Genomic DNA, 70,755 nt, shown 5'->3' with positions numbered 1-70,755 from the left:
AACCTGGAAGTGCCCAAGGCCAGGCTGGATGAGGCTTGGAGCAACCTGGGATAGTGGGAGGTGTCCCTGCCCATACCAGGGCTTGGAACAAGATGAGCTTTAAAATCCCATCCAATTTAAAGCATTCTGGGATTCTACAGGCACAAGCTCTGGGAAATGCTGAGCTGGGATGGAGCATGGCTGGAAAGCCCAGGCTGCTGCAGGCTGCCGAGCGTGCTGACAGCCCCGCCTGAGCTGCTTTGTGGCTGGGCTTGGTTAAACCCGGGCGCTCATTCCCCGCAGCTCTGCCCGGGATTTGTTTGCAAATGTAGACACTCAATGGTGAAACAAGGTATGCCAGCCCTTGCCAGCCTGGGGGAGCAGCCAGAGCTGTGCCCTCAGCACGCTCAAAACCTAACTGAGAGCTGGGGAGTGCTTGGCTGATGGAGCCTGTGAGCTTGGCAGGGGAGGAAGGGGTTGTGTTCCCTGCCACGTCAAAGATTGTGACCTAATTGTGAAAAATGTGTATTTTATGACTGGCTTTTGACAAATATTAAAATAAATATTATATATGTTATTTTAGAAGGTTATGTTGTATTCATTTTATTAAGTAGTGTGTGTTAAATATAGTTTTAGGTTATAACATAAGGTTAAAATAGAAAATATGCTATTTAGGATAGTTTTTCCTAAAGAAAGGACTCACACCAGATAGCAGCCACAGGACACCTAAATCTTTCAGAGAAAGAGAATTTATTGCTCCATTATCACAAGATATGAACTTCTTCCTGCCTCACTCAGCCCTGAAGATGCCGTCAGGATCAGAGGAAGAAGCTGACACTGCCCAGACAGAATCCTGTGTTTGAATGGAATTTATGCACCATGTATGAGGGGTATGAATATGCAACAGGCTGTTGCTTTTAAGGGTTAATCCTCTGTTAACGTGGGTCCTTTTCAGGGCTTATTTTGCCCAGAAAAGGTACCCAGAACATCCTTAACTCTTTGTTCTTATTGTCTCGTATTGTCCTAATCCAAATTGTCCAAATTATTATTACTCTAATTATATTGCTATTTTAATAACCGTTTTATTATCATTAAACTTTTAAAATTTGACAAAACAAGTGATTGGCGTTTTTCCCATTGCTCTCCTTGGTGTCAGGTTCTGCTGCAGGGACACAGAGCAGTCCTGGAGATCCCAAAGTCTCTTCTGCAGCTTGGAAAGGAAATGGAGAATGTTTGTTTCCTGCATTCCCGGGCTGTGTTGCTGCTGCAGTGTCCCAGCACCATCCCAGCAATGTGTGAGGTGACTGAGAAATATCTGCCTCATGCTGTTTGCCTTGTCATCCTCTTCCCAGGAATGAGTGAGTGCTGAGCAGTGGCCTTGCTTCAAATGTGCACAGCCTTGGTATGATATTATTTCAGATCTTTAAATCCCAGGGAACCGGGTATTGTTGTTTTCATTATTTGGCTTTCTGCTTTTTTTTTTGTTTTTTTTTTTTTCCTTTTACCTGCATCCCTCTTACTCCTCTGCGGCCTACTGGACCTTCAGGGCCCTGAAAGATAAGTGAAAAAAATGATATATTTCTGTATATTTAGATTTTGTCAAAACCACTTTTAGGTAACTTTTTACTAAGGTGTCTTATTTAGCTATCTTTACATTAAAATCAAAACTAAATTTAAGAGAAGCTCAGCAGCCACAAAGTATTAAATAAATAATTTTAAATTGACTGATAATCAAAATAAAGCATAATGATTAACATTATCAAGGATCAGTAGTCCAGGATTAAACTCTGTTTGAAATATTTAAAGCAATTATGCACTAAATCTTCGAGACTGGAGTCAGAAACCTTATTTTCATTTTTATGTCTCATTTCCTTCAAGCTTTCTGCCTTTGTTAGAGTTTTACTTTGTTTTAAACAGGCTCAGCCTAGGACAGTAAGAAGAATCACATGAAAATGTAGAAAGAGCTCAGAAAGTTAGTAAAAATGGTGTCCTTGCTCACTACATATTTCCAAACTGTCAGATGTCAATTTACCTCAGCCTTATGTTAAAGCCAAGAGGGACACAGAAATGGATATTCACCCAAAGCTGCTCAGCAGCTGCACGTTGAAAAGTGATGCTGTTTGAAGCAGGACAGGTTTGTGGCCACTGGCACCAGAATTTAATTTGGCTTCGGTTTGGTCTACAGTGCAGAGGAGTATTCAATGTGTAATTAAAGAGCTCTTACGATTAAACTGGAGGTGAAGGAGTCCCCTTGAAGTGGGCTCTGCTTCTCTGCAGTGCTTGAAAGCCCTTCCTTTGTTGCCTGCTGCCAAAGTTTGAGAAGCTTCATGCTGAACCTGTTGGGGGCATTCCTATGCCAGGATGGGAAGACAGGGAGGAAAATCCCTGCTAGGCTGGCAGCTGATCCAGCCAAGAGGGGCACTGCTCCAGGGATTTAGCTGGATTGCTGCACCAGAGGGCTGGAGGTGGAGAGACACTGAGAGTCCAAGAGGTTCATGCAGATGGGCTGGAGACACTCCTGGGACACCCCTTTGTCCTGACTCAGGCCAGGACTGTCCTGGTGTGGTATTTTCAGGGTCCCCCAGATGAAGGGAGGAAGGATGAATCTGACTCCATGTTCTTAGAAGGCTAATTTATTATTCTATTCTATTCTATTCTATTCTATTCTATTCTATTCTATTCTATTCTATTCTATTCTACTATACTAAAGAATACTGAAAGGATACAGACAGAAGGCTAAAAGATAATAATTAAAAACTCAGTCCAACACAGCTGGCTGTGATTGGTCATTAAGTTAAAACAATTCACATGAAACCAATGAAACAATGACCTGAACCTCTGTTTTGTATAAACAATCTCCAACCACATTCCAAAGCAGCAAACACAGGAGAAGCAAATGAGATAATATTGTTTTCTTTTTTCTCTGAGGCTTTTCAGCTTCCCAGGAGAGAAAGCTTGGGCAAAGAAGATTTTTCCAGAAAATATGAATGATGGCAGTCCTGGTTGGAGTAGAGATGCTGCTCTGTGGGTGGAGGTCCCAGGTGGGGCTGCTCAGGGCACTAAATGCTCATTCTTCTCTGGTTTCTCCAGGTAAGGAAGGGATTGTTGGTTCCTGCTGCTGTTCAGTTCAGTGCTGGATCCCTGGAAGTTTCCCAGACCAGGCTGGACAGGGATTGGGGCACCCTGGATAGTGAAAGGTGTCCCTGCCCATGACAGGGGGTGGAATGGGATGAGCTTTAAAGTCCCTTCCAACCCAAACCATTCTGGGACTCTCTGATGTTGTGCTTAGCACCAGGAGCTAATGGAAAAGAGGAGGAAGAGGGGATGTGCAGGTAAAACTTATTTTCATAGGGACATTGTGGTGGTGTTTGCAGGGTCCTCAGGATGAGATGAGAATCTTGACTCCATGTTTCAGAAAGTTGATTTATTATTTTATGATATTATAGTAAAAGAAAATGATATATTAAAACTATACCAAAGAAAGAGACAGGAGGGAAAGGGAAAGGAAAGGAAAGGAAAGGAAAGGAAAGGAAAGGAAAGGAAAGGAAAGGAAAGGAAAGGAAAGGAAAGGAAAGGAAAGGAAAGGAAAGGAAAGGAAAGGAATCTTCTGATTGCTTAGAGTCTCGATACAGCTGGTCTTGTGATTGGTCATTAATTAAAAACAACTACATGAGACCAATCAAAGATGCACCTGCCACATTCTACAGCAGCAGATAATCATTGTTTACATTTTGTTTCTGAGGCTTCTCAAGATAAAAAGCCTAGCAAAAGGATTTTTCAGAAAATATGGCTGTGACAGGACATTAAACCTTGCATCATAAAAATCCACACATTTCCACATTGCTTCTTTGGCACCTGAGAAGAATAGAGGCAGAATTACCTGCTGCACATCCCTCCAGCTGTGCTAATAAACATCTCCCCTGACCTCGGGTGCAAGCCACATTCTTCTGTGAGAATGTTTGCTGTAAACAATGTACTTGTTATCGGGGAAGTTAAAAAGAGCCTTGTTGGATACTGAAGGGAAGGAGCACTTGCCAAAAGATAAACACCCAGCCGTGCCTGCTTCCCATTCCTAGGCTGAGGGAAAATCACTGCAGCACCAAACATCAGCTGCACTGACAGCAACGTGGGAATTACTTGAGATGTAGGGGCTGTGTGTGGTTCTTCCTCTGCCTTTTTCAAGGCTTGGTTGGTATGCTGTCCACAGCAACCCAGGGCATCTTGCAGAATTCCAAATCCTTAGTTAAATGCAGCTGCACTCTGTGAGAACTTCTTTTTCTGGCAGTTAAAAAAAAAGGGGAGGGGTGGGAGAAGGGAGAAGAGATGGTCCAAAAAAAAAAGCAGAGATAGAAAGGATTCTGATAAAAGGGAATGGCTTATTAAAGGGATTCAGGAGGAGGGAGAGTAAGAAGAGATTTTCTCATGGGACGTTTTGTATGGAGTACCTGGGGGAGAGAACTGCCCCAGGGCTGGGAGGTTGAATCTGTTAGGTTTTTTCTTTAATTTGGGAAAACAGGATTTGCTATAATGCCTGGATCAGTATTAGACACTGGACAGTAGCAGAGAGACCTGTGTGGGGCAGAAAATCTGTCTGTAGCTCACTCTGCAGGAAATGGCACATCTCTGCATCTCAGTCTCAAAACTGAAGGCTGGACCACATTCATGGTCTCACACCATGGGAGGATGGTATGCCCCTTTCAGTGCAGAGGAATCACCTGGTGTCTGTTGGTTTTTAATTTTCAGATTTTTTGGTGGATAGTTTCATCATTTCAGGTTTTTGCTCAAGATTCCTCCACCAGCAGCATGTGTGGGGTTCTGCCTCCTGCTTGCTAATGTCTGCTTAAATATTTTCCACTTGCATGAAAAGGCAGCCTAGCAAATTAGAAGCATTTCGTAGGCATTATGCTGCTGTTAATTATGTAGGAGCCCAGACACTATTCACAACAGTAATAGGAAAACTACCAAAGCAAATGCAGCAGCCTGAAATGCCAAATTAAGGTCTCAGCTCTTGAATGCAGCCCAATTTGCAAGTGGCTGCTGTACACAGTCAGTGTGGGGGTCCCTGCTTCCCTGAGTGGTTCCCAAGTTCTATCCAGTGCAGGATGGGGTTAGAGCTGTGCTTGCAGGTGGGTTCAAACCTGAGCTGGGAGCCAGGGGAGCCCCCAGGCTCTGCACTGAGGTTTGGTGGAACACTCTGTTCTCCCCTGGGGGAAGGGGAAGGAGAGCTGCTCCTGCTGCTCCAGGCCTGCGCAGAGCTGGGTGACACTGCTGGCAGTGTGGCTCTGGTGGTGGCAATTGTCCAGCTCATTGTCACAGACGCATTTTATGAAAAATCCCTTCCCTGGGATTTTTCCTCCTGAGAAGCTGAGAGGCCTCAGGAACAAAATGTAAACATTGATTATCTGCTGCTGTGGAATGCAACAGGTGCATCTGGGATTGGTCTCATGTGGTTGTTTATAATTAATGGCCAGTCATAGTCAGCAGGCTCAGACTGTCTTGGTCAGTCACTTTGTTATTCATTATTTTTCTATTCTTAGCTAGACTTCAGATGAAACCCTTTCTTCTATTATTTTAGTACAGTTTTAATGTAATATATATAATAAAATAATAAATCAAGCCTTCTGGAACATGGCGTCAGATCCTCATCTCTTCCCTCATTCTGGGACCCCTGTGAACACCATCACAGCTCATGGCTTCATCCTGTTCCAGGTTCCTGGGGCAGCTCCTGGTCAGCCCAACAGCTTTTAATTCTAGGTGAGGTCTCAGTGAGTGCTCGCTGTTTTCTGTCAAGGTTGGTTATGTAAGGGAGCCACTTTTACAGTTCTCACTGCACACAGTCATGGCACCGGTCAGTTTTATTTTCTTTGCTGTTGTAGGCTCTGTTTTCATTTCATGGCTGAGGTCCATGGCAGAGAGAATTGCCTGGGCAGACAGTCGTGGGATAAATTCATCTTCACTACAGAAGGTGGGATTTCTTAACATGAGAGCTCTGCAGTGATATTTACATCAGATTTAGATTTATATTAGGAATAATTTATTGACTGTGAGGGTGGGAAGGCCCTGGCACAGGTTGCCCAGGGAAGCTGTGACTATCCCATCCCTGGAAGAGTTCAAGAATGTTTGCTGTAGCTGGATTGACACAAAACTCTGGTGCCTTGTTGTCAGTGATTGAGGAATTGCATTCCTTGTTTGCCACATGGTAGTTTTCCTGCTGGCAGCCTGGATTAGGGGTGGGAAATTCAGCCAGCAGTGCCAGGAACTTGTTTGAGTCCAGGTGCTTTGGGTAACCTTGCCAGTGCCAAAGTGGACTGCAAATTCAGCAGGTCCTGGCTGAGTCTTGTCATTCTTTTACTGGGCACCCCCAGACAGGATCAGTCACCCAGCATCTGACTAGGCAGGCATTCCAAGAGCAAACTCCTTTCCATATTAAGTCTGCTTTGACCTCTTTCTTTTTATCCTGTAGCTTCTGAGCTTGAAAAGCATGCACTCGGATAATATTGTCCTTAGGTACCCTGTTTTAGTGTGATGCCTTTGTGGATAACTATATATTCGTCTTTGCAGCAGTAATACAAAAAATATGCACTTGGATGGGGGGGGAAAACACCCCTCTACTTTCAATTTTGATCAGACTTACTGGATCTTTTCCAGTAAAGATTCTTCAGGCACTAGGAAAATATTCCTGCTCTTCTTCTAGGACTGAAATTGCCACAGGACAGAAATGACTGTCATTAATATTGTATGCGTATTTTGCCAGAGGATGGCAGTGTGAAAGGGTTTGGATTGCTCTGGGAATGCCTTTGTATCAGCTGGGGAAGGAAAATGCCATCTGCTTTCACAGGCCAGTCAGCTCATGCACCCAGACAGCTCCACCTGCAGCCAGATCAGAAAAACAAGGTTGAGGGCTGGTGGGTTAAATGGGTTTAAGCATAAAGATTGCCAAACCAACAGTGCTGTTGTTAAAGGGAGAATAATCCATTGACGAAATCAGTTATTTGTTAAAATACAAAGTTTGTGTGGGAAGGGGAGAGTTAAATATATGTATACCAGAACTGGGACTAGAGCACTTAAGTAACACTATTCCAAAAAAGTTCAGCTAGCAATCTGTGGGCCTCTTGGGCTAATTCATAAGAAAGTAATAATGCAAAGTATGTGGGGTTTTCCCTATTTGTGTGTTCCATCAGCTTGTGTTGGTGCAGCCTTTAGAACATTTGTCAAAATATTCATTGCCTGCTTCTCCTTTCAGCTTGCAGAGGTGGCATATATCTAGGCAGGAGACTGAAATACGTGCTCAACCTCCTTATTACCAAACCAGTGGGTTTATTCTGTCTGCAAGGCATTGATCCAGCGCTTACACACAATTCCATGTGCAGTTCAGACAAATCCAGTTCCCAAGGTGTTGAGTTTGTGAGGTCCCCAGGACGAGGTGAAGAGATGAGAATAGGACTCCATGTTCTCAGAAGGCTGATTTGTATTATATTATATTATATTATATTATATTATATTATATTATATTATATTATATTATATTATATTATATTATATTATATTATATTATATTATATTATATTATATTATATTATATTATATATCAATCATATCATATAATATTATTTATATTGAAAGAGAAGGATACATCACAAGGCTTAACAAGAATGAAATAATAAAAACCCATGACTGACTCCTCAGAGTCTGACACAGCTGGCTGTGATTGGTCATTTAATTAATAACAATTCACATGGAACCAATCAAACATTCACCTGTTGGTAAACAATGTCCAAGACACATTCCAAAGCAGTAAAATGGGAAGAAGCAGATGAGATAATATTGTTTTTTCTCTGAGGCTTCTCATCTTCCCAGGAGAAGAAATCCTGGTGAAAGGATTTTTCAGAAAATGTGACAGTGACACCAAGGAGCTGTCCTGCAGCCTGATGTTGGAGCTCCAGATGTTGGCCTGTCCCCTGTCCCCTGCTCTTACATGGTCCCAGGGGGAATTTGGATCCACAGGGTGTTCCCAGAGCTGGGTTTGTGTCCAGCTGCCCCAGTTCCGTTGGCTTTGGGACGGCAAATAGCAAGTGACCCTTTGGACCATGAGCCAAGGTGTTTGCAGGGTGGTGACGCCTGCACAGGAGTGTCTGGGTGCTGGGCAGTGCACAGGTGAACATCTCAGTGAACATCTCAGCAGGAAGCTGCTGCCCTCACCTGTGCCTCTGGGAGCTGGCAGGGTTTGGTGTGTGAGAAATGGGGCCAAATCTGCATCCAGCTGAATCCCAGTGAGAGGAACCTTGTGGCTCTCCAAAGAGCCAGGAGTATCAGGAAAAGGAGGCAGGGGGAGACCAAAAGCCGCTAGAGGGACTGTACAATAAAATTAAAGCTTGAGGGGCTCAGAAGTGCTTAACAGGGGCTTCCTAGTGCTGACAGCCAGGTGAAACCTCTTTCCTGTCCTTTGGAAGCCTCACTGCCTTGAAGGTTTTCTCCAGTAGTGCTGTGCCTGTGAACTGTCTGTGAAACTTGTGAGCACTTGAGGCTGGTCAGTACAGCTGCCAGTGTCCATCCACTGGGACAGCAACAAAACACCTCCAACACCACCAGAACCACAGCCAGGGCCGGGCTTTGCCATTGGAAACCTCCCCAGGGCCCTGGGGATGCAGCAGCAGAGCTGGGTGCTGCTGGAAGGGTCTGTGGAAACCCAAGTGAGGGGATGGAGCAGGATCCATGCAGGGCTCCAGACAGGAGCAGCAGGAACTGGGGCTGCAGGCAAGGCTGCAGATGGGTCCAGGGGTCACCCACCTGCCTTCCAGCTCAGGAACTTCCAGATCAGGACTGGGTGCCAGGCATGGAGCTGAACAGGACTCTCTGGATGAGGGTGATATTTTAAATTTTAAGTTTTCCTGTTCTGTTTCAGTGTGCAGCTTTTAGCTGTATATTAAGTGTTACTGGGATCTTTTCACAGGATGGTGAAGACAAAACAATCCTACTCTAGCTGGAGACTCAAGGACAAGCTCTTCAGGTCCAAAGTATAAACAACGTGAGAAGAGGAGGGCAGGCAAGCAAGCAAGGAGAATGAAACTTCATCATTTGAAGCTGTTAATTGGCTCCTATATGAAAATGGACTAAAGCTTGTAAAAATGAGAGATCTCATGACCAAGCCCTCTTTTGCTTCCATCTTGGAGCCATCTGGGCAGAGCCATGGTACTGCCAGGGTGTGGCCTTTGAATACACTTCAATAAATCTCCACTTTATTGCTCTTAACCCCATCCAGCCTCTGTTCCAGCTCCTCAAAGCATCAGCAGGACTGCAGGAGAGGCTGCTCAGGGCAGTGAGGGGCTGTTGGTGCCATCAGGGTGCTGGTTCTTGTGGCTCTGCACTCACCCAGCCTCCTGCCTCCAGCTCCATCTTCATCTCCTATCTCCATGTGCTGATACTGTTGGGACATTTGCTGTTCCTCACTGTCACAGACAACTTTTATAAAAAATCCTTTCCTTAGGATTTTTTCCTCCTGAGAAGCTGAGAGGCCTCAAGAACAAAATGTAAACATTGATTGTCTGCTGCTGTGGAATGCAACAGGTGCATCTGAGATTGGTCTCATGTGGTTGTTTGTAATTAATGGCCAATCACAGCCCAGATGGCTCAGACAGAGAGTCCAAGACAGAGTCTTTATTATCATTCCTTCTTATTCTGTTCTTAGCTTTGCTAGCTTTCTAATGAAATCCTTTCTTCTATTCTTTTAGTATAGTTTTAATGTAATATATATCATAAAATAATAAATCAAGCCATCTGAAACATGGAGTCAGATCCTCATCTCTTCCCTCATCCAAGAACCCCTGTGAACACCGTCACACCTCACCCTTGTGAGAATGGGGAATGTTTCACAGGTAAACATTGAACAGGCCATGCATCCCTGTTTCTGACATTCCACAGTCAAGCAGTGCTCCCAGCCCCACTTGGAAAAGCAAGGACAAATTCAACAGCAGGTTTTCTGTGGCTTACACAGGTCAGCACCCAAATTTAGTGAAGCAGGAAGGTGGGTCTGAGCTTAGCTGTGTTCTGACAGTCTTGAGGGCAAAGCTTCTGAGCTGAAGATGCTGTTGAGTTGTTTATTTGCAATGGCTGAAGAGAAGTTCTGCAGAAATAAATCCAGGTTTACCAAGGGAATTGTACTGTGTAATTTGGCATCTGTCAGCTGAATCCTGGGCCAAAGTCACTTCCTTGGCTTCCTTTTCACCTAATCCTTAGCTGGTCACTTCTTATCATTGGATTAAGCAGCTAGAATGCACAAAGTAGAGCTGGGACCAAATTCCAGCCTGACAGTGCTTGACAGAAGCCTCTTCTCACACACACTGGCCATTCCCTGTGCATCTTCTGCCGAGTTTGTTGTGCTGGGACTTGTGACACTTTCCATGTGATGCACTGCACAGCTCCATGCCTGCAGAGGAGACACCTCAGGCTTCTCAGAACTCAGCTGGGCTTTGTACTCATGAATAAAATATCTCCTTCCTTGGTTTGCTTAGGGGTTTTGTGTGCTGAGGCATGAGTGGTGACAGGAAATCAGGAAGCTGTTCTGTGAAATGAAAATAGGGTTTATTTATGTGGCTGTCAAATGTTTGGTGTCCACACTGGGCTGAAATGATCCACCCCTTGTAGCAGAAAATCTCTGTTGCACACGGGGCTGTGCCAGCTGTGGGATGAAATCCTGTTGCCTTATAGAAGTCAAGCTGCAGGGGTTGAGTTTTCTGCTGTCTCTGGAGTTCTTTTCCATCCTTTCTTACCTCTGTTCTCCTCCTGGAAAACACACAGAAGCCCCTGGGATATTATAGCCAGGCAGGGGTGAGAAGCTTCTTGCATGGCTGGGATATTGCCACTCCCCACTAAGAAAAACACCTTCACTGCAGGCAGAATTAATTGTGTTTAATTGTGGGGCAGCTTTCCATGGTGCAGTTACTCAGTGGTAACTAAATAGGACCAATTAATTACCAGTAGGTAATTAAGGAGGACCAATGCCTACCTCAGCTTCACTAAAGCCTTTGGTGCTGTGTCCCACACCATCCTGACAGAGGGGCTGGCAAAGGGCAGCTCAGGGAAGTTGTCGCAGACATCTTTCATGGAAAATCCTTTCCTTAGGATTTTTCCTCCTGAGAAGCTGAGAGGCCTCAGGAACAAAATGTAAACACTGATTATCTGCTGCTGTGGAATGCAACAGGTGCATCTGGGATTGGTCTCATGTGGTTGTTTATAATTAATGGCCAATCACAGCCCAACTGGCTTGGACTCTCTGTCCGAGACACAAACCTTTGTTATCACTTTCTGATTCTATTCTTAGCTTAGCCAGCCTTCTGATGAAACCTTTTGTTCTATTCTTTTAGTATAGTTTTAATGTAATATATATCATAAAATAATAAATCAAACCTTCTGAAACATGAGGTCAACATTCTCATCTCTTCCCTCACCCTGAGACCCCTGTGAACACAGTCACAGGAGGTGGCCAGTGGGGCAAACTGAAACCTGGACAAATGACCAGAGGGTTCTGAACAGGGACACAAAGCACAGGAGGTGCTGCTAAGGTACCCAGGGGATTGATTATATTGATTGTCATTAATTGCCTGCCTCATGGGACACAGCACATCCTCCGTTTTCACTGATACTTTACAGTTCTTGCTCTGATGTTTATTTTAATGCTGAAATAAACATCAACAAAAACTGTTCCCATGGGGTAATAGCTTCATTAAATGCTTCATTATAATGCATATAATTCCCTGCTAGAATTGCATTATATTTAAAAGTTAGAGAACTAAAGCATAGAAACAACCTGAATATGGGATTAACATCTAATATTATACCATCAAAATTACTGTTAAATTAATATATCAATCCAGCAAGAGTCTTTTGTTGTATTTACACATTTGAGAAAGCTTTCACTGCGTTGAATAATACATTAAGAGTTTAAAGCAGCTCAAATGAAAATAAATCCAAATTACAATTAGCTTACAGTGCTCCCCTCTGGATTCTCCTCTTACTTGTGGGACATCTAGTGGCAGAAAGGAGACTGGATCTTGGCAGACAAAATTCTGTATAAAAATGTGATTCCTGCTTTTAAAAAGGACACTAAAACGTTTTTCTTTGCTATAGTTGGAGGCTGAAAGAATTGTGTGGGTTTTTGGTATTGATATTTAAAAGCAGGTTTGGCTTTTAGTCACAAAAGCAGTTTGTGTGGGAGCAGCAGGGACAAACTGCAACTTGCTTTCCTTAGTGCTGCTCCGTTGGGAAATAGCTTCAAGAAAAGTTTTCCCTGATCAAGATTGATCCCTGTTCCTGCTCCCCTCTCTCTGTTCCAGCTTCCCTGAGTCTCATTTATGACACCCCAACTGCTCCTTCCAGAAGCTGTTTATACATTTTATTTCCCCTTGATGGTTTTTTGCTGGTACATCCCACTGTTGTACTGTACTGTACAGGTGTGGGGGTCTCCAGCAGACAGAGCAGAACTCTGAATTTGGAAATACAGCTGAGTAGTGAGGGGAGGGCAGGAAAAAAGAAGTGTTGTGCTCAAACCTTGCTATACCTGCAGGATATTCAATGTAGTCTGCTAGAAATATTTTGGAGGAAGAAGCTCAGGCTTTTCATGGGTATGGCCTGAGATGGAACAGCTCCCTTTTCCCTTTTGTGTTCCTCCTTCCAGGCCAGGGAGAGGTGCAGCACAGGCCAAATAATGGATGCAAGAGGAGCTTTCTAAAAGGCAGCAGCCCTGGGCTCAGGGTGGCAGTGAGCTTTCACAGCAAGAGCTTTCCTGGGTGTTGTTGTGCTGTCCACTCCACTGGCTTTGCAAGAACAATTGTGCAAACACTGGAATGTTCTTCCTTTTTCTCTTTTATTTTTTTCCGTGAACTTTCCTCTCTTCTTGGCAAAGCCCATGCAAACATTCTTTCTTGATGGAGCTGGAAGAACTAATGAGAACTTCTGTAACAGCCTTGGGTATTTCACAGCAGAATCAGATCAGCTAGACTATGTACCTGCCTTTAAATCTCTTGCTTTAATGGTGTGGGGTTTATCACCTTTCTAGTACTTGGCCTGTTTGAGGGCTTTTTTTTTTTCCCCATTATGATCTGTAGCCTTAAGGGCACAGAGTCCACTCAGAAAGCAAATTGATACTCCTCTGACCCTCAGTTTTGGGAATTATGTAGCAGGGCCCTAATGGAAAGATTAGCTGAAATTTCTGAGCTCTCTCAGTACATTTCTGCACTGAGAGCCTGAAGAAGGTCATGGCTCAGCCCTTGCAATCAGCCAGGTAACACCTGGGCTCTGAGATGCTGGGTGACATCTTCAGAGAGGGTGGGACACCTGGGAACCAGCAATGCTCTCTTGTGACAAACCCCACAAACTTCACCCTTGTTCCATGTCCCCCTCAGCAGAATGGGGAACTAAATAAAGATCCCAAATATTTTCATTTTTTGGGTTGAGCATGGTGCTACATGATGTGAGCTATCCCTTTGGTCAGCTGTGCTTGTTCTGAGGTGATCCAAAGTCCACTATTGATGCAAGGTGCCCTCAATGTGAGAGGAACATGCTCGGACTCCATGATGCAAAGGCTGAACAAATGCTTTAAGCTATACTATATTACATTTTATTACCACTATAATACTAAATATCATAGTAGTATCATACTATGATACTACTATGATATTTAGTAGTACCATAGTAGTATGATACTACTAAATATCATAGTAGTTATGATATACTAAAACCATATACTAAATACTAAAACTATACTAAACTATACTAAAGAAATGCTAAATGCTAAAACTATATTAAATACTAAATACTAATACTAAAACTATACTAAAGAAAAACCCGTGACCCTTTCTGACAGTCATGACACAGCTTTGACCCAACTGGTCAATCAGTCCAAACAACCATCAGCAGACCCAATTAACAAATTCACTTTCAGTAAACAATCTCCATAACACATTCCACATGTGCCAAAGAACAGGAGCAGCGAGTAGAGATAAGAATTGTTTTCCTTCTTCTTTCTCTGAGCTTTCTCACTGCCTTCTCCAGGAAAAATCCTGAGAGAGAATTATGTCTCTCTCTGTTCAGAGAATGTGAATGCCACAGCCCACCACTAGCACTGGTTGCTGAAGCAAGGAACAAGGTGGGAGGCTCTGGAGCTGTGCCCATGAGAGAAGCCATCTCCACTGGTATTCAAAGCTATTTTCCACCCAAAAGAAGCTGGAGCAGCAGTCTTCTTTTAGCAGTCTCTTCTTGAGGCTCTCTTTCCAGTTCTCTAAGAGGTGACTTGGAAAAAGCAATTGTAGGGCATGAGCAGAGATTGTCTGAGGTGGAACAGAAGGAACAGCACCTGGAAAAGAGATGTGCCTGGAGGCAGCAGGGTTGCATGGAGCTTCCTTCCCATGGGCCAGGAAGGCTTCAGGAGTGAAGTCCAGTGGCTTTAAAGGCTTCCATCTAGGCCTCCAACACTCCAAGACATTTTGGAGAGACTCAGAATGCTGTGGAATCTGTTATCACTGGGAATGCTGGGCTTGGAGAGGTGGTACCCTCCACTGCAGGCCAGCAGAGAGACCTCCCTGCAAACTCTCTATTCCCATTTTCCCTGCCTCCCTCATTGGTCAGGTAGCACTTGCAGATCACACTTTGATAACATCTAATTTTTCTCATTTAAAATCTCTCTGAATGTTTGGGATTAATCCAATTTTAAAACCAAAGAATAATGTAGGCAGCCCCACATGGATGTCTGACTTAATTCTTCCACATCCAAAGTTATGGCCCCTGCCCTGACCCAGGTTCAGCCACTTTGTCACAGGTTTTACACAGCTGAGCATTCTTGGGCTCCAGTCTTTACTGCTGTGCCCCTATGAGCAATCCTCCTGTTGTCCAATGTCCTGATAGCCAGGAGCACCTGTAAATCTGCAAGTTCAGCTTTAAAACCATCCAACCTGCGGTTGTGAAGCCTCATTTGAAAATGAGCTCCTTAAATGTGTGTGTATGTTTGGGGGAAAGTGTATGAGTGGCATAAACACTGGGTTTTAAGAGAAATCTTGAAATTACAGCAGTTTGTTCTGTACCTGGAATCCAGGGTGAATCAGGTAAGTTGTTGTTGCACAGCTCTGGCAACTGGTGGAGACAAAAGGAAAGGCTGAGAGAACTGGGATTGTTCAGCCTGGAGAAGAGAAGGCTCCAGGGTAACATAACTGACCCTTCCAGGGCCTGAAGGGAACCCGCAGGAAAGGTGGACAGGGGGGTTGGAGTGACAGGACACAGGGAATGGCTTCCCACTGCAACAGGGATGGGATGGATGGGATATTGGGAAGAAATTCTTCCCTGTGAGGGTGGGCAGGCCCTGGCACGGGTGCCCAGAGCAGCTGTGGCTGCCCCTGGATCCCTGGAAGTGTCCGAGGTCAGGTTAATGGGGTTTGGAGCAGCCTGGGATAGTGGAAGGTGTCCTTGACCATAGCAAAAGGGATTGGGATGAGATGAGCTTTAAGAACCCTTCCAACCCAAACCATTCTTGGATTTTGTGATCTGCTCTGAGGCTGATGCATGCACCAGCCTGCTGAGCTCAAGGGCTCTCTGGGACAGAGAACAGTATTGGAATATGAATCCCAATATTACCAGTTAGATTGTGCCTGGGCCAGTCTGACCCTCGCTGCTGGGCCAAAGGTGGAAGCTGTGGTGTAATTCACCCCAGAGACACCTTCAGCTTGCTGGTGGTTGCAGTTGGGCACTAAACAAGTCCAGGCTTGTTAGGAACTCTGTTTACCTCAGGAAGAGTCTTCAGGCGAAGGTGAAGAGAAAAAGGAGAGGATTCTGCTGGAGGGTTATATCCATAGGTTTATTCCATGGTTACAGAGGTCTGAATCTTGGGAACTGCTCCAACAGAATGGAGAGCACATGGTCTGATTACCTTTTTAAGCTCCCGGGGCAGGGGGAGGGGAGGGGACAGGTGAGCCACCAACCAGGTGGGAGGGGCGGGGTCTCAGGGGAGAATGACAGCTGGACAGGCGAATGACCCCCAGGCCTGAGGGGCATCCTTTGAACTTGACCAACCACACGACGCCGTGTTGGAATGTTAAGCCTGATTGACAGGACTCACTCAGCAAGGGGGCGAGGGGAAGGGGAAGAGAGGTATTGCCACACCTGGGTAAGGGACCTGGAAGTTTAAAACACACTGCAACAGAACAGCAGGATTTACTGCAATAGCAGTTGTTTATTTATTTATTTTGGCTGGGACTCTAGGGCTGTTGGGAGTATGGTCAGTCTTACAGGACTGAACATGGGACAACTCCATGAGCAGCCTTTGGGCTCAGGGAGGGTCAGGTCTGGTCTTTATGGCCCTGTAAATCCAAACTGCTATGAAGGGAACTGCCTGCCTCTCCTTTTCTGTTGGGATGTTTCTTTTCACAGAATCACTTAGGTTGGAAAAGGCCTCTGAGATGGAGCCCATTTCCTGCATTCCTGCCAACTGAGCCTCATGCACAGGTACACTTGCTCCTGGTTTTCCTCTCTCATTCCTGAAATTGTGAAAACTGGACCCATAAGAAAGGGAATTTCCAGCCCTGGCAGTGGGAAAGGCAGTAAGGTGAGGAACAGGATGTTCAGATGTTCAGCTGACTGCCGGGAAGGGATCAGAGTGGCACAGCACTGCATGGATTTGGGTAACAAAAAAAGGTCACCAGAGTTCCTGCTGGGCCGAAAATTTGCTTTAGAGGTGGACTTGATTTGCAGATACTGCGTTCAACTCACCTACTGTGTGATGGAAAATTACTGCCCTCACATTCTCCCTTTGTCCTGTTGTAATCCTTAATACTCACAAAGATGTTTATCCATGCTGTTAATGTCTAGTAATGGGATTGCTATTTTAAAAATCGATACAAATCTCACACTAAAAAAGAAAGGCTTAAAGATTAGTCTGTCAAGAGCTGTCTTAATAGATCTGTCTGACATTTGAGACACTTTCCCCAAAAGTACTCTTTCAGTTTCAAATTACTTCTTAAATGTTGCTGCCTGCAGATTCCAGGCCAGCTAATACAAGTTGTCAGAGTGAAAACCTTTCTCTGCAGCCTCAGAGAAGCTGGAAATCATAAATGTTTTCATTCTCTTTTTTTCATTTGATCAAGAATGTGTTCCCTCCTAAATCAGGGAGCGGTGGTTTCAAAGACATTCTTTACTTTTGTGGTTTCAGCCATCTGGGAGGCTGGAGAAGCTGGAGAGGTGGGGATGATGGGGAGGCTCAGAATGGATCTTTCTAATACTGCCACTTGCAGTGTGTGAAAAGCTGAATGGTGCTGACTCGATTGAGACTCCTTTTTGAGATGCAAAAAATTGCTAGCAGATGGTATATGCAATTATAGTCTAGGTAATTGAAGCTGGCTTTAATATCCTTTTCATATTTTAACAGTATTCCATACCCTTCTCATTTCCTTCCACAGCTCTGGCTGGAATGTCTCTGGTCCTCCTCTGTCAGTGTGCTCACAGCCTTCCTCTGTCTGACTCTTAAAGGCCTGTTAATTAGCAATAACTCCAGTTATTCATCAAGTTCAGGGCCATGTCTTTGTGGGGTGTGTGTCCTGGTGAGAGCCTGAGACCAAAAAACATTCCCAGTGCCAATAACTTGCAGGCTTTGCAAACCTTTGGAGAGTTACTGCTGTTGTTGCTCTCTCCAAGACTTTGGTTCAGGGGCATGTTTGACTTCTCTGCATCTCAACATTTACTGCACCTTCCACTCTTCAACGGGGAGGAACAAGGAACTGGCACAATTACCCCACTCCCTGTGGAGTCCCTGGGCAGGACTTCCTGCAATAGATCAGGATGTTTTGTCCTTAATTCAGCATTTTGCAGAGTGGCTATAAAGCTCTGCTTGCTGTAGGGTCTGTCTGCAATGGCTGTCAGATCCAGGCTTTCCCAAATAACCTATAATCCCAATTATTTTCTTTAAAGTCTTCACAGCAAACAGCTCCACCCATAAACTAAAGATTCCATGATCTTTTTGGGGTCCTCAAACTCTAATCAACATAGAACTGGATGTGCAAAATTTGTGTAGTGATGGTGAGAAAATCCCAAATCTGGGGTGTTTGATGGTAAGTGCAGTGAAACAGTAAAGAGTAAAAAATCTGGCTTCAGATGTCTGCAGGGAAACGGGTAAACCTTGGAAAATTTGGCCATCTTTGAAAGATTTGCAGTTGTAAAGAAAGGCCCACTGCGTTACCATTACTCTGATTCAGAAATAGTTGTCTAAAATTAGTCTAGAAGTGGTAAATGTCTCTCCTCTCCCAGGTAACAAGTGGCAGGACCAGAGAAAATGCCCTCAGGTTGCCCCAGGGAAGGTTCATGTTGGATATTGGGAAAGATTTCTTCCTGAGAGGGTGGTCAGGCATTGGAACAGGTTGCCCAGGGAAGTGGTGGAGTCACCATCTCCAGAAGTGTTCAAAGCAATGCAGTCTTGGTGCCTAAGACACCATTTGGTGCTGGGTTAATGGTTGAACTTGATGTTCTTAGAGGGCTTTTTGAAACCTCAGTAAACACCTGTTTAAAATCTCTCCCTGCCATAAGAAGCCCAGGCAGCTTCAGCCTTGCCTTATCTACATTTTAAAGCATTTTTGAGTTGACAAACCTGCTGTAGGGTTTGACATCCTGGAAGGTAACTTGAAATCTTATTTCTCTCTAGGCAAAGTCCGCCCACAGGCAGACCAAGGCCAAGCCTAAAGGCCTTAACCCTTGGTATTGCAAATAGGGTGGTTAACCCTGGCAAAATTCTGTTCATGTTTTGTAGGGTTTATTTATAGCCTGTTCCTCTCCACCACTATTCCAAGGCTCCCCATTCTCCCCCAGTAGCTGGTTTTTAGGGACACCTACCATTCCTGCCTGATGCTGATCTTGCTGGAAGTGGTGCCTGAGGTGTCTGAGCAGCCCATCCATCAGCAGGACTGGCAGGGTCTCTTCCTTGTTAGTGTCTCCATGGTGGCTTTGTCAGGTCTGTGACTACATTTCTTTGTGCTTTCTCCCTTTTCCCCTCGGAATTCTCAACTGACAGAGTCCCCAGTCAGATAACCTTGCTGGAGTAAATATTCTCACCCTCATCAATTGATGTGACCACTGTGGGGATGAAGATATTTGCATTTTTTCAACCCCCATCTTGGCCACATTTTCCACCTGATACTTTTTTCCACTGCTTTTTCCAGGCTGTGCTTCCAGCTGGGACTAAGGCTGGTGTCAGCACAGAGCCCAGTGAGCTGTTCCAGCCTCACTGGCAGCCAGGACAGCTACAGCACAGAATAAATAAAGTACACTCAAACATCCTTGCTGGCCTTAGGAGGGGACTTCTGCTCCTGGGATTTTGAGTGGTCTCTACCCTTGTGAACAAAATATTTTGGGCAAAGAATGAGTGAATGCTTTGCATTGCTCTTGCGCTAAGAATAGTGGAAAAAAGACAAGCAGAGGATCAAAACATGAGAGACTTTCAGTGGGCAAAGTCCAAGCCTTACAGAAATGGGTATTCTGGAAGCAGGACTAAAGGGTTCTTGAGACATTGATGAGTCAGTGGTACCTGTCCAGGCAGGGAGAGTGAGACAGGTGTTTGTGCTGCCTTTTGTGCAGCTGGCTGTGACTCCAGGGAGACTTTGGCTGGGTGAAAGTGATGCTCTGCATCCTCCAGTGCTGCATGGGAAATCTGGGGTGTCTCCCAGAAGCAGAAATTCTCCAGAAGTTGGACTCCAGACAAGTCATGCACTTCTTTTGGTGCCTGACCTTGGGCTTGTGCTGTTGTTATCCTCAAAGTCAATCAAAGCCTCCCTGGACACCAAGCTCCTTGTGGGCTTGGGAAAGCAATGAAATATATGAGTGAGTGGATCAAATTCATGGTTTACTCTAAATCACTTATCTTTCATTTGAATGCTGTGTGATGGACATAAAATCAAGCTGATAAACTGCCCTTTATAAAGAATGCTCCACTCGGTGTTTTTAAGCACACAGGCTTGACAGCAGCAGCTGATTAATAATTAATTAAAATAATGGTCAGGGAAAGAAATACAACTTTGCCAATCTATAATTACTTGGAAGCTTCTTCATACATTTTCCATGAGAGTCTTTCCCTTGTAAGACTCTGAAAAAGTATATTTAGTGTTTGTTTGCTTTCAGCTATGGTTTTCAGCGGATATTGACTGAAACAGCATCTTAATCAGTCTGACCTCAGCCTCCAGGGGATTTTTTTCCATTGACTCTATCTCTTCCTCCTTGCCTCTCCCTGTGTGCTGAAATTCTTGTCAGAGCTGCTAACTCTGTTACCTTTAGTGCTTCCTTTTTAAAGACTCTTTAGCTCAAAACTTTTCCTGCACATTCCCATCTTGGGGTGGAGGGGAGACAGCCAGTTCTTCCCGACTGTGACCTGAGCTAAATTTCTTGGAAGCAGTTTCCTCCCATCCTCCTACTTTCCTCAAACTGATTTTCCAGCAGCAGCTGTGCTGAGGACAAATTATTAAGTAATGCAGAGCAGTTTAGAGCCTTAAGTAGTGAGGTCTTCTGTGTGAAGACCACTCAAAATGGATAATTCAGCTGGGATTTCCCACTTCCAGCCCGGAGCGTGGCTGTTTTACTTTTTGCCTGCAAATTTGGCAAGGGTTCTTGTGTTGTTTTCATCTCTGAATGCTCAGACACTTTGTTTTTCATTGCTTCCTATTTCAACAAGTTCAACTGAATCCAGCTTTTTCATTTCAAAACTCAAAGGTGTCCTTGGCCTCCCATTCCCTTGTTGTTTTTTGTTCAGAGTGATCTGGGGTGAATGTCACAGCTCACTTGATTTCCAGCCACACTTTCCAGCTGAACATTTCTCCTGGCACTGTCTTTGTATTTTCTCCATGGGATTGGTGATTCACTATTTCTGTCCCTGTTTCTTCTGTGGCAGCAGGAAAACAGAAACCAACAGGACTTGTACAGGTTTTCTCTCAGCCTGGTCAGGGATTGGGAACAGGCAGCATTTTCTTGAAAGCTGAAGGGTTTTTCCATAGTTTAGCTAGAGATTTGTTAATGGCTGACTGCATGTTTTTGGTCCCCTCCCAGGTGAATAAAATATCCTGGAATCTTCCTGGTTGGAAAGTACCTTAAATATCATCTAGTTCCAGCCCAAGGAGAGCTTGAGATGGAAATGTGCTGTGGGATCTTCATTGTGTCTGCAACTTCCTCATGTGGGAATGTGGAGAGACAATGGATCCAAGAGTGTCTGAGGTGTGCAGGAATGGGGCACTGAGCCCAAGCTGGAACAAAGGATTAAGTAGGAGAGCAACCTGGGATAGTGGAATGTTGGAACCCTGGATGCTGAGAATTTTAGGCTTTCTGTGTGTTGAAAGACACAGACCCTAAAGAGAACACTGCATTTGACCTCAGGCCATGGAGAAGGCTTCCAAAACTGATTGACAGAACTGGGATTGTAGGTGTGTAGTTTGAGTGGAAATGTGTAATATCACAGCATGGAAAACTTAGAGTTTAAGGTTTTAGAATATAGTAATATATATAAATCTAAGATAGAGGTTTTAGGGTGGAGTCTGGTCCTTCTTCACCTTCTTCTTCACCTTCTTCTCCATGGGTTTGGGTGGTTTTGTGTAATTGGATAAAAAAGTCCCCATTGCAGGGCACAGGTGGTTGGTTATTGGGTTAAAAGTGAAAATAATTTAGGTGTCATTTCTTAATTGGACAGTTTTTCCTTAAAATACCTTGTAGAGATAGATACAGGACCATTTTGTAGCTTGGTAGTGAAATGCTGTAGAACTCACAACTTGTAAGACTGTAACATAGGTAAGAATTAATAAACATCTGAGTCCAAACACAAAACAGCATCTTGAGTGCTTTCAATCCCAACCCTGACCCAGGCAGGAAAAGAAGAAACACAATAGTGGAAGGTGTCCCTAATCAGGGCAGGGGCTTGAAATGAGATTGACTTTAAGGTCCCTTCCAACCTAAAACATTCTGGGATTTTCTTGTCATAGGAAAAAACATCCACCCAAGGATGTTCAAGTATTGTATTTGCTGGGAATGTCTCGACAAAGGCAGGAATGATGAATCTGACTCCATGTTCTCAGAAGGCTAATTATGACTTTATTATTTATATTATATTAAAGACTACTATACTATACTAAAGGATATAGAAAGGATACTGAATGCTAAAAAGCTAATAATGAAAACTCCTGACTCTGTCCAGAGTCTGACACAGCTTGGCCCTGATTGGCCAAAGAGCCAAAACAACTCCCAGCAGAACCCAATGGAACAATCACCTGTGGGTGAACAATCTCCAAACACATTCCACACGAGCACAGCACAGGAGAAGCAAATGAGAGAAGAATTGTTTTCCTTTTCTCTGAGGCTTCTCAGCTTCCCAGGAGAAAAATCCTGGACAAAGAGAGTTTTCCAGAGAACGTGAATGCCACATTCAAGCACTGGAAAAGACTCTGGAGAGACTGTGGGATTTCTGTTCCTTGAGCTCTTGAGTCATGTGTAGTTTATTCTGACTTATTTGGACCTCTAGAGGTACCTTCCCACTTACTCTGAAAACTCTGATTTCCATGGATTAAAGGCATTTTACCCAAGATAATTGTGGATATTTGATTAAGTGTAGTTTTTTGGGGTGGGATAATCTACTGCCTGCTGCTGACACACACCATTATCCACACAGTGGTGTGAGATTGGAATGGATGTGCAAGGTTTGCATGTTACTCCCAGAGAATGGAGACTGAAATAGTCCCAAGCATATGTTAATTTTCACTGAATATCAGATTAATTTGACAGCGTGTTTTAGTCATATGGCTCTGTGGAAACAGATGTACTTCTTCATTGGAGGAGTTTCTGCAGAGTAAATGAACATTGGAGAGCTTTTTCTTTGGTGTTACCACTTGTCTTTGTACTGTATGGCTTTGATTTCTGTATATGATCTTAGTGCATGCAAAATAGGCACAAGAAATTATGCATAAACTCTTAGAAAGATTATACAGTTTGGTTGAATTCTGAACTTTACAACAATGAGTGACAGCAGCCATTACTAAGGATAATACTCTGAATCTTGCAACAGTATTATCATGAGCATTGAAAAATTAATCAACTCGGTATTTTCCTTAAATATTCTAGCCATATTCAAGTATACTTGATTATTGAAATGTGTCCTTCCTTTACAAGAACGTGGTTTTCATGAAGTTTTGATGCAAAAGTGAGAAGAATTTCATTTATTTATTGCTTTTAATTTGCAGGTTTTTTAGTTCTGAAAGTTTTTGTTGCTGAGACTTCCCTGTGATTGTCATCAGCTGGAATATTCTGGATTAATGCACATTTTTACTTCGATCCTGGCTAAATTCTAAGAAATCCATGGGGCTGTAGCTAAGATGTGAACCCACACTGGTGGAAGTGAGTCTCCAGTTGACTGCTGTGTTGATTAGAGCCTCCTTATTGCTTTTTCTTTGGGTTTTGGGTGCTTTTTTAGCTCATCTCAAGCATTCATCTCTTCTCCTCACCTCTCCTCATTTTTAAAGCTTGATGAAGACTTTCTCAGAACATTTCCATCAAATAAAGTGCATAAAAGCCCGAGGTGCACAATTTCTAGTCACTCAACACTGATAAGCTGAAAATTACATAATTCTTTCTGGTGGATTTATTTTTTTTTTCTTATTTTTAGGGCTTTTACAGAAAGAATCTGCCAGTGTTCTGTTCCTACCTATTAATATTTCACACCAAAATGCACTTTCAGAGCTTTCTGGGCTGACATGCACATCGGAATGATTTCATTGTTCTTCAAATGCAAAGCACTCTCACACTGAAAGGAAATACAAGTGTCTGCATTTAGGCATGTAAATTGTGAAAAAGGGTTTTAAATGCTTGTGGACAGCAGGATGGGTGATGAGGGAGGGCAGGACCACAGCTCTCTGCTTTGTTGTATCCCCATTTTCAGCGTTCCACAGCATTAGGTCTTTGCAGGGTCACATTTAAATTTTCCAGGAGACTTTTGTCTTTCAGCTAGACTAGTTTGACACTCAGACTAGTCAGAAGTGCTTCTGATAGATTTAAATTCCATTAAAAATCCCCTTTTGAACAGTTCCAGCATCACTAATTGCCAAAATATTGCCATTTTGCACCAGGTTGTGTTCTCTTTTCTCTTTGGTGTGTCCTTTAGTGTGTCATTGTAGGCTTGATGGAATGTTCTGCTACATCCTTAGGTAAGTGGCTAAAAATTGCTTTCAGTTATTAATATTAAATTAAAAATCCCTGTGACTTGAGCAGCCAGATGGAAATATGCCATTCCACAATATCTGCCATTCAAAATGAGCAAGAGTCACTGGAGCTGGGATCTTCTGTGACATTTGGTTTGTGCCCAGCAGTGCACCTGCCTTCCTGAATGCAGAAGAAAGGAGGAACCAGAAAGTGTTGCCTGCACACAGAACTTGAGCAGCTGTCACCACAGATAAGTGCTCTTTTAAAAATCCTTTTCCCAGGATTTTTAAAGACCCAAACCTCAAAGAAGTTGTGATGTCTGTGCTTCTTGTAGTTGAGACAATACAAAACAACGCACTCCATTTTCAGAAAGCTTCAAACCCCTCTTTTATCTTAGTAGGCATCTTTTTTATGCATTCTTATAAAGCTCATAAGTTTATACTTTACTCATTGGTTAGAAGAGACAAAGTACTCATTGGAATAGGCAGTTGCAGGTTTCTCTTATTTATTCTCTTATTTATCCTTCTTTCTTTCTTGGTTTCTATGTCAGCGACCTTGGTAGGAAATTCTTGCAGGGGTAAACATGGATCCCCTGATCAAACATGGATCCTCTTTTCAAACATGGATCCTCTTCTCAAGCTTCTCCCTGGCTCACAGAAGTTGCTGTAAAACCTCTTCCACACGTGCTTTTGTTGCCAGATTTGTGTGTAACAGGAGTTATCCCACCTCTGCTTTGGGTAGGATTCCAGTCTAGTTTGAGGAGTTTCATTGGCCTTTCTTGCACTAAAGATTTTCTGTGGCTGCTCATTTTACTGTGCCTCCATATAACCCAAAATCAGGACAACAAATTGCCTGTATTATTATGGCAGATAATTCTCTGGCAGATAATTATGGCAGATAATTCTCTGCATTTCTCCTCAGATTTGTTGGGCTCATGCTCGTTATTCTGAGGATGAGGAGTGCTCAAATGTTATCTTACAGTTCCCATTTAGGCTATGAATCCAAAATCCCAACATGAAGGGAGTGAGGAGCCACACACCAGCTCATATCCCAGTTCAAGGTGGGCTTCTGCAGCTTGGATAAAAAGGGGAGAAGTGGATTTTTGTACAAGCAATAAAGGGGTGCAGAAGACAGGTCATGCACAGCAAATGAAATTCTGCGTGCAGCTGCATCAGTGCCAGTTTCCTGCTCAGAAACAGGAGCAGTGTTAACAGCTTGCAGCCAGAGCAAGAGAAATCCAGAGGGATTTTGGGGATAGAAATGTTCTTTGTGAATCTCCATGTAAAGCTTTGTTTGAGCTGCTGTAATTAGTAAGTGCCCTGGCTGTTCTACGACAGTGTTTGACATTTTGTTCTCTCTGGCAGTCCATGGGGAGAGCTGAGATGAGGGAATGGTCATGATTAGCACTCCACAGAGTAAGTATTAGGTTTTTTTGCCTTTTTGATCCATCATACTTTTAACCATTGGATTCTGTGGAGTCTAAGCTTTGAAACCCCACACACAAACCTCCAGTAAGACACTGCCTTGCAGCAGTGGGATAATAATTATAGAATCCCACAGTGGTGAGGGTTGGAAGGGACCTCAAAGCCCATCTTCTTCCACCCTCTGACGTGGGCATGGCCACCTTCCACTATCCCAGGTTGTTACAAGGTGTGCCCAAAGCTTAGCCAAAAACCCTTTGCTCCTAAAAAGGGATTTCATGGCCAGTAATGATGATCTCAGTGCTGTCAGCCAACGATAGAGTAATAGGACAAGGGGAAGTGGTTTTAAAATGAGAGAAGAGAGATTTAGATGAGATGATAGCAAGAAATTCTCCCCTGTGAGGGCGGGCAGGCCCTGGCACAGGGTGCCCAGAGCAGCTGTGGCTGCCCCTGGATCCCTGGCAGTGCCCAAGGCCAGGCTGGATGGGGCTTGGAGCAGCCTGGGACAGTGGGAGGTGTCCCTGCCCATGGATGGGATGGGATGGGATGGGATGGGATGGGATGGGCTCTTAGGTCCCTTTCAACCCAAACCATTCTGGGATTCTCTGATGTCACTTGATTTCACAGGTACAATTGTCAATTCTGCTCTCACCCACAAAAAGTCACTCTCAAGCTTTCACAGGTTCTGGGAGAGAAAGTGATTTCCTGCCAGCCACAGAATTAAATCCCATTGTAGCTATTTTTGTGCACAGTGGGGGCTGCAGGGCTCAAATCCCCGTAGCTCTTCAGGCACCATTTTCCTTAAAGCTGCTCTCTGGCTTTACACTTCATTTTAAACAATCAGAAGGTGCATTCAGATGCAGAAGAAGCTTTTTTCTTCCCAGTCTCTTCACTGCTCTCAATACAATGGAAAATATTTTTGTATCTATGTGAATTCCCACTTCTTAGTAATACAAGTGCTTGCTGCATTTTGATTGCTGCATAGAGGACAAGGATTCTGATCCTGAGGATGTAAAGCTTTTGCTTGTTCACCAGAAAGACACAGAGCTCTTTGGCCAGGATCCATAACAACACCTTTTCTTTTGGTTGTTCACAAATAGCTCTGTCTGATCCAAACCCAGAATTACATAACTTCTGTAAATTGGGAGAGACAGGAGTGCTGTGCAGTTTGGCAAAATCTCACTGAAATCTCTGCGGGAGTCAGCCCTGATTTTGCTGGAATACAGTAAATATTAACATTTTCCTGTAGATTTGGAATAGCTGTATGTGTATTCTCAAAGCAAGAGTGCAGGAATGCTGGAAAGTGTGAATTATTGCCCACGGAGGTGCTCTTGTCTTTGGGAAATATTGATTACTCTAAGAACTTTCAGGGAGCATTTTTGTCTTATGTTTGGGATACCAAATTTCTTACTTGAGAACAGTAAAGTGGCCCCAAAAATCTCTCTTTTCCAGGCTGGCTCTACCTAAGAGGACCAGGCAGAAGGGTTTGTTCCTCAACTGTGCATTAACATTTTTAGAGGAATATCTGAGCTCTCCATTTATGTACAGAGTAGTTATTTTTCTTGAGAGTTGCCAGCCAGGCAGGTTTCACAGGGCAGTGATTAAGGGACTCTCTGCAGGTATGAACCACAGATTTGTGTTCAGTACTTCAGCGATGTTGCTGCATGACCACAGTGCTGCTGTCCATGAAAACTCTGCTTTAGGGAAACAAGATGCCAGAAAATGAACAGGAGCTATTTAGCTCCTCCTCAGGTTTACCTTCAAGTCCTTGAAATCTGTTTTCTTTATGTTCCTTAGGAGCAGTGGATCACTGCATGTGTTCTGTCTTTCTCCACGCACACGTTTTAGGGAGCTGTTAGATGCTGCCATGTGGGGTGAAGGCCCTAAGCGATAATTCATGAAAATGCACACGTGCACATGCCAAGGTAATGTGAGATTTAAGACAAATAAACCTACCTTCCATCACAGAAGGAAAGATGACTCTGAGACTTAAAATCCTGAAGTGATTTAAGTTTGAAGGGACTCTCAAAACTCAAATTTTCCACCCCATTCCATGGGCAGGGACCCTTCCACTAGACCAGGTTGCTCCAAGCCCCATCCAGCCTGGCCTAAACTGGTCCAAACTGGGTGATTGAAAGGCAGTAGAAGGTTCTCCAGCAGCAAATGGGGTAGCACTGCTTTCTGCAAGGAAGGCGGCCTGGGAGCAATCCATCTCTCCATGGAGCCACTGAATATCACAGCTATAGAAATTGCTTTTACCTGAGTGAAAAGCTTTAAGTCAAAGGCAGGAGAAGACCAGATTACTCCATGCCAAGTGTCAAACAAAAATTAAGGAACTGAGTCTGATTTTTGTTGAGTAAAAACACTTTAAAAATCCTCTATTGCACTCAACAGTGCTTCAACAACCTTGTAGTAAATTAGATTAATAGGTGTTGATTTTACAGCTGCTTCATTATCATCTGCTACATTAAAATCTAATTATTTATTCCCACAAGCGTTTCCTTCTACTCCTGGCTTTTTACTCCTTTTTCACTGCAAAGGAGCTGCAGTGCTATCTGTTTCTGCAGCCCCTGGGCAGCAGCAGGTGGGACAGCAAACATCTCTGTCACAAATAACCCGAGCTGCCATCCCTGCTCCCTGCTGCAATTAAGCCTTCATTAGGAGCTGGTGAATAACTCTGCTGCTCCTGGCCACGATCCCTCCCTCCCTTAAAAGGAAGGCATGACACAGATAAAGGTGGGGCTTTGCCCGCCCGAGTATTTCAGAGCATCCTCTCGGAGTCATGATTGCAGAAGGAGTCCTGGGGCACGTTCTGGACACTGTGGTAAGTCTGTGCTGCTGATTAAATGTGGATTTTTATGTCCTTAAGTGAATATACTTTGGATTTGCTGAAGTTGTGTGAGAGGGTGCAGCTGAAGTTCAGCGCATCCTCTGCTGTAACCTGGAGAGGTTTCATGTAAAGCCAATTTTGGGAATTGTTAAAGCAAATAGTGGCTAAGTGTGTCTGGGAGCTTCCTGAGAATGGAGCTGGTCTTGGTTTTTTTAATTGCAGGCAAGTTTCTGAAAGCCTCTTAATTTTTCTCTTTAGAACTAGATATTTTTTCTCTTTTTTCCCTCTTTTTTAAAGTCACCTCAGGCTGAAGATTTCCTTGGATATGCTCCTTGAATCACCGCGGAAGTTACAGTCTTACACTTTAGAGGATTATTTTGGAGTTTATCCAATGCTTATTATTCTCAATATATGTTGTTTTAAGAAAGTTACACTTCAATGCTTTGAGTATCTTATATATTTAATTTAATGGGTTGGAAATGTGTTAGCAAAAGAATAGTTTGCCTGTTCTGTGGACTGCAGCTGTGTCGCATATTTAAAAATATGTATAACTGCAGTGTTATCTCCAACACTCACCGAGTTAATGAGCATCCTCACTGGTATCAGCTAAACACTGTGTTATCAATGAGGCTTTTCAGAATTTAAAATTAAATACCAGGTTTTCAGGGGGGCTCTTTGCACTCTCACTAACTTTCTTCAGTTTGTTTGTTCGTTCTTATAAATTATTTACTTAAGCAGCAAGGCAAACTTGAAATCCTGTAGTGTTTGGAATTAATAATTTAATGCTCTTGTTCCCTTTTAATCTCCTCGCTGTGCAGTTATGTCCATAGTCACTTTTCTGGTGTTAAATTTTATTAAGCAAATCAACAATGAAAGTAAAGCTGTCAATAAATAAGTTGCGTAGATCCAGACCTAAATGTTATTTCCCTCCGTGGAGCTTTTATCTTGAATTACAGCTTTAAAACCATCTTTACACTGAACATTAATCATATGAAATATTAAGAATGGCTTTCTGGGTTATTAGGAAATACATCTCCCAGTGCAGAATTGCCTGTGTCCTTAAACCAAGTTGCAGTTTCATGGAGTTTCTTGATGCCTGTGGCTGTCAAGGTGTTTTTTCATGTCCCTGTGATGTGTGCCAGCCCTGAGCCCCTCTGTATTTTGTGTACAGCTTCCCCCTTCTCCTTATTATCCTATTTGAGAAGCCTGCCCTGTCAGAGATAACAGTTTTGGAATAAATATTCCCACATTATTGATTACTGTTGCTGACCAGTTTTGGGTCCCTTATTCTCTGCCAGTCGAGTTTTCCTCCTTGGTCACTTTGGGATCACAGATGAAGAGATCACCCAACAAAGGGGTTCAGAGTAAAGGGGGTGGGAGCTGTTAAAAACGGGACCACACTCCTGGGGCTAAAAGTGATTTCAGCATTTACTATGATAAAAAGAAAAGTCCTAAAGCAAGGGGACCCGCAGGCTGAGCAGGAGTGCTCCCGTTGAGGACGGCACTGGGGCTTCTTCAGCAGCCCCCATGTTCCTGGTGGAGAGGTACAAATTCAGTAGGTCAGAAGCCCCTTTTAGTCCTGTTTTTTATCCCTTGGGATTGGTTTTCTTTTTGGATCCTTCATTTGCATGAAGGTTTCAGGCCTTGATTGGCCCATGACAGTTCTGTCCAGGCTGGCTCGTGGTGCACTTTACTGAAGTGTGTTATGGTACGTTGAGTACTGGATTTCTTATAACTACCCTTTTAACCCCTTTTACATTATAATAACTCAACTAACAGTACATGCTTAACAATTATCAACTGTTTTACAACAGTTTCCAACCTATTTTTAGCAGTAGTTATTGTTCCTCTGGGCTGAGGGTCCCAAATTGCTGTGGTGGGGCTCTGTGGAAAGTGATGCCCTCCACTGGTTCTGGTGCCTGCCAACCGTTTGAGGGATTCAATTTATCCCAAAATCCACCCTGAACCTGCCCTGGCCCAGCCTGAGGCCGTTCCCTCTGCTCCTGTCCCTGTTCCCTGGAGCACAGCCCGACCCCCCGGCTGTCCCCTCCTGTCAGGAGCTGTGCAGAGCCACAAGGGACCCCCTGAGCCTCCTTTGCTCCAGGCTGAGCCCCTGCCCAGCTCCCTCAGCCCCTCCTGGGGCTCCATTCCCTGCCCTGGCCATTCTCCAGTGTCCCCTCAGGGTCCCTCTGGCAGTGAGTGCCCAGGGCTGGCCCCAGCCCTGGAGGGGCCTCAGCAGGGCCAGCCCTGGGGACAATCCCTGCCCTGGGGGTGTCACACCACGGCTGGCGCAGCCTGGGGGCCATGACCTCGTGTCCAGCCCTGTCACCCGCACCGCCAGGGCCTTTTCCAGCCCTGTCCCCAGCACTGCCAGGGCCTTTTCCAGCCCTGTCCCCAGCACCGCCAGGGCCTTTTCCAGCCCTGTCCCCCGCACCAGGGCCTTTTCCAGCCCAGTCCCACGCACCAGGGCCTTTTCCAGCCCTGTCCCCTCACTGCCAGGGCCTTTTCCAGCCCTGTACCCAGCACTGCCAGGGCCTTTTCCAGCCCTGTCCCTGCACTGCCAGGGCCTTTTCCAGCCCTGTCCTCCCTGCCACTGCCAGGGCCTTCTCCAGCCCTGTGACCCACACTGCCAGGGCCTTTTCCAGCCCTGTCACCTGCACTGCCAGGGCCTTTTCCAGCTTCCCAGCTGCTCCTCCCTGAGCCTGCAGTGTCCCATGGGCTCACAAGGAGCTGGCCCTTGGCCTTGCTGGCCCATGGATCCCTGTGCAGAGCCTTCCTGCCCTCCAGCAGATCCACATCCCACCAGCTCTGTGTCTGCAGCTCCCTGAGGGTGCCCTCCATCCCCTCAGCCACATCCCTGATAAAGATAAAAATATTAAACAGAGCTGGGCCCAGTACTGAGCCCTGGGGAGCCCCACTGGTGACTGGCCACCAGCTGGATTTAATTCTGTTCCCTCCTTTCTGGGCCCAGCCTTCCAGCCATTCACTTTCCAGCCTTTTTTTCCTTTCCTTGGGTTGAAATCATTCCTGTTCTGTGCAGGAGCTAGGAAGGAGGAGGGGTTTTTTTCTGTGCTCTTCCATCACTTATCAGTGATAGAGTGGCACAGATCCCTGGGCATGCTGCAGAATTTGGGGGAAGCAGCTGAGAGCTTCTGCCATGCACAGTGAACAACATCCAAATTGTGTTTGGATCCTTGATTCTTGTTTGGATCCTGGATTCTTGTTTGGATCCTCAATTTTGTTTGGATCCTCAATTCTTGTTTGGATCCTTGATTTGAATTTGGATCCTAGATTTGTGTTTGGCTCCTCAGTTCATGTTTGGATCCTTGTTTGGTGCTTGGATCCTCTATTTGTGTCTGGATCCTTTTTTGTGTTTGGATCCTTGGTTCATGTTTGGATCCGTTTTTGTGTTGGATCCTTGCTTGGTGTTTGGATCATGCTCCCCCTCAACAGGAAATGTTTTTCAAAGGATTTTAAAAATAACCACAACACATAAATATTTGTGTCTTTGTGGAAAGTTGCTGTTTCTTACTGCTTTGGGGGCTTGCTCACATCACATCCTATCAATTATGTTTACTGAAGCTGCAGCTTCCCACTGCCTGTGCCATTCCTCCTGTGTGGAGTGCCCCAAGGAAATGTTCACACTTGCTGGTTCCTGGCCCTCAGGAGCTCTGTATTTACAGGGTGATGCTTCAGTGATGCTGTGCCTGGAGGGGTGCTTTGTGTGCCATGCAGTGGCAATGTTACCCCAGGGGCAAACTCAGAGTACACAGGCAGGAGAGAAAGAAAACAGTGATGGAAGTACAGGTAGGCTCTGAGCTCCCCATGTTCACTGGCTGACAGCTTTTCTTTCAGGAAAAGGCCTTTGCCAATATTATTCACAGAGTGGCATGAAGGGAATTGAAATATTTATATTATAATAAATATGATTTTGTTCTGTGCTTTGCTGCAAGTGCAGTGATGCTCCTTCAAAGACAGTGACTTCAACACAGAGATCTGCTTCGGAGGGCAATTGAAATGTGTTTGCTTCCACAGGTCACTCCCTAAATTTTGGATCCAATATCCTTTAAATCCACTTGCTCTTTGGTTTGCACATTGACTGTCCTTGTTCCAGGAGTGGGATCAGTGGTGGGTGCTGCTTCTCTAAGCTCCTCTGCTGGGCCAACTGCTTTAACACTGCAGGTTTTCCTCTGTGCCTGAAGCGTTTCTTTAATATCCCCTTTTATTTGCAAATACATTGGATTAAGGACTGTTCATGTATATAAGCCCGAGCTTTCTTATCAGAGACAAAAGAGTTAAAATATGGGAATGAACTGAATGAGATGGCTCTTAAGGTATGTTCCTTTCTCAAAGGATGTTGACTTTGGGGACGGGAAAGATAAAAGAAAGTTTCTTTGTGGTATGGAATAACAGAAAATATATTTTCTAAATTTTTGTTTCTCACTTTAGGAATAATCTCCTTCCTAATTCTTTTTGCTGGATTCAAACAACCTCTTCCTTGCCTTGCTAGGGCACAAAGTGCCCTTGCTGTTGTCTGGTTCTCCTCCATCTCCCCCTCTACCGTGCTTTTCCAGGCTTCCATGGGCAGCATGAGGCACCGAAGGAATGGCAATTTTGAGAGCTCCAGGCTCCTCTATTCCAGCATGTCTCGCAGCATAGACGTGGCTTGCAGCGATGCTGTGAGTACCTGGTACACTCTGCTGTCTTGTGAGGGGCCACAGTGGTGAATTCGCTCAGGTCAGGGCAGGATGTGATGGATTTGTCACTTTCCCCTTTGTGGAGACACTTTCCTAACCAGTGACCCTCAAGCAGCAGCTGACACGGTTAAACCCTGAGGGTTTATTGCCTTCCTTTTGAGCCCTGTAGCTCTTCATTGTGCTTTCTCCATCACTTCTGGTTTTAAACCGCCTCCCAGGTGGCAGCAAGAGACAAATTTGTCTGTGTAAAGAACCAGCTTGATGGCCAAGGCAGCCAACATATGGTTCTGTTAAACATCCTTTCATGCCTGAAAGATTGCTGACTCCAGCAATTGTGTCGCAGATTCTCTGCTCCTGATGGGTTTGCAGAACGCCCTAATATGGCCAATCCTTAGGACTTCAGCAATTGCTTCCCTCTCCTTTTATTTTTTTGGTCTTGCACTGTTGTGACTTTTACTGGTTGAATGCGTTCCCTTCCATTTTCCTTGCTTTGGGTATAATGCTTGTAATGTTTTTTTCGGCTTGGAATAACTTTTTCTACCTGCTGTTTAACCACAAGTGCTGTGTCGAACAACTGAACTATGGCTGCCTGTCTTCCCTTTGTGTCCCAGGTGAAATCTTGCCCTGCAAATCTAACTATACTTAAAAGCAAACAAAAAACCCCCAACACTTCATGAGCAAGTGAGAATTTCTCTTTGCTTTCTTAGCTCACAGAGGCAGATGAGGGATGAATTTGAGTTTCAAGGTTAATAGCAGAGTTAATGGTTAAACAAGCTGGAGAGACTTCACATTTCACTGAGCTCCCATAAAGGAGGACTTGAAGTTGTTCTGAGCTCCTGCTGGGGTCTGTGTGTTGAATTAAAACAGCCCCTACCCTAAAGAACGTTCCAGTGTTCTCTTTTTTACCTTTATTTTTTCTTTTTACCATTGGGAAGAATGTTTGCCATAGTGTTTTAAGCAGTATCTTTGTGTTCACACTGACTGTGATGTTACTGAGGTCTCTTCTGTTTTGTGAGTTATCAGAAATAAACTTCTAAAATTTATCTTCCAGGATTTGGCCAACTTCATCCAAGAAAACTTTAAGAAGAGAGAATGTGTCTTTTTTACAAAGGACACCAAGTCCATGTAAGGAGATATTTTTCTCTTGTTTTTCAAGAATGGGGGGCTGGTGCATGAGGGGATTTCTGTCTGCAAAGGCAGGGAGAAAAGTTTGGGGTTTTTGTTCAGAGCTTGAATCTAGCAGTGCAATCTCACCTCAGTCCCATTGTTTGAGTCACTCCACAAGTAACTTGATGCAAAACTAGGGATCTCATCTTCCAGCAGCTGTGTCACAGGGTTTAATATCAAATTCCCTATTTGAAGCATACCTGGGGCAATGGGATGCTTGAAGGATGCAGCACTGATATTGGTGTATGGCAAAGTGTATGCATGAGAGGTTTGCATAATTTAAATTTTCCTTTTAAACCCAAATCACAAATTTCATGCACAGGCACTAAGTTTTGCTCAGGCTGATGTTCTCTTAAGACAGGGCATTAAACTGGCTCCATTTTCAGGCACAGGTACCAGTGCAGTGCTGGTTTGAGGACCATAATGCTGCTTTGTGGTTTTGGGGTGGTTTTTTTGTCTCAGGAGAAAAGTGATCAAACAAATACAGCTGCAGAAATGCTGATATTGAGCTCTGAGGGCTCTCTGACACCACTCTTCTCTGAAGCTGGGAGGGAAATTAGTCTCATTTCAGAAAGTCTCACTCAGGGTCCTCCTCTGCCACCAAAAATGGGATGTCTGGCAAGGCACCAACAATGGATGGAGGAGCTGGTGCTCATCAGCTTCTCTTCCTGCAAGCCCTCTGGGAGAGGATTGCAGGACTTGCTGGGTTATTTTTGTCTAGGTATTTTTAAGGTAAGCTGGTTTCATTTGCAAGGTACAGCAGAGTAAAAGAAACCTTTCCAAAGGAGACAAGCAGTTCCCCCTGCTCCATGTCCTGTGTGGAAGCAGGAATGCGGGCTGTGGAGAGGACCTTCAAAACCAAGTCAGCCCAGCACCACCACTAAAGCATGCCCTCAAGTGCCACATCCATGTGATTTTGGAATACTTCTAGGGATGGTGGCTGCACCACCACCCTGGGCAGCCTGTGCCAATGCCTGACACCCCTTTCCATGCAATTTTTCCCCCCTGATATCCAATCTGAACTTCCCCTGGCACAACCTGAGGCCTTTTTCACCTGTCCTGTCACTTGTCACCTGGGAGAGGAGATGCAGTGAACTCATCCTGTGTGGTTAAGAGCACAAAGAGGGGAGGAAACCCCTCAGCACAGCCTGGTTCCTGAGCTGGGTTCCTCTTCCCAGTGCTGGGCAGAAGCAGGTTTGGGGGAGGAACCATGATCAGGTGCTGCTCTGCTTTGTCAGGTGCTAAATCCCAGTAGAGTCCCACGCACAACTGGTTCTGTAGCTCCACCTGCTGCTTTCCTTGCTGGCAGAGCTCACTTTTCTGTGCTCAGGGTTCCTCAGGGATGCCTATTCCCTCTTCTTTCAGGGGCAACTTATGTAAATGTGGATACCCTGAAAATCAGCACATAGAGGGCACCCAGGTTAACACCACTGAGAAATGGAACTACAAGAAGCACACCAAGGAGCTGCCTACTGATGCCTTTGGGGACATTCAGTTTGAAAACTTGGGAAAAAGAGGAAAGGTAAGTGGAAATATTAAGGATATTCATGAGGGCCCTGTGGAAGCTCCTCAAAAGCAAGGAAGGTGAAATGGATTTTATTCTGATGGCAGGAGAGAAGCTACAAAGGGCACAAGCTTGTTTTTCAAGCCCTGAAAATAGGTAACAAAGGATAATTCCTTCTGTGTTACTTGTTGGTTAGGCTGGTCATGGGACTGAAAAGAAAATCTCTTTCCAGGCATGGCAGGAGAATGGATGAATGAGAGTGAATGGATATAAAATAATCCCTGAATTATTTTATGTCCTCATAGACCAGCTTGCTCAGGTCTATAAACAATTTAATATTGAATATTTCCCATGGTGGAGAGTTCCGGAAGAATGTAAGATTTCTGTGGAACTTCAAAAGTTTTATTCCATTTGTTGGGGTTTTTTCCTTGTGTTTTTGCTCTGAGCGTGGACAGTGGAGGTGTGGGAAGAAGAAAATAGCTGCTGTTGCCGTTTTTGGTGATTTATACTGGTGCTTGTGAGGAGTCACATGTGGCTGAGCTCATCTGCCTCCTCTAAATGGCTGATATTTAACACCAGTGCAGGTTGCTTGGGACAATCAAAATAATGAGGAAAATCAGAGCCTGCTATGTAAATGAATTTGGTTTGTTTTATGCAAAGTAGCAGAAATAAGAGGCACTTGAGTGGGAAATGAGACTGCAAGTTTCAAATCAGGCTTTAACAGATCCATGTACTTCACATATTTTTTGATGTGCACGTTTTAGCTTTGTCCTGCTTTGTTGTAAGCTGCTGTGTGACTGTAATGGAACAGAAAGTGCTTTGCTCTCTTGCAATATTTCAAACTTCTCAAAGGTTAAATGTTCTTTCCTTAGGTTGTGTCTTCCCCACTTCCAACTCTGGGAATCAGTTCATGGGCCCTCATTTGTTTCATGTGGGCTCTCAAGGCCACTGTGCATATTTCAGAGCATTCTTTGTTCAAACACTGCACATAGGTCTCCTAGTCCATCCCACTGGAATGTTGGCTGGAATCACATTGTAATTCCCTGCTCTTATTCCCTACACAGCAAGGCACCTGCTGCTCCTGAAGATTGCCAAGTGTTTTCTATGGATGCACAGCAGGGAGAACTTCAAACTCAGGGTGACCTGAGAATTGCTGTCAATTACCAGTGAGGGATGGGAAGTTTTATACCCTGAACTGTGCTTCTCAGGACACACCAGTCCAGAAAAGTTCTGAGCAGAAATGAGACGTGAATAAACCCATAAAGAGGTTTGAGGACAGGCTGGGAGAGCTGGGGGTGCTCACCTGGAGAGGAGAAGGCTCCAGGGAGAGCTCAGAGTCCCTAAAGGGGCTCCAGGAGGGCTGGAGAGGGACTGGGGAAAAGGGATGGAGGGACAGGACACAGGGAATGGCTGCCACTGCCAGAGGGCAGGGATGGATGGGAGATTGGGAATTAGGAATTGTTCCCTGGCAGGGTGGGCAGGCCCTGTCACTGCCCAGAGCAGCTGTGGCTGCCCCTGGATCCTTGGAAGTGCCCAAGGCCAGGCTGGATGGGACTTGGAGCAGCCTGGGACGGTGGAAGGTGCTCATGGCAAGGATGAGACTAAAGAATCTTTAAGCTCCCTTTCAGCCCAAACCACTCTGGGATTCTATAAAATCCCACCCTCTGTAAGTCCAACTTTTGAGCTCTTCGTTTCTGCAGTGCTGCTCATATCCTGTAACACCCACGAGCATCTCAGTCGCTGCATTTACTGTTCAGGGAGCCCAGAGCCCAGAAAGGCTTCCCGAATCCCATCCCTGGCTGGGAGCAGCATCCATCAGCACCACGAGATGGCATCCTTGCACTTCGCAGGAGAGAGGGGCTGAGCCCAGCAGTTCACCGGCTGCCCTGGAGCTGACACTTCGCTATGGGCAGGGTATATTTCCTGGTAGCTCCCCCCTCTCCTATAGGGGTTCCCCTCCAGAAAAACACCCAAAGCTTCGTGAGACTGAGGCTTCTTAGGGCAGAAGCTGTGTGAGTCCCTCAGCTCTCCTGTGTAGCTGCTGGAGCCTGCTCAGCATCCTCTGTGATGCCCTGAATGCTTTAACTCCTTCTGGGAACCTGTCTTGGAGCACAGGAATATTTTTATTCAAGTTCAGTGTCTCTTAGGTGGTGACATTTCCTTCTCGAAGTAATCCTTTCATTTTGCTCTCCTGCAAGTACTGGGCAATCAACATTAAATCCTCTATGGTTCAGGTCCAAGCTCCTCCTTTTCATCTCCTGATTTGGCTTGTGCGGCCATGAATGTCTTCCAAAAGTGATGAAAAAGTGAAGGGGCTTTTAAATAGCAAAGCATGACAAGGCCAGAGAAGCTTTTAAATAAATGGAGACATGTTAAGTCTACCTGAAGCTAAATTATGTCTCTTAGGTGCTTTTTGGCATCTTTGTAGAGTGTTCAAGCTTTACTACAAATTTGATGTATTTGTTTTGTCTTGTACTTGAAGCACTGGAGTGGGTAAGTGTTGTGATAGGGACACCTCTCACACGGAGCCTGGAATTTATTTGAATAGTATAATCAAAATACAACTGTCATTATGATTATTAGTTCACTTTCAACAATGCTGCCTCTGATTCATAATCCAAGCTTTAAATAGCACCACTGGAGTTAGTTGCTGTAGTGGTGGTGTGTTCATCCTTGCAGAGCTCCTCTGAAGCCCAAGGTCATTGCTTATTGTGTTTGCTGAGAAATGCCCCAGTGAAGGCAGGAATTATGCATCTGACTCCATGTTCTCAGAAAACTAATTTGTTATTTTATAATACTATATTATATTAAAGAATGCTATACTATACTAAAGAATACAGAAAGGGCAATTACTGAATGCTAAAAAGATAATAATGAAAACTCGTGACTTTCCAGAGTCTGACACAGCTTGGCCCTGATTGGCCAAAGAGCCAAAACAACTCCCAGCAGAACCCAATGGAACAATCACCTGTGGGTGAACAATCTCCAAACACATTCCACATGAGCACAGCACAGGAGAAGCAAATGAGATAAGAATTGTTTTCCTTTTCTCTGAGGCTCCTCAGCTTCCCAGGTGAAAAACCCTGGGTGAAGGGATTTTTCTGAGAATGTGAATGCCACAACTGCTCTTGCCCTCTCTAGAGGAAGCTGGGCTGGGTGCCTGGTTGTAGGTGAAGGATAAAGGTGCTTCAGGGGAAGAAACAAGGATTTCATCATCACCTTTCCTTTCATCTCCTGGCTGCTGGAAGGAGGCTGAGCAGCAGAGAAGAAAATGGTGGTTGTTCCCAGCCACCTCGATTTATCTCCTGTATGTTTGTTCTCCTGTTTTCTCTCCCCAAGTACATCCGCCTGTCGTGTGACACAGACTCTGAGACCCTCTACGACCTCATGACCCAGCACTGGAACCTGAAGACCCCCAACCTCGTCATCTCCGTCACCGGTGGCGCCAAGAACTTCGCGCTCAAGCCCCGCATGCGCAAGATCTTCAGCAGGCTGATCTACATCGCCCAGTCCAAGGGTGAGCACCTGCTGCTGGGCCTCTGCCACCTCACTGCTGCACTGCAGGGCTGCAGGGGCAGCGGCTCCAAGGGTCTGGGGGAGAGCAGAGTGTTCATTTGGCTGCTGCACTTGTGATTAATTAAAAATATGGATGTTGATCTAGTACCGATATCCAACTGTGACGGACAAAGACTCTCTAGCAGTTTAAAGCTAGAAAGTGTATGTTTATTATGGGATAGCTCCCAAATACACACCACAATTTACAGGTGATTACAGAGTCCTTTTATCTATACAAGTATTGAATACCCAAAATACAAATGTATATTCATAACTTTGCTGCATCCCATTCTCTGTTTCATATGGTAATTAGTTCAAATTCATTCATATGGTAATTAGTTCAACCATTAAGCTTGCATAGTTTGTTCCTTGGAATGGGTCAGTGGTCTCTTTCATGGGGAGGGGGTCCCAAAATGAGGAAGTAAATGAAGTCTTCCTCGTTCTGACCTTTCTGCCTTTTCAATGCAGATATGACAAATGAACCCTTGGTAGAACTCCCATTCCCGTCTTCAATTGGTTTCAGAACAGAGGAGGCCACAATTGTCTTATGTTCCTAAAAGCCATTTATCAGTTTCTATATTCTTCATTATAAACCCAGCTAACCAAACATTATGTTGACAAGCAATCAATTATTAGTTAACCACTAACTCTTAACTGTGATGGTGTTCACAGGGGTCCCAAGATCAGGGAAGAGATGAGAATCTTGACTCCATGTATCAGAAGGCTTGATTTATTATTTTATGATATATATTATATTATATTAAAACTATACTAAAAGAATAGAAGGATTTCATCAGAAGGCTAGCTCAGAATAGAAAAAGAATGATAACAAAGGCTTGTGACTGGCTGAGACAGTCTGGACAGCTGGGCTGTGATTGGCCATTGATTAGAAGCAACCACATGAGACCAATCACAGATGCACCTGTTGCATTCCACAGCAGCAGATAACCATTGTTTACATTTTGTTCCTGAGGCCTCTTGGCTTCTCAGGAGAAAAAATCATAAGGAAAGGATTTTTCAGAAAAGTTGTCTGTGACACTTAACTTCATCAGGGCCTACCCATTTACTTTGATTAACTCCAACAAAGCTTATCTCTAACTAAAACCTCAGCTCCTGTAAAATCCCTAAATTCCTTAAAGTTTACATCTCACCTGGGACATGTGTGGCATTAATGGTTTGGAAGTAGCGGGAGTGGGATTTAGGGGAGTGGACTCAGGGGCGCCTGTGATAGCATAAGTGAGTTGTATAGCATCTCTCTTGTGCTCAATTGAAGAGCCACCCCCAAGGTCACAGAAGGGGTTTGGTTATGTCTTTGATGCCGTGGCAGGGTGGGTGTTGGGCTGTGCCCCCCCAGGTGAGCGCGTGTTGTTCCAGGAGCCTGGATCTTCACCGGGGGAACGCACTACGGGCTGATGAAGTACATCGGGGAGGTGGTCAGGGACAACACCATCAGCCGCAGCTCCGAGGAGAACGTGGTGGCCATCGGCATCGCCGCCTGGGGCATGATCTCCAACCGGGAATCGCTCATCCGCACCGCCACCAGCGACGTAAGGAGCAGGGCATGGCGCGTGGGAAGGGTGAAAGCTTCACAAAACAGTCTCACAGATATGTGTGCTTGGCAGAAAGGTTTTTACATGTAGAATCTGAAGAAGGAATAGAAATGAAAGCAAGTTTTGATATAGAAGAAAAGAATTGCTGAGCCAGCATTACTGGCTAACCAAGGAGGCAAAGGGTGTGTTAGTTAGAAGGGGTTTTTATGGCTTAGAGCAAAGGATAAACCCACCCCAAACAAGAAGATGTTTTTACCAAGCAGAAAGAGAGCACAGGCAAACAACTCAGCAAATGCTGCAAGTAGAAAAAAGGTCTCAGAATTTTCCACTGCAAGAAAACTGAAAAACAACTTCTAGCTTAAACTGTAATGTGCTGACTTTTAGTGATTGGAGGACAGTAACATGAATATGAACAGTAACATGAACATAATTATAGCAGTTATGATAGGCTGTAGGTAAAAATTAAGGTATAGATTGGTTCTACTGTATTAAGATGCTCAGCAAAGAAAAGTATATAATGCAGTGTAACCAAAACCAAAGGGTCTCCAGGCCTGCCTGCAGCTGGAGCTGACACCTGTAGGCACAGCTCTGTCACCCACAACCCTGGATTGCTGTGACATTTTGGATGGAAGAAACTGCATTTTGAAGAGCTGCCTGGAGTCCCACGTCCCTCATTCAGGCTCCTACAATGGGGTTATTAATGAGCTTAAAATTAAGGTTGGACAAACTGGGACTTCTAAGAGCCCAGCTGTCAGCCCAGTGCTGCCATCATATTCAGTTTAACCACATCCTCAAGTGCTGCATGGATAGGTTGGTGGGGAAAGAAAGAGGAGGCTCGGCCTCAAAACGTCGGGAATTCTTCCCAGAATAGGAGCAAAGTAAAATGTTCTCATGCCCAAGTTAGTCACACACATCAGGCCTGGTGAGGAGGATTTCAGCTGTGCCAGGTTTTGGCATGTCCGTGTGGGAGTTCAGCTGCTCTGACTCCGTGTCTGGCATTGCTTTAGGGAATAACCCACTCCCATGGTTATTCCAGCTCTGAAATCCCTGTGCACTCCCCCACAGCAGGGCTTCCCATGAGCTAAGGCACATGGTGGGTACCTGCTGCTGCTGTTTAGGATCTTCATTACAGAATCACAGAATAATGAGGCTGGAAGATAATGAAAAAAGGAAAATCAAAGGTCTTAGCAGGAAATTCTTAAAAAGCTTTTGGGTGTGCTATTTTTTGGATTTGGTTGGTTTGGGTTTTTCTTTTTTTTTTTTGTTTTTTGGGGATTTTTTTGGGACTGTCTCTCAAACACTAGCTCCTAGAGGTTACAGACTTCTTACCTTTCTTTTATGATAGAAATGTGAACTCAAAGGTTCTGTCTTGAGTTTGTGATAAGAACCTTTCTCTGAGACTCCTAACACCTCGCCTAGGCTATAGCACCAAGTGCCATGTCCAGTCTTTTTTTAAACACATCCAGAGATGGTGATTCCACCACCTCCCTGGGAAGAGCATTCCAGTACTTTATTATTGTTCTGGTGAAAAATTTCTTCCTAATTTCCAACCTATCCCTTCCCTGACATAGCTTGAGACTGCTGTCCTTCCTGTCAGAAGGGTTAACCCCCCTTGTCTCTTGTCCGCCAAACACGACAGAACACCTCTGAAAAACTGTCCCACCACATAAATAAAGTGTGTGTGTCCTTGAATCTTTGCCAAACACACTGTGTGCCCCCAGGGGAGCTACTTGGCCCACTACATCATGGATGACCTGAAGAGAGACCCCCTGTACTGCCTGGATAACAACCACACCCATCTGCTGCTGGTGGACAACGGCACCCACGGGCACCCCACCACGGAGGCCAAAGTGCGGACCCAGCTGGAGAAGTACATTTCAGAGAGGGTCATCCCAGGTATCCTCCTCCTCCTCCTCCTCCTGCTGCCTCTGCATGCTCTGGGGCACAGCCACAGTGACTTCCTTGGAAAAAGAAAGCACTGGCAGCATCCTGTGGCTGCTGAGCTGGAAGGTTCACAGTGTGTGTGTGAACTGCAGTGCATCTGGAGCTCTGTCAGGAGCAGCACCTTCCCTCATCTGCCTTTCTGTGTGTCCTTTGTGGCACAGGAAATGCTTCATTTCAGCCACACAGCCCTTCCCTCCCTTCCTCTTAAAGCTGGCCCTTCTATATCCATCCCCTCTGTCACTGAATTCCAAGTAGCTGGAGCAATGTTACACAGAAGCTGAAGTTAGGCTTTTCCCAAAATATTTATTTATGAGGATGATTGAGCCACCTGCAACCTACTGCTAAATAATTTCTCTTTCACCCACTTCTTTACAAAAAAAAAAAAAAAAAAAAAAAAATCAAACACCTTAGCTATAAATTCTTAAAAAGCTTTTGTGAGTGTTGTTGTTTGGGTTTGGTTGTTTTGGGTTTTTTTTTTGGAATGTCTCTCAGACACTAGCTCCAGTTACAGAATTCTTACTTTTCTTTTACAATTGGAAATGTGAACTCAGAGGTTCTGTATCTTGAGTTTGTGATAAGAACCTTTCTCTGAGACTCGACATTTTATTGTGTTTATCTGCTCCTTTGACTCTCTGAGTCAAAGGAGCAGATAAATAGAATAAAATTGCATTTTAAGGCCTTCAGAGATAGCAAGAATTAGGCTTTCTAGAAGGGAAAAACTTCTGTTGGAGAAGGGTGTCTGAATGTTAGGCAAAACTGAGTTTTTATTAAGAACAGCTGTTAGTAACTCTGGCAAAATCAACAGCAAACTAGTATTTGCATGAATGGCTTAGAAATTCTTTCATTGTACTCAGGAAAAAAAAAAAAGTTGTTCAAACTGCATTAATTGATTTTTCTTTTTTTCTTTTGGCATATTTCACAGAATCTAATTATGGTGGGAAGATCCCAATTGTGTGTTTTGCCCAAGGTGGTGGGAAGGAGACTTTGAAAGTAGGTTCATTTCTTTTATTTATTTCCAGGAATGACAACAGGGGCATTGCTCTGGTATTTAAGACTGATTGCTCCAAAAGAAACTTGATGAAATAGACAGTGCTGTTATTTACAGAAGCTTGCCTTGCACTTGCTACAGAAGGACCTTGTTTGCAATTTAAGCTTTTGAAGTTTGTTTCTGTTAAAATTTCTCTGCAAAGTTTCTGCCTTGGGCTGACATCCTGGAAAAGTATTGGCTGGGACAGTTCAGTTGTCTCAGTTCTTCCACACCCCAGAATGTGAAGGGACATTAAAGACCACCCAATTCCATGGGCAGGGACACCTTCCACTATCCCAGGTTGCTCCAAGCCCCATCCAGCCCAGCCTTGGACATTTCCAGGGATCCAGGAGCTTCTCTGGGCACCCTGTGCCAGGGTCTGCCCACCCTCCCAGTGAATCATCTCCTAATGTAAATATAAATATAAATATAAATATAAATATAAATATAAATATAAATATAAATATAAATATAAATATAAATATAAATATAAATATAAATATAAATATAAATATAAATATAAATATAAATATAAATATAAATATAAATATAAATATAAATATAAATATAAATTTCTCCCCTTGTAGTTTAAAACCATACCCTCTCGTCCTATCACTATCTACCCATGTAAAAAGTTTCTCTCCCTGTTTCTTATAAGTGCATTTTAAATACATTTGGAGTCTAGTTTTGATCTAGAGCTGGTTTAAGTCTTGGCAGCTGAGCAGGGCAGGAGGGCTCTGCTGACTCTGACCCCTACAAGGAGAAGAACCAGGCATCACCTTCAAACAGAGGACAGGCAGGAGGAGGCTGAACAGAGCAAAGAAATTCCTTGAAACAGGATGTGTAAGTGACTCTGAGGGGAGGGGGAAAGGGAGATCCCTTCTAAATCTCTCTCAGGGTTAACCCAGGGTTGGAACTTGCCCATCCACCTTGCCAGAGTAAGGATGAGTGGCCTGAGGGAGCAAAGGGACCTGCCCAGGGCTTTCAGAGTGAGGGGATGTGGAGTCAGGCCGTGTGGGAAGGGAACAGGAACAGGGAGGACAAGCTCTGACCAACTGCAGGAAGAGCTGGTTTAGCCTGTACAGAGAGCTGGATTGTGCAAGAGAGTAGGATCTTGCAAAAATAAAGTTGAAGCAGCATTATATTTATGGTTTTGTTTTTGTAGGTGTTATCTTGGTACTTCCTGTTCTCACCAGAGCTGTGCTGTTACTGTCAAGGTTAATCAAATTTTGCTTGTCAGGAGGATAAACAATGTGATTTCAGAGCACGATCTCTGCTACCACTGTGTTGCTGGTGTTAATCAGTTGGTCTGAATCAGAGTGTGAAATTCCAGATTGCTATCCCAGCCTCCCTGTATGTTCCCTGGGGGGTTAGCTCCATTAACATGATGAATTTTGTGTTTGCCCAGTTGTAGATAGATTCAGATGCAGTGTTAATCAGAGGTCCTGAGATGAAATGAAGCATCCAGTCATGTTTTAGAGGAAAGCTGTGCTCAGAGGGTTGTGTTGAATATGCCCATTTCCTTTTAGCTCCAAATTGCTGATGTTTGAGAAAGGATTCGGCCATCACTGAAGGAGCTGACTGACTGCCAGGTGCTGTAGCTGTGCAGACTTATGATTTCACATTTTTTGGAGAGACCTCAAACACACTGTTCAGCAGTGATACAGAGTTAGTAGCTGCCTAACCAGAATGAGTAAAAGCCTTGTGAAATCAAATGCATAATTCCTGGCAAGAGTTTCCTCTGGGAAGTACCTGGATGATGGTTCAGTTAGGGGTTCATGCCTCTCTCTTGGCTCTTTCATAGGATCATAATAACATTGAAGTTGGAAAAGATCTCTAAGATCCCATGGTCAATTTAGTACCATTATCATGTTCACCACCAAACCATGTCCTCAGGTGCTACATCCACACATTTTTTGAACACTTCAGGAATAGTGACTTCCATAAGCAGCCTGTTTCAGTTCTTGATAACCCTTTCAGTGAAGAATTTTCTGTGATATCCAACCTAAACCTCTCCTGGTGCAACCTGAGGCTGGTTTATGTCATGCCGAGTTTTTATTTCTCAGTGTGGGAAGTGCACTGAGCTATTCTGAGGTGAAGCCTTTTTTCAAGGAGTAAACTGAGTCTCTGACCAGCCCAGATGTCTCAGCAGAGTCCATGCTGTGGATGTCTGTCCTTGCCATGCCTCGGTCCTGGCAGTGCTGGCCAGGAAAGGCTCCCCCTTCCTCAGCTTCTGTGGCTGGTGCATGATGACAAGAATCAGCATTAGTGAGGGAGAGGTAAAACTGCTCCAAGCTTCTGTTTGAAATTTCCCTGTGATGTAAAACATGCACTTTAGCTGAACCCTTCTTTAGAAAACCCCTTTCATCTAGCTGATAAGAAAAGCCTCCTTGCCTTTGTCAGAGACCTGCTCCAGTTGACAGGAGGAATGTGTGCACGGTTTTGATGACTGAGTTGATTTTTTTGTTGTTTTTGTTCTCTAGAAACTCTCTTAACTAAGAGCTGTTCTGTTTTTTCAGTGCTTGGTGATAACTTGCATTGACTCCCTTTGTGCAATTTGCTGGCAGCAGCTCATGCTGTGTCTCTGTTCTCAGTGTAGGGATGCAAATGAAATCAGTGTCTCCTATGGTCTTTGCCTTAATGGGTTAATGGTCCTTCCAGCACGATTCCAGCAGATTTTTGTCTTGCTGTTAATCCATGTACAATGTTGCTGTGTGAGAAATCATGTCAGTGGCTACTTGGAGACTTTCAGTAACATTAGAGTTTGATGTTCTTGTGATGCTACAGAAGTGATCTCTCTGTAAAACACTGCTGCTGCTGCCTCCAGCAGATAAATCCAGAGCCCTTGGTCTCAGCTGAGCGATGCTGAGCCATAAAGCAGCAGGGGCTGTGGCAGGGCAGCACTGTTGTGTGACCTGAATGCCATTTCCCCTTGGCTGCTGTCCTGATCTGCTGATGCACTCTCAAGCTGAGCAGCCTGGCCTAGTGGAAGGTGACCCTGCCCATGGCAGGGGGGGAACAAGATGTGCCTTGAGGTCCCTCCCTACACAAATTGCTCTGTGATTCTGTGAAAGTTTGGCAGATGGTGATTTCTGACCCTCAGTCTCTCTGGGGCTCTCAGAGCCCTCTCTCATCAGGTGATGATGCTTTAAAGCATTGTCACTGGTAAAGCATCAGTGGATAATAATGAAAATACTGCTGTGGGCTGTGGGTTTCTGTTGTTCTCCAGCCCTCCTTACTCAATAGCAGGCTCCAGCAGCATTCATGCTCCTCTCCCCGTGTGTCCCCAGTCCATCAACGTGGCCATCAAGAGCAAGATCCCGTGTGTGGTGGTGGAGGGCTCGGGGCGCATCGCCGATGTCATTGCCAGCCTGCTGGAGGCCGAGGGCACGCCGGCCTCCTCCTGTGTCAAGGAGAGCCTGCTCAGGTTCCTGCCCCGCACCATCTCCAGGCTCTCCGAGGAGGAGACGGAGAGCTGGATCAAGTGGGTGAGTTGGTGCTGTGGGAGGAGGGAGCAGATGCTGCCTTCCAAGACAGGGGTGTTGCTGTCTGGTGGTACCCACGGGCTGTGCAGGGCTCCTGGTCATGCTACAGCTGTGCAGATTCAAAAAAGGAACATTCTCCATCTGTATGGATTGGGACAAAGGTATTGTGGGGGCTGCAATCAGGTCAGCAGGTGTGTGGTGACAGGAAAGCTAAGAAGGTTCCAGGAGGATCTCTTCCCTGTGGAGGGGGGAGCTGCTGAAGGCAGTGTTTGTTCCCTGTCTGGCCACTCTCCTCACAGCTTCTGCTGGGCTGCCCTGGAGTGCACCTCCTCCTGCATCAGAAATGGACAAGATTATTTGTCTTCTGTGTGCTGAAATGAAATGAACTCTACAAAGTTTCATTATGGGAAAAATTATCTGGTTTTGACAAAGCACGAGGAGCTAGAGACTGTTCTCTAACAAGCTGCTTCACATAAGCTGAAACTTGTGCTGTCACAATCTTTTCTACTTTAAGAGTCACTTCTAATTACTGAGATTATATCTTCTTGTTGAAGATGATCTGCATAGGGGAATCACAGTTATTTGCTGTGTTTTCAGAGGATAATTAATATTGTCCTTTGGTGACTTTAAAATCAAGCTCATTATCTACTTTTATTTGGGTTTCTTTAAATTTCTTAAAACCCAGGACTGATGAGAAGCAGCTTTGCTATGATGTAGTGACAAATTTCTTTTTAATAGGATATCTGCTACTAAACAGCCTTGATAGCTTTGAAACACAACTTTTCTTTTTTTTTGTAGATCAAAGAAGTCCTTGAGAGCCCTCATTTACTGACAGTGATCAAAATAGAAGAAGCTGGAGATGAAATTGTGAGCAATGCCATTTCCTTTGCCCTGTACAAAGGCAAGTCATTGTTTTTCTGAGTTTGTTTGGAGGTTTAAAAATAAATGGGGAAAGGATGGCTGTTTATTCTCTAGAATAAGTTTCCTTAGAGCAGTGCCATCTCTCTAGAGATGGCTCCTGCCACAGTGTGGGGCCTGCTTGCCTCTGAAGGGGTGTGGGCAGGCTGCAGCAGCAGCATGAGATCTCTCAGGGTGGGAAAGATCCAAACCAGGTAATTGGGAAGGCATTTTGGAGAGCCCTGGGGATGCTGACAGGGCCCCACTGGGAATCCTGCAGGATCTCCCTTGTGTAGAGAGTGCAGGACTCTGAGGAGCCTGAAGGAAACATTGTGCTGTTCTTGGTCATGAGGCTGTTTTGTGGCCTGTCTTGGGCCATAAATACATCCCTGAGCCTCCAGCATCCTCCAGGTCCCAGCTGGGAAGATGTGCATGGGTGTGGGAAAAGCCCCTTGGAAGGAGTCTTGTCCTGGCAGTGTGTCACTGTCACATTTTCTGAAAAATCCCTTTGCCCAGGATTTTCTCCTGGGAAGCTGAGGAGCCTCAGAGAAAAAGAAAAACAATTCTTATCTCATTTGCTTCTCCTGTGTTGTGCCCACATGTGGAATGTGGTTGGAGATTGTTTATCCAACAGATGATGGTTCCATTGGGTTCTGCTGTGAGTTGTTTCGGCTCTTTGGCCAATCAGGGCCAAGCTGTGTCAGACTCTGGAAAGAGTCAGTAGTTTTCATTATTATCTTTTTAGCATTTAATAAGTATCCTTTCTGTATTCTTTAGTATAGTTTAGTTTAGTATTTTTGAATATAATATGATAAAGTAATAAATTAGCCTTCTGAGAACATGGAGTCAGATTCATCATTCCTGCCTTGGTCTGGGAACCCCACAAATACAGTAGTAGTGAGAAGCAGAGATGATAAATATGGCTGGCCTTGACCAGGGGTTGTTCTGCTCTGCAGCTTTCAGCACCAACGAGCACGACAGGGACAACTGGAACGGGCAGCTGAAGCTGCTGCTGGAGTGGAACCAGCTGGACCTGGCCAGCGATGAGATCTTCACCAACGACCGAAACTGGGAGGTACAGCCCCCTCTGAGTGAGTGCAGGGGCTCTGGGGAGGGACTCAGCCCAACAGGAGCCCCCCTGTCCCAGCACCTCAGCCTCTGTGCCCTCCTGCTCCTGCACTGACACATCCACTCAGCCTGGAGAAGAGGAGGTCTGACCTCCTTGGGAGCTGCTGCTTCCTCACGAGGGGCAGCTCCCATCTCTGCTGTGACAGGGACAGGACCCAGGGAGCAGCTGGAGCTGTGTCAGGGGAGGCTCAGGCTGGATAGTCTTTCCCCAGAAAAGGATATTCTTTCCCTGGGCACTACCCAGGCTCCCCAGGGAATGGGCACAGCTCCCAGGCTGCCAGAGCCCAAGGAACATCTGAACAATGCCCCAGGGATGCACAGGGTGGGGTTGTTGGGCTGTCTGTGCAGGGCCAGGGGTGTCAGACTTGATGATCCTTGCAGGTCCTTTCCAACTTGGGGTATTCCATATCCATGAATGATCGTTTTGGATCATTCCAAAATGATCCGTTGTCACTCTGTATTTTTAAGTTCTTCTAAGCCTTCTGATGTTTACATTCTAGTAATGAACTTTCTCACACACTTTATGTTAATAGCTTATTGCTTTGCATTCTTTTATGGAGGAGAAATTTGACGGACTGTTGGTTTGTCCAGAGTCATTGGAGAGGTGGCACTGTCACCCTCCAATCCACTGTCACTTTTGGAAATTGATAAATGTTGGAGTCAGAAAATAAAAAGACCCTTTTTACCTTGGAAAGAGCAGCGAGTCTGCATCGTGGTGTTTTGTGTCCTATAATGACAATCCATCATTCCATGATGATCCATTGTATGATCAGTCATTGCAAAGGTGATGTGCCCATGCCAGAAATGCTCTGGGCCATCCAGCCAAGGCAACTGTGTACAGGAAAAAACCTGATTCTGATGAAGATGTGACAGTGACCGTGTGTCAGGCCTTAGATAAGGTGCACATGTCTCACATGATCCCTAACATTTGCTTTTCCATTCCTCCCCAGTCTGCAGACCTGCAGGATGTGATGTTCACAGCCCTGGTGAAGGACAGGCCCAAATTTGTCCGGCTCTTCCTGGAGAACGGCTTGAATCTGCGCAAGTTCCTGACCACAGAGGTCCTGAGGGAGCTCTACACCAACAACTTCAGCAGCCTGGTGTTCAAGAACCTGCAGATTGCCAAGAACTCCTACAACGATGCCCTCCTCACCTTCGTGTGGAAGATGGTGGAGGATTTCCGCAGAGGTTTCAAAAGATACTACAAGAACAGCAAGGATGAGATGGAGATTCAGCTCTCAGTGAGTGATGAGCACTTTGATCCTGCTGTGACTGAGGTTTTCTGGCTGCAGTGGTTAAAGCAGCAAGTGCCTTTTACACAAATATTCTTTAGTACCAGCTTCAGGAAAAACAGGGAGGTTGATTCTTCCTTGTCAAACACAAAGCTTTAATAGAAGCATCAAATACAGCCTAACTCACAGTAGTGTGTGGCAAGTGGCAGAGAGCTGCGAGAAGGGATTGGTGAGGTGGCTGTGAAACAAAGAAAATACAAAAACAGGAGAGTCCATGCTCAGATTTCTTCCAGTTGAAAACATTTGGTGAGCTTAGGCCTGAATTCTTTCTCTCTCTTTCAGGAGGAGTGTCCTATCACAAGGCACCCATTGCAAGCTCTGTTTATTTGGTCAGTTCTTCAGAACAAGAAAGAGTTGTCCAAAGTCATTTGGGAGCAAGTGAGTTCTCCTTTATTTCTCTTTGCAGGCAGTGCACTGGGGTTCTGTGTCTTTTGTTTATTGGCCTTTGAAGGCTTCACATCCAGCTTCAGGCACAACACCACAAGAGATGATTGCTAGATGACTCTCAGTAGGTTTTATATTGCCCATTTTGTGTCTGGGTGTGGACTTGATACTTTGATTTCCTAAGGCTGTGTGAGAGTCAGCAGTGCACATCCACTGTCTGTTGTCACCTGTGCCTAAGCTGGGATGCTGAGCTCCCGCCCATTCCACAGCATGGATGGGTTCTGACTCCAGGGGTTTGATTGAAATCCAACTTCTAATTTGGATTAGACAGTTATTGAATGGTTGTAGAATCAAATAGATCATTCTGGACTGGGAACTGAGAAGGTGCAAAATGGAAAATAACTTTTAAAGGATTCCACCTGGTGTAGTGGAAGGTGTCCCTGCCTGTGGCAGGGGGTTGGGATGAGATAAACTTTAAGGTCCTTTCCTCCCCAAATCATTGTGGTGTCAGGGCTCTGTGATCATGTTCCCTTCTCAGAGGGATGTGCATGACTTCACTCTCTCTCCACAGACCAGAGGCTGCACTTTGGCAGCCCTGGGGGCCAGTAAGCTCCTGAAAAGCATGGCCAAGGTGAAGAATGATATAAATGCTGCTGGTGAGTCCGAGGAACTGGCTAACGAGTATGAGACAAGAGCAGTAGGTAAGTGCCTGCTCTGTGAGTCCTTTAGGAACTTAGTGGGAAGGGTCAGAGACCAAGGAATCAAAAACTAGAAATCCCACATTAAATAAATTTTTCCTTTATGTCAACCTGTGGTTTGACTGCTTGGAAATTCCTTCCACGCCATTTGCTCCTAGTAGAAATTTTGTGTCCTGGCTTCAAAAGGTGGATGTTGTGAAGTGGGCTTTTTTTTGGGGTGGAGAATTTCTTTTATGGGGAAGAAAAGCTACTTAGCTTCACTGGCTAAGGCTGAAGAAGGATGCCCACCAACAGGAAGGAGAATATGGAAAAGGGGAAACTTTCCTAATGAATACTGGTTGGGAAAAAGCACTCTTCAGATTTGTGGGAGTACTTCTGGGAGTGAAAAGAAGTTGCAGGTAAAAAGTAGATTGATGGTTCTGTGACTTTATAAGGACCAGCTCAATGCCATGCTGGAAATATCTTGTTTGTTTCCAGAGATTTCTCTTATTCCACAAAGCAAAAACTGCTTAAATAGACTTTTTAAAAGGTATCTACATCCCTCAGGCCTGATGATTTAGCAAGACACTAAGGAGGGAGCAGTGCATTTCCCAGGGAAAAAGCATCAGATTTTGACTATTTCAACCCTACTGTTAATTTTGAACTGACAATAATTCATCAGATCAGTGCCAAACAGAATTTAAGAAAAGAGGATGAAGCAAATAGATTTACTGAGTCATTTAAGGAGAAACTCACATTTTTTACTCAATTCTTTAGTACAGAACTAAATGCTCTCTCTGCGATTTAGTGTTACAGTTTTCCATCCAGGCTCAAACTCTGTATCAAAAGTTGAAGATGTGCAAGTGGGGTCGTAAAGTGATTTCAGCACAGTCATTCTGCAGCGCTGAAAATGTGATATCACAAGTATTACACTAAAGATATCTGCACCCAAGTTGGTGGGAAATTGAAGTTGGAGCTGCCTCTTCCTTGCAGAGCTGTTCACCGAGTGCTACAGCAACGATGAAGAGCTGGCAGAGCAGCTGCTGACTTATTCCTGTGAAGCCTGGGGAGGCAGCAACTGCCTGGAGCTGGCAGTGGAGGCCAGGGACCAGCAGTTTATTGCCCAGCCAGGTGTGCAGGTAATGGCTGTGAGGGAAAGGTGTGCAGGTCACTGTGGCTCCTGTGCTCTAACAGGGGCTGTTGGCTCCTCTACCCACAAATGTAAATCAGGAGGGGAAAAAAAATCTTGGCTTGGGGCTATAAATCATAATTAAGTGGGTAATAAAGGCCGACTAAAGTGATTTCTACTCCTGGCTTGCACAGTGTGGATATAATGCCCAGCATGGATGAGCATTGCATAGAATGCAGTGGTTTATAAGTGTTTTATCAATCAGGTCAAGTCCTGCTCAGCCTCATTTTTAACTCCTCATCACATAGATGGAGCATGGCTGCCCTAAGGAGCCAGCATTGCTGAGACCTTTCTGGTTTGTTGCAACAGCAATCTCTAGTATTTTGACTGAAATCTCAAAGTTAGGGGTCTATTTTTACCAAATCAAATGTTCTAAATAGCATTTCTTGGTGATTTTGTGGCTGTTGGCACAAATGAGGGCGTTTCCTTCTTCCCTGCAGAATTTCCTCTCCAAGCAGTGGTATGGAGAGATTTCAAGAGACACAAAGAACTGGAAGATTATACTGTGCCTGTTCTTTTTCCCTTTAATAGGCTGTGGTTTCATCTCATTCAGGTAATCAACTGACTTTTCATCAGTGGGAAAATTTTCCAGAGGGTAAGCAAGTTAATTTATTGTAGAATCTTACGGCAAGTCAGGCTGGGTGGAGATCATCCAGTCCAACCCTGTGCTCAGGCAGGGTCAGCTGGACTGTGGACTGTGCCCAGTTTTGGATCTCTCCAAGGGTGGAGACTCCACAGCCACTCTGGGGAAGCTGTTCTAGTGTTCAGTCAGTCTTAGATGAAGGTATTAAAAAGCCAAATGAGCTTTTGACAGGTTGTGTTTCACTCTGATCTTGGATTTAAGATCACAGAATCACAGGATGGATTGGGTGGGAAGGGACCTTAAAGCTTATATTGTTCCAGCCCCTGCCATGAGCAGGGACACCTTCCACTATCCCAGGTGACTCCAAGCCTTATCCAAGCTGGAAGATTTACCAGTTTGCTGGAGTGCCTGAGGGCAGTGGGTGCAGGATGTCTTTACCTCTGAAGTAACATCCTGAGCTAGACCTTGCACCCTTTGCTCTTTCTCTTTTAAGAACACAGATGTTTCCAGGCATTAAAAGCTATGCTTTGAGACATTTTCCGTCTTTTAATTCCTCAGGAAAAAGCCTGTGGAGAAGAGTAAGAAACTCTTCTTGTATTATGTGTCTTTCTTCACCTCCCCCTTTGTGGTCTTCTCCTGGAACGTCATCTTCTACATCGCTTTCCTGCTGCTCTTCGCCTACGTGCTGCTGATGGATTTCCAGAAGGAGCCCACGGCCCTGGAGATCATCCTCTACGTGCTGGTCTTCATTCTGCTTTGTGATGAAGTGAGACAAGTAGGCAGCTCCTGCAAGCCCAGAGAGTTTAGCGCTAGAGCCACAGCCCTGTGGCTTTTCCCCTGCAGGGCAGTGCAGGTGCTCAGGGAGCCATTTCCCAGCAGAGCTGCTCAGGGCTCACTGAGGGGTTTTTCCTCTGGTGTCTAATTCCTGTCTGTGCACCAAGAGGATGATGATGCCAGTGCAGACGTTCCCCAGGAATGCCTGGCTTGCCAAGCTAGTTGGTAATAAAGGGTTAAATTTAGCACATTTATCTTGGTGCAGAGCTTTAGATTAATCATTTAGATTAGCTTTAGATTAAGTCATGCCTGCCTCCCTTCCCTACATTCCACCCCCTTTATTTTTTATTTTACCAGTAAGCTGCATACCTTTGTGCATTTCTATTTAGCTTTTAATCATCTGTGCAGTTTTTGGGGGCTCAGTGCAGACTCAGGGACCAGCTGTGATGTGGGAACAGCATGTGGGGCTGCCTTTATAGGTATCTCCTGGTATCTTCTCCTCACTTCACATGGAATCTGGTGGGTTTTGGGCAAGCTGCTCTCTGCCAGTCCGTGGCCAGAGCAGTGGGAGGATGCTGGGGCAGTCAGAAGAGCAAAGAGCAGTGGGTCTGTGGGTTTGGTGCTGCTTTCTGACTCTGCTGAGTCCCCTCGTGAGTGTTTGTGGGTGATCTGCTGGATCATCCCACCCTGCAATAATGTTTTTTTACTTGAGCTCAGATGACATTTCTGATGCTGCTGTTATTGTGGTGTTTTCCCTTTTTAATAGTCAAGGTGGATCCCTGTTTATGGCAACTTTACTTGCTAAGAAAATGGGGGAAAAGTAAAAGACTTTTTTTTTTTTTGCCATGAAAACACTAATGGAGTGTTTGTTTCTGCTGATTTAGGTTCTGGTGTCTCTGGACCTGTCCTTGCACGTCCTGTGTGCACCCAGCAAAAGTCCTAGGGAAAACCTTAGGGATAGAAACCTTATTTTCCTATCAATGTCCCTTTTTCTTACTACCCTGAGCAGGTAGAACTGCTGCAGTTCCCTTTAGTAAGGGAATTGCAGTAGCCAGGCTGTACCAATTTGACAGTGGAGGCAGCTAAATTTGAAGATTTCAAGTTATCTGCAGACAGTGTTCTGGCTCCTGAGTAGGAGAAATGGAGCAGAAAAGCAGAGCAGTGTCCCAATCCTCTAAACTTCTTGGGGAAATTCCTCCCTGTCTTCCCCTGAGATAGACCATGTGTGCATTGCTCTAACTCTGCATCAAAATTGTGCCTGTGTCCTTTGTATTTAAAGAAATAAAAGAGAGGGGTATCTCAGATTGCGCTTTTACATCCAAAGCAAGTAAGAGTAGCTTGCCTGGGGTCCCTGCAGTCAGATACCCAGTCCTGGAGAGAAATCAGCCCTTGGTCTGGAGCAGTCTCTGAACTGTAAGGCACTGGCTCAGCCCTGCTTTCACTTCTGGTGCTCCCAGGGATTTGTAAGTAGCTGGAGCTCTCCCAGTCCTGTTTAGAGCCCTAGGGAAACTGGAGAGGCCTTTTCCCTGCTGCCTCCTTAGGCACATGGAGGTAGCCTCCAGCCAGGTGAGTGGGTGCACTGGTGGGGTGTGAAGGAGAGCCCTGTTTTCTCCTGTGGAGGAGGAATCTGGACTGAACCTCTGTGCACTTCACCTCTCAGCAGTAGGAACTGCTTGGAATTTGGAGAACTGCACCTCAGTCCCAGATGTTTTGTTTGATTTAGGGAGCTACTGGGCAGAGACAGCACCTAGAACAAAACTCCCTTTGATTTCTGTTTGTTTCCCATAAAAGCACTAAGGGCAGAATTGCATTCCTTGGATATGCCAGTTAGAGATTCACTGAGAAATACTCTCCAAAACTTTTATTATTTCAGTAAAAATTGAAATTCAAAAGAATTATGATTGGGGATGCAGTTTATTTCTCCAGGCCTGGCAGAGGTTTGTCCTGGTGAAACTTCTTGTCCTCATGAGTCACCTCTGAATTGACTCCTGAGGTTGGTTCTTGCACAGATCCAGGATCTGTGGGGATCCAGGCTGCTGTGCCAGTCAGTCTGGGAATGAGCAGGGATTCTCACTAGACCTGCAATTCAAAAATAGAGAGCTCTGTAGTTAAAAGAATAAATTAAATCTGCATCTATGATCCAAAGCATGTGCATGTAGCTGGGGGCAGATCAGTCAATGATCTCTGTGAAGGGAGAGGAGGCAGGGTGCATCAGCTGCCCCTAAACTGTGACCCCCCTCCCCTCTGCAGTGCTTCCTGGGTCACAGCAAGACCCAAAAAAACAGCTTGCCAGTAACTTGTGGCATTGCTGGACACACTAAACCCTTCTTTCTGGGGAAACTGAAAGCCATCTGAACTCTGGTGTTATCTGTTGTGTGACAAAAAGCTAATTGGGCAAGGAAACTTTGCTGTGTGGAGGTTACTTTCTGTTCTTTTTCCTTCCCAGTGGTACATGAACGGCAGCAAGTATTTCTCAGACCTGTGGAATGTTATGGATACCCTTGCAATCTTCTACTTCATAGCAGGGATTGTGTTCAGGTGAGTAGTGCCTTCTCTTGTGTCCATCTTACAGCTTTACTTCCCTTCCTTGGTGGGTTTTGACTACAACCTGCAATGAAATTCTCGGGAGCAGTCTGTTCATGAAATTCCCTTTATGAAGGCCCCAAATACTGACCAAAAAAAAAAAAAAAAGCCAGGGGATCTTTAGGATTTTCTGTGGCTCCTGTTACTGGCTATTTAGTATGACCACATGGGCCTTGTGTTCTATTTAAGAGGACTGTGATTGTCCCTACAACAGCCTAACAATGTCATTATCTCCCAAAGCTGTTCTACACGATGTGGTCAGTTAAAAACCATGGCAAAGAAATGATGGAATCACGTTTTCCAAAGGAATTGTTCAGTCAGCTGTAACTAAGTCCTTGTTGCCTCAGGGCAGTGGAGCAATTGTTGCACTGTGGTGGTTTCACAGGGCTGTGGGAGTAGCTCCAGGTACAGATTTCTGTGCTGTTAATGGCTTTAAGGGTAAGAGAAAAAATAAGAGAAGAAACGAGCAGGGATATGATGCATGTCAGGAAGGAAGGGTGTAAACAGAGTGTGCATTAACCATCTCTGTCACCTGTCATTAGATGTGGGAGACCATGGGGCCCTGCATAGCTGTGCTCTGCTTTCCAATTACTCACCTTCCACTCTCCATTTCAATGTTTCTGTGTGGTTTTACCTGATTTCTGCATGATTCACCCAAGGCTTCTCTTTGTTTTCTTCTGCTGTCTCCATCAGGCTTCACTCTGATGAAAGCTCTTGGTATTCCGGGAGAGTAATTTTCTGTTTGGACTACATAGTTTTTACCCTGAGGCTCATCCACATTTTCACAGTTAGCAGGAATCTAGGACCCAAAATTATTATGCTGCAGAGGATGGTAAGATTCTGGCAGCTGTTCAAGAGAGTCTAAATAAATGATGTGACACTTTTTTTTCCTTTCCCTCTTAAGAGCAAAATCACCATGTTCTGATGATGGCAGCAAGTTAAATCTGCTAAACAGGATGAATTAAGATTTAAATGGGATCTAATTAAGAGCAGGGCATTTTTCTGTGTCAAGAGATAGAATAAGGATCAGGCTGAAGAACAGAAGAGGAAATTTGCTTTCTGGTAGCTTTTGTCTTCCATACCTCAAACGTTTCAGCAGTATTTCTGTTGCTCCCATGAGTATTCCCCAAACAAGATAGTGATGATAGAGGGTACAGGGGGAGGATTTTGGTCCTCCACTGCATCCATCACACGAGTACCTAAGGAAGAGGGTGGTGAGGATCCTCTCATACAGTGCTAGAAATTCATGAAACCATTGGCCAGAGTGTCCGTGCTGTAAATGCTGGCTGGAAGCCATCCAGAGTGGCATTTCCAGAAGCTTTCATCCCACAGGGATAAGGTGAGCCACAGTCCTTTTTACCTGGTTCTGACTTTTGTGGAGCCTGTGTGACGCCAGGGGGATATCCTGTGTTCCAAAACATGCCTTGCTTTTGTGGTTGCATAAATATGTTTGAAGTTCTCGGAATGGGAGCGGTCAGTTGTTACCATGTGTGTTGGTGAAACGAGGAGCAAAAAGCCCTCCATGTGTGGATGCAGAGGGGCACTCATTGATGCTTGTTGTCCCTTTTTCAGATGATAGATGTCTTCTTCTTCCTCTTCCTCTTTGCTGTGTGGATGGTGGCCTTTGGTGTGGCCAGGCAAGGCATCCTGAGGAAGAACGAGCACCGCTGGGAGTGGATCTTCCGCTCGGTCATCTACGAACCCTACCTGGCCATGTTTGGCCAGTACCCTGATGATATTGATGGTATTTGCCTTCTGGGGGTCTCTCCCGGCTGGGTCAAAGGCTCTGTCCTCCTAAATGTTGTCCAGACTGTGCTGGCCCCTTGCCTCCAAGTCTAAAGGGGAGCAGGGATGGAGGGATGAGGGCAGGAGCTGGGGCTGGGCCCTTGTCTCAGTTTGGAAAGACAGGACTCTGCTAAGGAAGGCAGAAGCCTCCCCTGAAATGGAAAATATAAAACCATCCCTCCCTTTTCTGAATTGCTATAAATTTTAAATTAAGGGGCTCTCAGGCAAAAAATATGGGAGCAAGGAATAACAGTTCTTTAATGGGGAAGAAAATAAAAAGATAAACAATGCAGTACACTAAAACACTGACAGAGTCAGAACCCAGCCTGACACCCTGTGGGTCAGGCTGTTGGTGGCAGTCCCATTGGAAATGTGGCTCAGCCCTCCTGCAGTGTCAGGGGTGGTTCTGTTGGAGCAGGGATCCTGTAGAAGGGTGCAATCTTCCTCTGAAGATCCAGGGGAAGAGAGCAGCTGTTCCTCTGGGAAATCCAGTGGAGAAAAGCCCCGCTGGTGTTCCAGAGCCTCCACATTATATCTGGGTAGAATGCTTGGCTCTCCCCTCTGGGCTCACATCTCCCAGTGGGATGCTGTAGTTCTTATCAGCCATGCAGTGACATTCAATAGCCTCTTATCAGCAGATGTCCCCCCAGTTGTGAAAGAGATAAGGAAAACTGCCCACTTAACAGAAGAGAACTGCCATACAAATGGCAAACAGAACAAAATTTTCTTGGCAGTCCAGGACAGCCCAGCAGAACAGGAGCTCACTGTTTGCTCTCCCCTCTCTCTCTGAGGCACCACCTACAACTTTGACCACTGCACCTTTTCTGGGAACGAGTCCAAGCCCCTGTGCGTGGAGCTGGATGCCAACAACCAGCCCCGCTTCCCCGAGTGGATCACCATTCCCCTGGTGTGCATCTACATGCTCTCCACCAACATCCTCCTGGTCAACCTGCTCGTGGCCATGTTCGGGTGCGTACCCCAGGGGCCCTCCCGGCCATCCCCGCACTGGCATTTCCCTGGGAAAGGGAGTGCACTGCTGGAAAACAGCAGGAAGCCACCCTTGCCTCTGCATCTGTCCCTGCAGCCTGGGGGAGCTGGTGCAGTGTCCTGGGGAGGGACTGCTGCCTGTCCTTGGCCTCCATCTCTGAGCATCCTCTGAGCTGTGGGCTTGGTGTGAACCCCCGTGGGTCACACAGGGGTGATGCTGGGTCAGGGCCTGGCCAAGGGTGAGCTGCTGCCCCAGTGACCTTGCTAGAGTGAGTAAATGAGTTATTCTCACTCTTCTGCCCCACTGACCTTGCTAGAGTGAGTAAATGAGTTATTCTCACCCTTCTGTCCCAGTGACCTTGCTAGAGTGAGTAAATGAGTTATTCTCACTCTTCAGGACTCTATGGTTTTATTAACCTGACCTTGCTCCGGTGGTTGAGGCCTTGCTGGGTTCATACAGTGCTTTGTGCCATGGATTTGATCCATGCCTGGAATGTCCTTAATACCTCTACTACAAATCTTAGGAGCTTTTAAATTTTTGTTAGTGTTCTAGGTTTAGATTTATTTGTTTTTTTTTTTTTTTTCCCCTAAGAAGGGAGTTATCTGCTCAGTTAATAAGACGTAATATCTTGTGAAGAAGCATCCTGTTCTCATGTGTCTAGGCTGGAAGAAGATTGCTTAGAGCTGAGGTAGTAAAAGTACATGGAGCATTTTCTTCTTATTCAGATTTTTTTCCAGTTTATTTGTAACTTCAAGGGTTTTTTTTTTTTCCTACTGTCTTAGTTCCACCCATTTGCAAATTACTAAGAAGGAGAACAAGCTAAATAACCTCCTAGTCAATAAATAAATGACTGGGGCCCTAACATCAGAAGCTGCTGGGATGAGTCCAGAGGAGATTTTCCAAGGACTGGAGCCCCTCTGCTCTGGAGCCAGGCTGGGAGAGCTGGGGGTGCTCACCTGGAGAGGAGAAGGCTCCAGGGAGAGCTCAGAGCCCCTTCCAGGCCCTAAAGGTCTCCAGGAGAGCTGGAGAGGGACTGGGGACAAGGGATGGAGGGACAGGACACAGGGAATGGCTCCCACTGCCAGAGGGCAGGGATGGATGGGAGATTGGGAATTGGGAATTGTTCCCTGGGAGGGTGGGCAGGCACAGGGTGCCCAGAGCAGCTGTGGCTGCCCCTGGCAGTGTCCAAGGCCAGGTTGGATGGGGCATGGAGCAACCTGGGATGGTGGAAGGTGTCCCTGCCCATGGCAGGGATGGATTGGGATGAGCTTTAAGGTCCCTTCCAAGCCAAACCACTGTGGGATTCTGTGGCTATAAAACCATGCCCTGGTACAGTAGAGGAATGCTCTGTTCTTGGCCCTGCTGCAGCTCTTTGGTGAATAACTCATGCTGGGTGTCTCTCTTTCCCACCAGCTACACGGTTGGATCAGTGCAGGAGAACAATGACCAGGTGTGGAAGTTCCAGCGGTTTTTCCTGGTGCAGGAATACTGCAGTCGCCTGACCATCCCCTTCCCCTTTGTCATCTTTGCCTACATATACATGGTGCTGAGGAAATGCTTCAAGTGTTGCTGTAACAAGGAAAGCAAAGAGCCATCCATTTGTTGTGAGTTGGATTTTTCCTTGTTGCCCAAGGAACCTTGGATTTGGCCCTTGCTGCCCAATGCAGCAGGTGCATTGCAGATCCTCCATGGCATCCTGTGCTTATTCCAGGCATTTTGTGCTCCCCTGGGAAATTTCCAAGGGCCATGTAGACCTCTGTCATGCAAATCCACTGTGCTGATGGAAATCTCTTCAGTAGGATTCAAGTTTTCAAGTCAGATTTATCCAGTGCTCTCTTGTCCAAGCCATTTCGATGTAGAATTGCTTTGTGTGTGTAAATCATTAAGACTTCAGATTAATCCCAACTCTTTAGGGCTGCCTGTGCTGTTTCCCAGCATTGCAAGGTTTTTTGTAATTAATCCTGCTTGCTAGGGATGACAGAAAGAGAATAAACAGTTTCCATGTAGCCAAACGAGCAAACCACCTCAAAAATGGCAAGTCAATTCTTGAGCTATTTCTCCTTCAATTTCTCTGTCAGAGGACACAGATAGGAATTGTTTTAACAAGCCTTCCCCCCATCTCTCCAGCAAATGTAGTGTTTTCTCAGCTGAGAGAGCATAAGTTGAGTTAATTGACAGGCCTGCTCCCATTCATCAGCAATCTGCCTGTTGCCCTGCAGCAGAAGCTGGATTTGTTACCAGTTTAGGAGGAAGAGCCTGCTTTGGGCTATAAAATTGCTTAGCACTAAATCACTTTGGCTGTCCAGATTGCTGTGTGGATTCCTTGCTGGGGAAGCTGTTGGATGGCAGAAATTCCTGCTCAAATGATGCACAGTGGATGCTGCAGCTCTGAAAGAATGGGAGAGTTAATTAGAGCCAGAAAATGATTGTGGTTTTGCTGATGATAGGAACTGAAAACTATGTGGAGGAAGCACACTGATGTGTTGACTGTTGTAAAATCCTGCCTTCCCCATTTAACTCTTAAGGAAATGGTTGGGATTTGGGTACTTAAATGCTTGTTGGAATGTAGGAGAACAGCTGAGGAGTGTGTGAGCTCAGAGGAGCACTGGGTGGAAGAAAGGGATTTCAGCCGTTCGCCACCTCTGGGCTTCTTTTGTCTCAGTTAATTTTATTTTTTTATTTTAAAAAATGTGGTTTATTCCTCATGGAACATGATAAAATGCTGAAGTATTACCCTGGAGGGCTTTGATGCCTCAAAGTGGGCTCCTCTGTATCAATTATTGAATTCACAGCACCACCACAAAATGCTTCTTAGAGAAGACAATTCTTCATCGTTCTGGAGGGTTTCAGTTCAGTGAAAAATCCTACACTGTGGTTCTTAGAAGTGTTACTCTTAATGACCCAATATGGGATAATATAGAAGCAAATGGAAAGCTCAAACCCAGATGGGAACTTGCTAGAATGTCCTGTACCTGCTGAAGCAGAGGCACCTGTGTTAACCAAGACTCAGAGAAGGCCAGAAAGACTTTTGGAGCTTGTAAGGTTGGGGAGGAGGGGGGTGTTTTGTGTTTGTTTGGCTGGTTTGGGGTTTTATGTTTGCTCAGATTTTGTATTTTTAAGTGACTCTGGTTGCCAGGAGCATTCAGTGCAAGGTGTTGCTGTCACATCTGTCAGGGGTGGGCAGTGGGGCTGTGAGTGCTCAGGATGTGGGGAAGGGAATCATTAACCTCAGAATCCACACACTGACCCAGCCTTTTTGCACCTTGGCTTTGGAAAGACAAATTAAGTGTTTTTTCTTCAAATAAATTTCCCAGGCTCGAGAAATGAGGACAATGAAATCCTGGCATGGGAAGCTGTCATGAAGGAAAATTACCTCGTCAAAATCAATACAAAAGCAAATGATTCATCAGAAGAGTAAGCCTGCCCATCTTTGTCTTCATTCTCTTAATTTTCTCTTGAACATTTCTAGTGAAGGCAAGTTTTCAGCAGCTCTAAATGTTTACAAATTAATGAGTAAGTAAGCAATCTCAGCATAAACATGCTTTTTATTCCTAAAGTGAAATGGTGCTTTTTTGTCTGCTGAAGAGAAGAAAATGTCTTCCCATGGTGTTTTGAGATCTCATCATGGGAAGCAGTGCCACAGCTGACTCTTGCTGTAGCATTAGTTTAGGTTGGATATTAGGAAAAAGTTCTTTATGGAAAGGGTTGTCCAGCCCTGGAACAGACTGCACAGGGCAGTGGTGGCACTCCCACCTCAGGGTGGGGATTTAAAAGCTTTGTGGATTTGGCACTTGGGGACACAAGTTAGTGGTGGGATTGATTGGACTCAGTCTTTTCCAACCCAGATAATTCTATGGTTATACATTTAGCAGACAATGTTTGCCATTAGATTTGGAATCTCTGATGTTCCCACAGCAGTAATCCAGATGGAGATGTGTACTTAGTCTGGAAGACCTCTGAGGAGGGAAGATGATCTTTAGAATAATGGTATTTGGAGCTTGGATACTTAGACTTGGATGTTTCTTTGACTGCCAGCTCATGGAAACATTATCTTTGGGATCTGTCTCACTGTTTTCAGAGCAATAGTACAAGAGAAAAAAGAAACAGAAAGAAAGGAAGAAAACAGAGCACTGCTAGAGAGCAAAACCTGCTCTGTATGATTGCTTAACTTTGCTAACTTCTGACAGCTTGAGTATTTCCCTTAATCAGAGAGAGCTGTTAGGAATGGGCAAGAAAAACCAGACCCTTCCTATCCGTGGGCATGAACATTGCTGTCCCCAAATAAGTGTTTAGTTAAGACTACCCAGAGACATGCAGCATTGGATAAGAAGCCAAACAAATACCAAAACCATCTCCTTGGTACTGGAAGCAAAAGTGTCTTAAGAAGGAAAATGGAATAGCATCCTACTAATAATAATAATTTGCATATTAGTTCATTTACTTTTACTAAAAATGATGCCAGTCACGTGCAGCCCTGCCTCCCTGGGAGGATGGAGCCCTGGGGGAGGTGGGATGTGGTAATTGGCCAAGTTTTCCTTGGTATTCAGACTGATCCCTTTGCTCCGTGTTCTCCTTCTGCTTCTAGGATGGTGCATCGATTCAGACAGCTGGATGCAAAGGTACTTCTGTCCCAGACTGCTCTGGGGAATGTGATTCTCTCTGGTGAACAGGGGGTGTGCCATGGCAAGGAAAATGAGCTCCCAGAGTCATGTGCAGTCTTTGTCACTGTCACCAGGACCCCATTTTAACTGGGCTTTTTTACCATGGTGTTTTGATTGCATGGACAGGAACGTGTATAGTGTGTAGAGATTAGGACAAGAGGGAATGGGTTTGAACATAGAGCAGGTAAAGATGGGATAATGGGAAGAAATTCTTGGCTGTGAGGGTGGGCAGGCCCTGGCACAAGGTGCCCACAGAAGCTGTGGCTGCCCCAGGATCCCTGGAAGTGCCCAAGGCCAGGCTGGATGGGGCTTGGAGCAGCCTGTGTCCCTGCCCACAGCAGAGGTGGAACACAATGAGCTATAAGGTCCCTTCCAAGCCACAAGAGCTTCATATTGTGAAGGAAAATGAAACAGAGAGACACTTGCTGGAGGAGTGTTTCTCAGTATTCCTTGTGGGATGGAATAAAATAGAAGTAATTTCCACCTTAAACTGCAGCATTCAGCTGTGTAACAGGCCCATGAAACACCAATGGGAAGAAGGGATGTCACACACCTGGTATGTCCCCTTCCCAAGGTGTCTGTCAAGTTTAGCTTCTGGTGCTGTTGGCATGGGGTAATTAAGCAATAGAAAGCTACCAATCTGCCAGAGAGCACATTATGAGAATTGCCATACAAATAATCTTTTTATGACTGTGATGCTGAAAAGACATTCACAGTGGGTATTTTCTGAGGCTTGACTGAACAATCTATTTGGCCTCTGAAGTGGGGAGTGGCTTTGACATGAAGCACAGACTTTTGAGAAGCTCACAGGTGAAAAGACCCATGTATACTTCAGAATACATATTTTGGTTGCTGTCAAATAATTTCGATTACAAAATGATAGTTTGCTTCCCAAGACTGAAAGGGAAGTGGTGAGCCAGTCTGTGGCTAGTGATGCTGCTCTTGAAACTGAAAAGAGATCCTCCTAACCTTAATTCCCTCTTGTTTCTCTCTTCTGGTCACTGCTGGTTAACTCACTGAAATACAGAGGCATCAGGGCTTGCTGCATTAATTGCCCTGATGAACATTGTAATTGGGAGTGTCCTCTCCAGCACTCTTGCATTTGATGCAATACTTGAAGAGGCAATTAGTCAGTACTTCCTTTTCTCATTAGCACTGCTTTCATTCAGCTAGATAGACTTTACCAAAATAACCTCCTTCTTCTTTTTTTTAAAGCTCTCTGATTTGAAAGGCCTTCTGAAAGAGATTTCCAGTAAAATTAAATGAGTGCAGCTGAAATCCAAGAGCAGCTACTTGAGCAGGGTAAGCCCTCTTTAAATCCATTCTCTGCCTTGAAAAAGCCTACCAGAATTTGTGGTGTTCAGTTGCTGTCTCTTTGGAAGAAGAGCTAGTATTAATTGTTGATGCTTGTATTCATATTGTCTGATACTGGGAAAGAAAGGAGACCAGAATTCTGTTCCTCATTTGTGTTTTTCTTTCTGAAAAATACAGTTTTCCATCTGGGGTTTCTATCAATTTTGGCACTGTTTAAAATACCTTGTTTTGCTCACTTCTCTTTGAAAAACTGTGACTAACCCAAGGTCATTTTAGTTGTCTTTGTGTTGGAGGGCCTCTAGAAAATGCAGGGCTGCTGTGCTGGATCCTCTACCCTTGGTACCTTTTAGCTCTGAAAGCATGCAACCCAAATAGAAAAGACAGGAGTGAGGGCAGGAGTAAGGTTTATTTTTCCATTATCAAAGTGTGGCTTAGGCTGGATCCCTGTAGCCTTCCTGTGTCCTGTACAATAAGCTGCAGTGCGAGGAGCTGACCCAAAGCCTCTGGTCCAGCTGAGTGTCTGGTCATCAGCCTTGTGTACTTTTACCTCCAGTTTTAAGGAAGAATTGGCTTGGATGCCACAGTGGGATGTGAAAGGCAGACAGAACACTGATGGATGCAGAGAACACTGTCATCTTTGGAGACAGCAGGTTAAGAAGAGTAACTGTTGAATGAGATAATCTGGAACAACTTGATCAGCCTGGACATTAGGGCCTGGCTCCTCCTTCCACAGAGTGGTTTTGTCCAGGAGAACTTAAACCTGTGCCAAACACTCCCCAGTCAGCTCACTGTTTTCCTGGGAAAACTGAAGATTCACTTGACCTAAGTTCCATTTAGTCATGAATGACTTGCAACACCTAATAAAATCTACAAGGGTCACCAGTTCCTGGGCTGGTTGTAGGAGGTGCTGGACTCCAAGTTGCCTAAAAACCAGGCTGTAGAATAGTGGAACTCTGGAGGCCATTTAGGCCAGCACAGATCAAAGGGAGCTGCAGTGTGGCTGGAAAACCAGGCTGTAATTCAGGCTGTAATTAGTTACAGTGGGGCAGCCTGGGACAAGGGACAGCAGTTTATGATGGAGCTTGTTGAAAGGGATCTCTCATTACAGATGATAGTGCCTTCAGAAGAATCCTAGAATCCCAGAATGGTTTGGGTTGGAAGGGACCTTAAAGCTCATCCATTCCACCCTCTGCCATGGGCAGGGACACCTCCCCCCCGGACAAGGCATCCAAGTCACCTGAGCTGATGTGGAGAGGATGAAAGCAAAGCCTTGAGGTGGGCTAGGAGCTCTACTCTCCAATTCTTTCTGTTGCTCACACAGGTACCAATTCATGAAGAATAATTGCTCGGAGCTGGCAGTAACCCCCAAGCAGATGGCAACAGAGGCACCAGACTATCAACGTCTCAGCAGGAGTCAGCAGGATTTTCTTGCTATTTTTATTTTCATTGATCAAACAGCCCTTTCTGCTTGTTGCAAGGTTGTGGGGAAACAGGAGATGACTGCTTATCTCCTGACATGATTCCTGCATTACCCAAACTCTTCTCATCTGCCCTAATGTCCAGTGGCAGCAATTAGTCCTAGTAAGCTGCTGTTGCAAAGCACTCCTATTTCCAAGAGTTCTGCTACTGTTGCCAAAATCCTTTTGCTTTTCCATTTCACTCAAAGGGACCTGTGCACGGGTTTCCTTCAAGCACTAATTGCTTGTCTGAATGAATCCATCTCCCTTCCCATTCCATTCTCTAGTAGCTGGATCTTGCTTGTTCCTTGCATGGGCTGTCTGTCAGACCTGCTGGGGTCTGGAATGCTGGTGTGCCAGAATGCAATGGATTTTGGCATCATCCCCCTGAGTAAAGCCTTTGGTCCAACCCTGCATCCCTATTTCGGACTGTACAGGAACACTGTGGACTTTTTCCCACTCTACCTGAAACCTTTCAGCACTGCAGAAGTTCAGCTATTACAGCCCTGCATGGAAGAGACTTTAATTCATCTAGGAAGCGATTCCAAAGGCTTTGTGGGCAATCCTTGCTTGGTTTCATTAGTGAAAATTTGTATCCTGGGAATGTTGGAACTCATTTGACTTTTGCAACCTGTGTTTGCTGATGTTTCCATCTGGAAATGGAGAAGAGATTGTTGGAACCTTTAAATAGAGCAATGCTCGATATGGTGAGGTGGCGCTTTGTGCTTTCTGTCTAAAACAGCAGCTGAATCCTGTCACTTTTGTTTGGTACAACTGAGAGCACAGCCAACTGAAGGCACTACAAATAGCATTTATTTACATGGCAAAGCACTGTAAAAAAGCAATCTTCCTTCCCAGGGTCTAGGAATCATGGAATCATAGACTCACCAGAGAAAAGAACCTGCAAGGATCAGGAGCCCAGCCCCTGGCCCTGCACAGACACCCCAACAACCCCACCCTGTGCATCCCTGGGGCATTGTTCAGATGTTCCTTGGGCTCTGGCAGCCTGGGGGCTGTGCCCATTCCCTGGGGAGCCTGGGCAGTGCCCAGCACCCACTGGGGAAAGAACCTTTTCCTGATCTCCCACCTGACCCTGCCCTGACACAGCTCCAGCCATTCCCTCAGGTGCTGTCCCTGTCACAGAGAGCAGGGATTGGAGCTGTCCCTCGGGAGGAAGATGCTGAGATCTCCTCCCCCTCTCTCCTCCTCCTCTCCAAGCTGAACAAGCCAATTGACCTCAGCTGTTCCTCATACAGTTTCCCCTCCTGTCCCCTCATCATCTTCATGTCCCTCTTTGGATACTCTCTGCTAGCTTTATATCCTTATGATATGTTCAGAGAGGTTGCTGCTCTTCTCTCCCTGCATCTCCTGACCCAGCTGTACTGTATGCTGTGCATGACACCATCCTGGGGGATCCAGCACTAACAACAGCACTGGTATCTGTTTACATGGGGGAATACTTCCTGCGGAAAACTAAAGGAGCCAGGCTTTCCCTGATTCACATGGCAGTTAGCTTGCATCATAAATTCTCGAGATAAGGTTCCTTTCTGGAAATTATTTTCCTCATATCATTTGTCTGCCTTGGATGTGAAAATTGTGCTTTTTGTTCACTCCCTTCCTATATAAAACCTGTGGAATCCTTTGAACCCTTCAGGGAAATCCCAACAGCCTTGCCTTGGAAGAATATACAATAGTCTCCACCTAGGCTGAAAGAGAAGACTTCTGCCACGGAGCCTTGCAACACTATGATCCACCCCTGTTCCTTCCTCCATAGGTCCCAAATTCTCATGGTTTCTCCTTTATGTGTTTCCTCATTGGTTGGGGTACCCCTAGTGTCCGGCCCTGTCTTCCCTGAAAGCCAATCCCCTTTGCATTGCAATTTGTGCTGCCCCATTTGCCCACTGACTCCTATGTAACCTGGTGCAGAGCATATGTCCAGGTCTGTCTCCCGATCCCTTCGGCATGGTGGATGCAATAAACCTTTGCTGGAATACATCATACAAAGGCCCTTCCTGTCTTTGCTCTGCTGAGCTATCTGTGCTGTGTGTGTGTCTGTGTGTGTGTGCATGGACTTGAAATGGCTGCTCTTGTGGCCTTGCTCCAAGCGGCTTCTGAAGGAGATGCTTCAAAGAAGACTGCAGCATTTCTGCCACCCTGCCACGTGGAAACAAAAACCTGCTGCGTGATTGCCCAGAGCTCTGGATATCTGTTCTTGTGTGAATGTAACTGTGAAGCCATGTTCTGTCAGGTCTGAATTCTGGACTCAGTCCAGGTCCAGTGCTGCAGCCAGGGGCACCAGCCTGCGCCTCACACGCTGCTCCCTTCCCTGGGCGGCGCAGGCTCTTCTCCAGGCTCCCGTGGGCCCCAGCCGGGTGCCCATGGAGCCCCGGCCCGGCGGGGCTGCAGGCCGCCACCGCGGCTCCCCGGGCAGCAGCCGGCCCTCTGCCCCCTGCCCTCGGGAGCCCTTGGCCAGCGGCTGCTGGCCGCGCCTCAGGGCTGTGCGGCCAGGGGAGGCCGGGGCTGGGCGCAGGCAGCGCCCGGCCCAGGGGCTGAGCCCGCGCCAACCCTTCCCTCCTGCCGCTCTCTGCAGCTGGCAGAGGACAGGCGCCGAGCGGCCGAGCACCTGCGCCGGGCCCTGCGCTACCTGCGGAGGCCACAGGAGCGCCTGCGAGAGGCGGCTGTCAGGTTCATGGGTGAGCCACGAGCCCGGGCTGCCCTTCCCCTCCCCGGCCCGGCCCGCCGCAGCTCGGCCCCAGCCCCGCCTGCTGCCCCGGCAGCGCCAGCCGGGCCCGGCGCCGTGGAGCCCTGATCCCCCAGTGCCCAATACTTGGTGTCAGCACCTTCATGGAGGGCACGGGCCCTCCAGGGGCTGCTGTCTGGATGCTGCCAGTAAGGGGCAGAGGCAGAGCTGGCGGCCAGGCAGGGCTGGCAGCTGTCCGGACCAAGGTGCCGTGACCGAGGCCCCCATGACCCAGAGCTCTGGGCCCGCAGAGCTGCTGCCACCATGGGGACGGCAGCCGTGTCTCCTCCAGCAGGGCTGCGGAGTCGCTGCTGCCCCGGTGGCTCCGGACCCCACAGAAAGAGCGTCAGAGAGGGCTCAGGAACGAGCACAAGAACAGCAAGTCTATTTTCAGCACTTGCATTGGCTGCTCCTTTAGGGTGCTTGCACCATACTCAGAGACACAGAAAACCTCTTTCTCCTCTGAGAGTTATCCCTGTCTATGCACTTTCCCAATGCACGGGATGTTACGTGCTAACCTCAGACACACAAACAATGCTGCAATAAACTTTAAACTCAACTGTTTTTTTATTCCAGAAGGCATGAAAAACTTGCAGAAAAGTCCAAAGAGACATATTTGTGTCTCTGTAGAGTCCCTCTGGTCTGTGAAATGCAGACAGTAGCTGTTGCTGCGTTTGTGCAGCTGCTGATCCCTGCTATGGAAAAATTCCTTTCAGGAAGGAGCAGAATTATCTGACAGGGACCAAGTGTTGCCAGCAGTTGCTCCAGGTGCTCCAGCCATCAGCCCCTGCAGGAAGGAGCACAGCCCCCAATGCACGTGGGCTTTGGCTCCCTGTGGCACAGAAGCCCTCGGGGGCACAGGTCTGGGGCAGGAGACGGGCACCAGCGCTGCCAGGGCTCGGGGGGTGGCAGCTCTGCTTGGGCAGGGACTGTGCCCCAGCTGCTGATGGCAGCGCTG

The 70,755-nt window shown here is 45.5% G+C and overlaps 1 protein-coding gene across 1 annotated transcript; it reads left to right on the top strand.

Annotated features, from left to right (window-relative positions):
- The first annotated feature begins 28,365 nt into the window (after positions 1-28,365).
- Positions 28,366-69,032, top strand: TRPM8 (transient receptor potential cation channel subfamily M member 8). Its single transcript, XM_064718437.1, has 26 exons — positions 28,366-28,410; positions 32,991-33,095; positions 34,165-34,238; positions 35,646-35,802; positions 39,124-39,301; positions 40,714-40,886; positions 42,611-42,785; positions 43,756-43,823; positions 47,151-47,348; positions 48,144-48,246; positions 49,199-49,317; positions 50,321-50,611; positions 50,945-51,040; positions 51,618-51,747; positions 52,717-52,862; positions 53,353-53,465; positions 54,054-54,270; positions 56,716-56,807; positions 57,546-57,684; positions 58,425-58,596; positions 59,429-59,606; positions 61,039-61,229; positions 62,940-63,039; positions 64,211-64,244; positions 65,502-65,588; positions 66,922-69,032. The coding sequence occupies exons 1-25, from the start codon at positions 28,369-28,371 to the stop codon at positions 65,550-65,552; spliced, it is 3,342 nt and encodes a 1,113-aa protein (XP_064574507.1). The 5' UTR covers positions 28,366-28,368; the 3' UTR covers positions 65,553-65,588; positions 66,922-69,032.
- The last annotated feature ends 1,723 nt before the right edge of the window (positions 69,033-70,755 follow it).

This window comes from Zonotrichia leucophrys, chromosome 7 (genome assembly GCF_028769735.1).
Source record: "Zonotrichia leucophrys gambelii isolate GWCS_2022_RI chromosome 7, RI_Zleu_2.0, whole genome shotgun sequence".
Taxonomy (NCBI): domain Eukaryota; kingdom Metazoa; phylum Chordata; class Aves; order Passeriformes; family Passerellidae; genus Zonotrichia; species Zonotrichia leucophrys.
This window is presented reverse-complemented; position numbering and strand designations above follow the sequence as displayed.

What these genes read in the sequence shown, in the direction of transcription:
- TRPM8 (XM_064718437.1), top strand. Translation starts at nt 28,369, where the DNA reads ATGATTGCAGAAGGAGTCCTGGGGCACGTTCTGGACACTGTG. An exon ending in GTATGAGACAAGAGCAGTAG is followed by an intron (nt 51,748 to 52,716) that starts GTAAGTGCCTGC and finishes TCTTCCTTGCAG; the next exon opens with AGCTGTTCACCGAGTGCTAC. An exon ending in TCAGACAGCTGGATGCAAAG is followed by an intron (nt 64,245 to 65,501) that starts GTACTTCTGTCC and finishes TTTTTTTTAAAG; the next exon opens with CTCTCTGATTTGAAAGGCCT.